This window comes from Colossoma macropomum, unplaced genomic scaffold, assembly GCF_904425465.1.
Source record: "Colossoma macropomum unplaced genomic scaffold, Colossoma_macropomum, whole genome shotgun sequence".
NCBI lineage: Eukaryota > Metazoa > Chordata > Actinopteri > Characiformes > Serrasalmidae > Colossoma > Colossoma macropomum.
The window spans coordinates 9,891,926-9,960,578 of NW_023494799.1; the positions used below are offsets into that span (position 1 = coordinate 9,891,926).

Below are 68,653 nucleotides of genomic sequence, written 5' to 3' on the forward strand. Positions count from 1 at the left end.
GCAACAATTCTCAACAAAAAAAATAGCAAAGAACTTTTGCTTTTCCTCATCTACAGTACAAAATAACATTAAAAGATACAGAGAATCCAGAAAAATCTCTGTATGCAAGCGACATGGCCAAAAAAGCAGTATTTGCTGGCCATGACCTTCGGGCACTACATTGAAAACAGACATGATTCTGTAGAGGAAATTACTGCATGGGCTCAGAAACACTTCTGAAAACCACTGTCTGGTTCAGGCTCATTTAACATGGACTGAGGTGAAGTGGAAAAGTGTCCTGTGGTCAGACAAATCAACATTTGAAATTCCTTTTGGAAATCATGGACACTGTCCTCCGGGCTAAAGACCACTCAGCTTGTTATCAGAGCACAGTTCAAAAGCCTGCATCCATGAGGATATGAGGGTTCATTAGTGCGCATGGCATGGGTGACATGCACATCTGTGAAGGCACCATTAATGCTGAATGATACATATATGTTTTGACAATACATGCTGCCATCCAGACAATATCTTTTTCAGGGGAGGCCTTGATTATTTCAGTAAGACAATGTCAAACCACATTCTGCACGTTTTACAATAGCATGGCTCCATATTAAAAGAGTCCAGGTGCTAAACTGGCCTGCCTGCAGTCCAGACCTGTCACCACTGATAACATTTAGTGCATTATGAAATGAAAAAATATGACAAAGGAGACCCTGAACTGTTGAGCAGCCGAAATCCTATGTCAAACAAGAACTGGAAGACATATCACTTTCAAAACTACAGCAGTTGGTCTCCTCCATTCCCAAAGGCTTTCAGAGTGTTTCGAAAATGCATCAAATTCAAAATGGTCATATATATTTCAAAAAACAATAAAATTTCTGAGTTTCAACATTTGATATGTTGTCTTTCAACTATTTTCCTTTAAAAATATGGTTTACATGATTTGCATATCATTGCATTCTATTTTTATTTACATATTTTCTGCGTAGTGTCCCAACTTTTTTGGAAATAGGGTTGTATTAGTTATAACTCTATTTAGGAGCTGCACAGAGTTTCGCATAAATCCGAGATATCAATCAAGTCACATACTGAATTTCAGAATCATAAGGACATTAGCTACTCAGCTAACTTTAGCATTATAGCTAGCTTGGTCACATAATTCCTTTTTTTTAATTCTACCAGAAATAAACACAGTAGCCATTCGCTCATAGAATTATTTCATATTCACTTAATCAGAAAGATGGGCAAAATTCATAATATTTATTTTTACTTGTTTTTGGACAAATAATAGTGATGTTTTGACAGATGACTAAAGCAAGGCTGCTGATATTTCCTGCCATTTGTTCAAAAAGTGGTCCTAGTACATGTTCTGTCACAAATTGGACTGTTTGTCTTGTATTTTGGCTTATTCATTCGAAGACTACATTATCCAGAAGCTTGATTATACAAAGGTCAAAAGGTCACTCTGACCAAAACTTGGTAAACATCTTTGGATATGGGAGCCTGATCAGGATCCTACCAGAGTGTGGCCTTTTCACTAATTTTGACTCACTTTCACTGAGTTCATACTTTGCTTTAGTCCTCTGTTTCTATTTTTCATCTTTTTCAACTTTACTCATATTTTTGCCTGTAACTTTTGAGCAGAGTGAGATAGAGACAAAATTCTTTTTTTGGCTGATTCCTTGGGACTTGCTGAACGACAGCACCCCAGTCAATCTTTGCTCCAGCCCCTTAGTTTTTGAGCTAATTTGCATAATGTGAAAAACCTGTTCTTGCGAACTAGTCTCAGGATTTTTTGCCAATTTTCATCAAATTAGTACCATAAGATTCAGAAGACAATGATCATCAATAATTATCAAAAACATTCTGACTGTTCCACTCAGTGTATTGAGGATCAACCAATTAATTACTGCAAACATGGCATTGCTAGCTTGATTTGCTATAACTCAACAGTCATTGGTCAGATCATCTCCAAACTTTACAGATATTTACATATTTTGACTATAATGGTGTATGCCAAGTTTGGTCCAGATTGGCCTTTAGGGGGCGCTTTAGCACTCCAAAACACTTAAAAATCAATTAAAATGCTATTACAATGTTATTACAAGGTCGACATATAAACGATTGGTGCCGTGTGACTCAGGTCACTCACATGAACAACTTTCAATTTACATGTTATGTCAAAAATTGCACTGCTTGTCTTTTATTTTGGCTTATTCATTCAAAGATTTCACTATACAAAGGCTTATTATACAAAGGTCAAAAGGTCATTCTGACCAAAACTTAGTGAACGTCTTTGGATATGGTCCCTGATCAAGAATCATACCATACTGTGGCCTTTTCACTAATTCTGACCCACTTTCACTGAGCTCCTCTTATGAGTGAATTGGGCCTCATTATGGCCTACAAGAAATCAATGGCTTAAATATAGAACCAATCCACTGTGCAAGTGCAACTTCTTGGATTGTCTACAAAGCAGTGTAGATCAGTACATATGAATGCAAACCTATAATGTGTTTAAAACACCACTGCTTCTTGTTTATGGCAACTGAAGGCCTTTTGATGAACTGACTTCCTATCAGTTCTATTCACTCTGCCTATGAATAAGACCCATAGCTTGAGGCCTTTTTAGGTCTAATGGGCTAAACGAGAAGCTTGAGGCCTTTTTAGGCCTAATGGGCTAAACCAAAAGCTTGAGGCCTTTTTAGGCCTAATGGGTTAAACGTGCAGAAGGGCCCATGCTGCTGTTGCATGCTTGAACCCGCTCATTGCCGCTTGCGGCTATATTTTTTACTTGTTTTTGGACAAATAATGGTGATGTTTTGGACAGATGACTAAAGCAAGGCTGCTGATATTTCCTGCACATTCATTCAAAAGTGGTCCTAGTCAGTTGTGCAGATATAGAACCTGCATCCTGTTTCACAGATGTACCAACCAATGTGATACAAAGCTCATACGTAGGCCTCACTGACATGTCACATTTGTGACTAACTCTTTGTCCCTGATTGTTGTCCACTCTCTACTTTTGATGAAAATCCTTTCTCTGTCCCCAGTCCACTTTCTGTCCATTACCCTAACCTCAGTGATTGCTCCAGCCTTAACTTTAAAGATTATACCACCTCTAACCTCAGAGATTGCTCCAGCCTTAACTTTAAAGATTACACCAGCTCTAACCTCAGAGATTGCACCAGCCTTAACTTTAAAGATTACACCAGCTCTAACCTCAGAGATTGCTCCAGCCTTAACTTTAAAGATTACATCAGCTCTAACCTCAGAGATTGCTCCAGCCTTAACTTCAAGGTCACTGCCAACCCAACAATGTTGTAGTGGTACAAATAACTATTACTTTCCATCTCTTCTAGTATGAAATTTACAGGTCACAAGCAGTCATTGAACGGTTGGATGAGTACAAAAACTTCATCTCAATATCATGCAATGACCCATGCAGTCACCAGCTCTCAATCCAGTTGAACACTTTTGGGAGATTTTAGACCGATATGTTATATAGCACTCTTCACCATTAAAACACCAACTGAGGGAACATCTGAAAGAATTGCAAGTTCCATGTGAGATTACATTTCTTAAAGAGACTCCGTTCCTTTGTTTATGAGGAAGTTGAAAAAATTATATGATAAATGAAGCATACGTCTTAACCTAACTGACAAAACTTAGACCTGAAACATAGAAATGCCTTAAATGTACCTGTATTTTCACTATTTTCTTTATACTGTTTCATGATTCAGTGTTAGCATCTAGACACTGCAACATCTACATTAACCTTTTTCTGCAGGCCCCCTAGTGGCCATTCCAACACTTGATATTTTCAAGTAATGTAGACAACTGAATTTTCCTTGCAACGCTGTGCCAGATTAACTAGAATATTGTTGGCCTACTTTGTGTGAAATTTTTGTGACTCTGTGTTGAGCTGCTAGTGAGCAACGAGGGGTGAAAGGGGAGGGGTGAGAACCCCCCGCTGTGAGAACAACCTCTTCACAAAGACTGCCAGGGCCAAGATCAAATGGAAAGCACAACTGCAGCTTTCTTCTCATCAAAAAATTGTGTACAACTGCCATAGTACACAAAAAAAGCATTTAAAAACAATGTAAGTTATATAAATGTTGATTTGCTTACTTGCCTATGAGGACAAACATCCATTTGCCTCTGGTTCTGTAAACAGTACACATTTCCATCTACATATATTCTATCAACAATACTGAAGAATAAAAATGCTGCATGACTCAACATGGACCTCCAAATCAGGCAGAATTAGCACCATGAAGAAGAGTTAATAAAGCTTTTGAATTAGATAAACACTTTGAAATCATTTAAGTGAAATATTTTGCATTGTACAAGCAGTCCTGAACATTATGGCTTGCAAAATTTTGGCCTGATTGTCTGTACATTTCTGTGTGAAGTTGACTTTTGTTGAGTGTTTGAAGCTAAGACTAGAACTGGAGCAATGTTTGAGGCTAGCGCTGGAGCAATCTCTCAGGTTAGGGCTGAAACACTGTGATCTTTCAACACAGTCAGTAATGAGAAGTGGGCCATACATAGAGACAGAGGCTTGATCAGGAGCAGAGAGAAGAGGCCTCTCAGGGATGGAGATGACAACAGGAGCTGCAAAGTCTCAAACTGGCATGTACTTGGGAACAGGTCTGGGGTCAGAACTAGGTTATCTGAGAGGGAATCTAAAGCCCTTTTTGAGCTTGATTAGTTTTGCCAGAGTTTGCCTTACAAAAAAGCATCTGTGTAATTTCCCCACATAGCCTGGATTGAAATATCACAGACGTTTACATCAGCATTATGTGACGGGCGCAACACTTCTGAACAATAACAACACATTGTGTGGCTGAATGAAATGCAACACTGGATGAGGGAGGAGACTCCACATCTCATTTCAGTGTGGGTGACCCACATTATCAACAGCAATTCAAAATGATGGGTGCATAGTGCATAGTTATAGCATGGATTTCAGTAGTGAGGTCATGGACTTAGGGTTAAGGAATTGGGTCAATTTTTTGCTCCATTTCAGCTGTTAGCCTTGTCTTCAGGTTGCAAGAAAAAGAAAAAAATGGAGGGAATTGCAGAAGGTAATTCGTTCCAAAATTATTACTTAGAAGACTAATAAAAATTACCAACTCTGCAGATTCATACTGGATTAAAATCACTGATCTTGTTGGTAATTATTCAAATCACAGCACCTTCCCAGATAAAACTAATCCAGCTCAAATAGGGTTTAAGAAAATCTCATCAGGATCTGGAGCTAAAATAGCGACAAGGTGTAGATCAAAAAATACATGACTAAGGCAGAGAGAGGAAAACAGAGATGGGCCTAATCAGGAACAGAGACTGAAGCTTAATTTAGGGGTAATTCTGAGGTACAGAGACAGACTTAGATCTAGACAAGAGTCATGAACTAGACCAGGTCTGTGGCTTCTGTGAATGCTGGATCAGTGCACAATGACTAAAGGTAGAGCACCAGGTGGAGAGTTAAGAAAGTGACAGCCTGTGATTACAGAACTTTCAGTGACTCTTTGGCAACATGTGTAAACGGTCAGTCTCAGTCTGCCACTGGCAGGAGCCCTATCACCCATCCTGTGGTCAAACCCAATGCCAGCACTAGATGGAAGCAGAGAGCCACCTCTAGGTAATTAGAGTCAACTGGTCACACCTGTGTTTGGCTCTACTTAAGAGTGGCTCTTTGTTTGTTCTGTGCTCAGGTATGAGTCTGTAGGACATGCACGCTCTGCTTGATCAAGCTGGTATTTGGGTAATAGCTTTCAAGTCTCAGAGTTTGCTGCTGATTCCTCTAGACCACTGTTCAATCCCAGTGTGGGGTGTTTCTTGGTTTCTCCTTTTGGGAGTAGTTTTAGTTAAGGCTTTTTCCTGGCACCTGGGTCAGCATGTCTAGACTTTGTTACGCTGACCTCTGCCCTTGTGCTCTGCCATGGAGATCCCCCTCTGTCCACAGCCAGTGGTTCAACCAGTAACATTTTGGCCTCCCGTACCTGGAGGAGTTCAATTCCACCTCTGGGTGAAACCTGTTACAACATGATGGACCAATAATAGTGATGACAATGATATTGTTCTTACCTTCAGTTGAGTTCCTTCACTGACCTTGTTAAAATCTCACACCCTCAAGCTCTAACCTGACACACTGCTCTAACGTCTTCCAGTTTGAGTGCACAAGTTTCCCAGGGTATGTCTGGAGAATTGCAATTATGAGAGCTAAGTACGGTTATGCACATCAGTGAACTTGCTGAACTTGAGTCTATCACGCTCTTGAAATAGGCCTAAACTTGTTCATAACAATAAAGCTGTTACACTTCCTTTCAACTTGTAAATGTACCTATTTATATGAAACCTGACTGTAACCATGAGTCCTCTAAATCTTACAAGAAAAGAGAAGTTACAGGCTGCGAATCTCCTCCTTTTCACATTTGAGTGACTCATTAACAGAATTATGGAGTAGCTATGAGAACAACGACACTGTGATATTGTTTGGAGAGGGGAATTAGAGTTTAGTAAGTGGCTAGATCAGATTGCAATTATGTTTAAGATTGTGCACACTGTAAGATATAATTTGCATAATGCAATTGCAAATATATGACCAAATTAGCAATTTCTAATTTGTATTTGAATGAAAAAAAGGCCAGAATAATTATGAAGTGACCTACTCTGCTTTTTAGCCCAATTTTAACCCTGATTTGCCCCGTCAACAAATTTTCACAACCTGAAATGACTTTCCAGGTTGGTGAGCTTGATCGGAAGAGATTGATGGTGCAAATGATTTGGTAGTGTAAGAAGGGAAATGAGTCAATCTTCACTCTTCCTTTAGCTCTGGAGTGACCAGAGGCCTGCTGATGTTTTCAAATGTAACCATTTTCCTCTCACGCAGCTCCCTAGCAAGGCTCTGTGTTGTGAAGTGATGGAATAAAAGGAACCAGGGAGCACAGAACTGTGGTGAATCAGTGTGGTGGTGCTGTTTTATTAGCAGACTTCTTCTGGTTGGGTCACAACAGGCAGAGGTTTTCACCTTCACAAAACAAAACAGTGCTGTGACTATAGGGAAGCAGCACCACAGCAAAGAACAAGAGGAACGGTGAATGTGCACACCGCCACCTACTGGTTAAAACTGTAAATAACACCACTTAACACAAACGTTTGATTTTAAGGGCTCAACAGTTCTGTAGCGTAAGACAGTCAGTGATTCAGGCAACATTGATTTTAAATCAAATGAATTATTTTGAGAGCTCAAAATATTTCACATACATTGACTTGATATTTATCAAGTCACTGTAAAGAAAACAAAAGGTGTGGTCATGGGCCCTATTCAGTCTTTTTTTTTTAATTCTTTTTAAGACCCACTGCAATGAAGCCTTTTCAGAGGCGTTTGAATCCATTTTTTCTCCCGTTTACTCAAAAAACACAGTATCAAAACCACAAAAACCAGAATCAGAGTCAGAGACTGTTCAAAATATTCAAAAACCAAGATGGCTTACAAAAAAAACAAAAGTACCAAAGCGCATCCAGAGTTCAGAAGAAAGTCCAAGTAAATCATGGATCCAGCAACAGTTATAAGACTAAGTACACAGGTGAACTAGCAATACCTCACAGAGAGTATACGTTTGTGTAGGTCCTTATAAAGGGAATTAGATGAGCTGCAGGTAAAAGAGATCAATACTCAGGTGAGGCTGACCTCTGGTGTCAAGGGCAGGTATTACAACTGACACCCACTTATGCAGTAAGAACAGAATCTACACACACTCAAGAGCACAAAGGTGTGAACAATTCTGCAATTTAAGAGCATGTCATGAATCTGACATCAGTTCCTTACATTGAAATTCATGGTGAATTAATCACTAGGCACAAATTTTAAATAATATATGCCTGAATACTGAATACACTGTCATAAATGTATTCATTAAAGTATTCCATAACAGTACATTAAAAAGTAATGTATATGGAAAACATCTTAATTCACATTGTTCCAGTTGTTTTTGGCAGTTTTCTTCATTAAATTATTCTGTTAATATTTTTCATGAAAAATTCACTTATCATTAAACAGTTCCAAAAATTCAAACAACTTTTTCCCTCTCTCACCACCTGTTTCAGTCCACTGCTGCTCCCACAATCCCTCAAGCAGGACAGTACAACACCAATGCTAAATGTATTACTCACAAAAATGTCCACTACTGAGATTAATAACTGACCATCACATTGATTTATCAGTCTACTCAGGCTATAGCAGAGCTCAGTAACACTGAGATTAATAACTGATCATCACATTGATTTCTCAGTCTACTCAGGCTTTAGCAGAGCTCAGTAACACTGAGTTTAATAACTGATCATCACATTGATTTCTCAGTCTACTCAGGCTATAGCAGAGCTCAGTAACACTGGGATTAATAACTGATCATCACATTGATTTCTCAGTCTACTCAGGCTTTAGTAGAGCTCAGTAACACTGAGATTAATAACTGATCACACTGATTTATCAGTTTACTGAAGCCTGAGTATAGCTCAGTAACATGGATATTGCAAAGCGCATTACCTTTATACAGCTTATATTCTTATCAGAAGACTTAGAGTAAAGCTCAGATATCAAAGCTTATTTAACAACTATAACAGACCAACAATCAGGAATCTGGACCATGACTCGGATTAATCTGGCCTACACTATCTGTATGTCAAATGTGCCTGTGGATTCCACTACTCACCTCTAGATCCACAGACCTGTAACCCTTCTCAGTTTATTTAAATAACCCCCCCCCCCTTCTCGCTCTCTGAAATCTTGTTAGTTCATGCAGTCTTATTAGTTTATTTGTATATTTTCTTCACATTTCTGTCTTTCTGCTTTCCTAGTTTTTGACCGGGCCATATGGTTGCTTTGGATTTACATTTAAGCATTTTGCCTTTTTGCCACAAATTTAGTGATGGTCTGTGAATATCTTGCTCCCTTTTAATTTCTAACGTGTGCATCTCCAAGTTATAATTAAAGCATGCTAATGGGGCTCAACATGATCTTGGTACAAGAATGTCTAGGGACAACCGTGAGAAATTTTGGGCTAAATGTGGGTGGGAACTGTTGTTTTGGTTTAGAAGGAGCTCAAAGTAGGAGTTGATAGTGCGCTTGTCAACACTATCCGAAGGACAACCAGTCTGTTTTAAGCCCATGCATGTAATGTAAGTTAGCAGGCTGATAATTCCACCAAAAACTCCAATTAACAATGTAAATTTACTGCATGTGCAGAGACCTCATTACAAATAAACAGTTCTGTTAGCTAGCAATACTGTTTGCTTGAGGTACTGATTGTACCTCAGACATTAGAAATAATTTTAATAATTTTAATCCTAACTAACCATATTATGCTGTATGGGTCACTCTGATCACTCAGAGTGCGTGTGTGTGTGTGTGCCTGTGTGACCATGACTATGTGGTGTGTGACAAGCAGGCCTGATTGTGTGAAAGGCTGGGGCCTGGAGAAGTGTAAACACACACACACACACACACACACACACACACACACACATGGAGATCTTGTTTTTGTACTATATACTATTAAGAATGTCTTTAAGAGGAGAAACACATACAAAGGTTGATTTAATTCCATACTATAGTATACTGGGTTGGTTCTCTCTTTGTCTGTCTGTGTGTGCAGGCAAGGCCTCTCTGTATGCGCTAGGGCTTTGTCCTGGAGTGCTACATATGTTTCATCCAGGCCTAGGAAACACTGCTCAGTCCCATCTGGAACACAAATTGTCTTGGCCTGCACACACACACCGTTGGTAATAAAGGTGCTGTGCAGGTACATTTTTTGTTCATCAAGGTACAAACAATGTAAATGTACCCTCAAAGGTACAACAGTGGTTTTAAGGTCCAAATGTGAACCTTAAATAAGTTTTTCCAGGTGAAAAGTACATGTTTGTACCTTTTCATAACCGAATGTTTTAAAACAGTACACTAAAATAAAAAGCCTGGAGATGAGGCGGGGTGTGTGGAGTCAATACAACTTGAAAACTATAATTTCAATTGATTATGACACAATTATTGCGATGTACCCCTGATGATACCACCCCAGTAACAATGGAGCACTGTTTTGTTACTTTTTTTTCCCCCGAGAGTGTACAGAGAGACAAAGTTTGAACCATACATTTATTTTTTACCCATTTCATGTACAAAATGTACATCTTAACACTTCCTTGTTTAGTCACAATTAGGACTAAACTGTTTAGTCATAACTAAGGGATAATCGAGAGATTCATATTTCTTTGTACTCTCTTGTTCAATGATAAACGGAAAGGTGGGATGTGTGTATTGATGTGATGTAATCAAGAGCATAGCCCCTTAAACTTATAGAAATGGTATAATCAAATGCAATAGCATACGGCCAGTGATTATTAATTTATGTAATGGTATATTAATTAATTGAAATGAACAGAAATGGCTGATGAAGGACAACATGACACTTTTAGAAGAAAAACAAAGGTGTTTGTCATAGAAGGCCGAGACTAACTGAAGAAAGTGTATGTAAAAGGTACGAAATTGTTACTACCATAATAGAACTCTGTATAGTCGTGTTGAATGTGACGGTATGACAGATCAGGTGAGATGAGGTAATGGGGGGTGGGTACCCCCTCCAGATTAGGCCCCCAGGCAACTCAGGTTAATGCTTTAATTTGTGAAGCCTTAATCTTTATTAAAAGATTGTACCTTTCTCTACCGTTCTTGGTATTTCACTGTTTTCTGTTTTGTATTAGGTGAATTTTTTTTTTCATGATATTTTATTGCAGTCAAGCGCTGTAAGTTTAAGAAATTGTCTCTAGATGTGTCGTGTGACCTTGTGAGACACTTTATCATACAGAATTGTGAGGATGACTGTCCACAGGATTTCTCACATACATTTCCATCAAAGAATATGCTCGAGAAATATGCTTTGGAAATGCTTTTATTGAGATGAAATTGTGGTGAATGTTTTGTTTTTTGTCAAATGCAAATTACACTTTCCCAATAACAGTCTTGATCCAGGGCAGAAAGTCAGATATTTTGGTAAAAATCTTTGGCTTCGTGGGTGCATCACACTTGTCCTTCTGACCAAAGGAAGCAATGCCCACAGCAGTGTCCCCACACACCAAAGGACCTCCAGAGTCTCCCTGTTAACAACACACAAATGAAACACATTACTATCCTCACTTTATTTACTTTGGTTTATTATTCAATTTTGGGTCAATACAATAATCCAGACTGACCATATTAATTATCCTATATTTTTTTTTCATACCTTGCAAGATCCTCCAGGATGAAGTGCACATATCATCCTTGGGGTCAGAAGGTTCTCCCAGAGTTTATTACATTCTATTTTGTCCACAACAGTAATATTGGTCTCCATGAGACGCTTGCTACCATGTTTAGAGGATCCTGTTCTTCCCCAGCCAGCTACACTGCAGACCGAGTTGGCCTTGATGTCCTCATTTGTTTTAGGGATGGAGATCCAGTTAACAGTTTTGTTCTGTTTGGCTTTCCCACATAGCTGTGACAAGATAGATATTTGCTTAAATATCAACAAGACTGCACAGTGTAATGCGAAGCTCCACTCCTCCACAGTAACCCAGATTACACCCAGCTGGCCTACACACTTCATTTTTACACAGGTAACAGCTGACATTAGATGCTATTTATGTTTCTTTACTGAACACTTGATGTTGACTTTGTAAAATATAATATTTGAACAAAGTTATATTAATGTTTGTAGACCAAAAGTTCGCCAGCTAGAATGCTAGATGCTGTGCTTTGGCTCAACAGTAGCTCTTGTAACTGCACTGAAAGTTCTTCATATTATTTGTACTTAAATCATGATAATGTTACCTAATTTCTTGTTAAATTGTATTATTTTTATGAGAAGAACAATATGACAAGTTATAAAGGTATTTTTACAGGTTATACACTACTGTGCAAAAGTCAGAGACCAGTGTCTGGTCATTATGTGGTCATTAAGTATAAGTTATTAATTTTTCAGAAGAGCACATCAGTTCTCTAATCCTCTTGCATAGGAAGAGTAGTTAAAAAGTTTAAAATCGCAAGACTGAGTACACCTATTTGTGCTCCTGGGCAAGACACTTAACCCCCTACTGCTGCAGGAGGCTCTGCTCTGCTGGTGATGCTGTGTTGCTCCCAGACTGGGCATAGTAAGGCAGCAAAATGACAAATTTCCTTAGAAATTTGCTCTACAACACCAAAACTAGACCCCTCAGATGTTTAACGGACTGAAGAGCCTAATTTTTTTTAACTGTGAGAAGCGGAAAATGCAATCAACTTCTAAGACTGAACTAATGGTTCATGTTAGAGACTTGTTTGAAAAAATGAAAGCAAGCCTGCTATAAAGAATAGAAGCTAAAGGGTGGAAATGCTGAATGCAGAAAAACATGGTAACACTTCACTGTAGGGTACTGTTGGATGCAGAAAAGTTAGTTAATGCATTATTTACTTCAAGGCTAGACTACTGTAATGCCCTGCTGTCTGGATGTCCCAGCAAAAGCCTTAACAAGCTTCAGCTAGTCCAGAACGCTGCAGCCAGAGTCTCTACTAGAAAGTTTGACCATATCAGCCCAGTTCTATCAACTTTAAACTGGTTACCAGTTAAATTTCGCATCGACTATAAAATTCTATTACTGACCTATAAAGCTCTAAACTGACTCGCCCCTCAGTACCTGAGTGAACTTCTTTCTCACTATGAACCATCACGCCTACTTAGATCACAAGGTGCTGGTTTACTATTGGTACCTAGAATTAATAAAGTTACATCAGGGGGGAGAGCCTTCTCATACAAAGCCCCCCAGCTTTGGAATAATCTTCCTGTTAATGTTCGGGACTCAGACACAGCCTCAGTCTTTAAGTCTAGGCTAAAAACTTACTTGTATAGTCAAGCCTTTGGTAATTAGTTTTCCCTGTCAGATCCAGACCTGACGGAGTCTCTGCTGCTCTGTTAATACTGTAATCTGTGATCAGTCACTCATTACAGAACTGACTCTGTGTGTTTTCCTTTCTTTACCGAGTTGAACAGCTACCCATCCTGTGCGTCTGATGCTGTTGCCTTGCCTGCCTTGATCGGGTGCCCACTGCTCGCCAGCCCTCTGGACCTGCTTGACCTCCATTGAGCTTCATGCTGAACAATGCTGTGCAAACCTCACCCTCACGAACTGACCCTCCCGATGATGCTGCTGCTGCATAAACTAAACGAATCAATTTGACCACTGCTCCACCTGTTTTCCACATTGTATACTACAATACCTTTATACTAACAATGTTTGCTATCCGGTGTCAACCAGAGGAGGATGGGTTCCCCTTCTGAGTCTTGGTTCCTCTCAAGGTTTCTCCCTCCTGCTCTTAGGGAGTTTTCCTTGCCACTGTCACCACTGGCTTGCTCATGGGGGTTTGGGCCCAGATTTCTTTCTGTAATGCTGATTTTTTTTCTGTGAAGCTGCTTTGTGACAACACCTGTTGTAAAAAGCACTTTACAAATAAACTTTACTTACTTACTTACTTACTTACTGTTCATAAGGCTACCTGAAACCTACATAAGCTTGACATGACAACTGATATAAATGCTTATTCCAGTAGGCATCATCTGTCATAAAGGCCACTTTAGCTAACTTTGATCCAACGTGACAAATGGAACCTTTATAGCAAATGATGCCTATTGGAATAAGCATTTATAAACATTTATGCAGGGTTATGTCAGTTGTTATGACAAGCTTAGGGCCTGGGTGACCGTGGCGCCAGCTGGGCAACCAGGGTCTTTTCTGTGTGGTCACATCGTGTCCTGTGGGTGCACCGGTTTCCTCCCACAGTCCAAACAGATGAAGTCAGGTCAATTGGAGATACTAAATTGGTCCTAGGTGTGGATGTATATGTCTGAGTGTCTGCCAAGTGATGGACTGGTGACCTGTCCAGGGTGTGTGTGTGAAGTTCAGTTTTGTCCCTTCACTTTCATTGGAAGTCTGTGACCCCTTAGACGTCTCCTTCATTCAAACCCTGGGCTGCTAATGATGCCCCCCCGTCCCACTTCTAAAACAAAATTTACACTACTGGTCCAGTTATTTACCTTCAGAAGCATGATATCATTGTCATGCGTGCTGGCATCGTATTTCGGATGAGGGTAGTAATTCTTCACTTTCATGCGGACGGAACCCTCTTTCTTGTCTGACAGATCATGAGCACCCAGCACAGCCGAAAGTCGTTTTTTTCTTAGAGAAACATTTTAGAGCTGATTAAGGCACTTGGTAACAGGCCCTAATATATCACAACACCTGATATGTTACACAAAATATAGAATTTCCAAAAAAGTACGAGACTGAATAGTGGAGCACTCAAATTTTACCCATACTCCTCCTCAAAATTCACTTTCACCTTAAGAGTGAAAAATTATACATGCAGTGCAATTAGATTTTGCTTTGTTGACCAGCTGTAACTCTGAGTCTTCACTGGAGTTAATCAAAAGGTGATTCCAAGTTTTATCCAAACATCTAGCTTCCAATAAAAAATGTCAAAGTAGTTTAGGTGAGTTCAGGTAAAGTTTGATAAAAAGTATATACAATATACACCGATCAGGCATAACATTATGACCTTGTTTCTACACTCATTGTCCATTTTATCAGCTCCACTTACTATATAGGTGCACTTTGTAGTTCTACAATTACAGACTGTAGTCCATCTGTTTCTCTGCATACTTTGTTAGCCCCCTTTTACCCTGTTCTTCAGTGGTCAGGACCCCCATGGACCCTCACAGAGCAGGTACTATTTGGGTGGTGGATCATTCTCAGCACTCCAGTAATCCACTCAGACCAGCGCAACACACACTAACACACCACCACCACATCAGTGTTACTGTAGTTCTGAGAATGATCCACAACTCAAATAGTACCTGCTCTGTGAGGGTCCATGGGGGTCCTGACCACTGAAGAACAAGATAAAAGGGGGCAAACAAAGTATGCAGAGAAACAGATGGACTACAGTCTGTAATTGTAGAACTACAAAGTGCACCTATATAGTAAGTGGAGCTGATAAAATGGACAATGAGCGTAGAAACAAGGAGGTGGTCATAATGTTATGCCTGATCAGTGTATTTTATTTCAGTATGTAATTTTTGTCCTAAGGACTACAGTGAGAAAGCACTAGAAATTAAAGGCTTACTTCTTCCAGCAGTGTGCAGCTGTTAGGATGAACTTTTTAGACACAAGAAAGCCACCACAGATGGGTTTTCCTTTTTTCTGGATAGAAACCATGTAGGGCCTGGAGTGCGGTTCAGCCTCCGTGCCATTTATTATACTAACCTCAACACTGGCTGAGAGAGAAAGAATGTGGAGGAGTTATAATCATACTTTCTGCATGTATTTGTGTCTCAAAACTCACCTCAGTCTGAATTACAGTTTGATTCATGTTCATAAAACGTACAAACCAAAAAAAGTTGGGACAGTATGTGAAATGCAAATGAAAACATTAAGCAGTGATTAATAAATTCTGTTTGATCTGCATTAAATTGAAGACCTTTTTGTTTGTTTCTTCATGAATATAATTCGGTAACACACTTTTCAGTGGTCCTTTTGTAAATGATCAATAAACTCTTAACAGATCATCAGTAACACATCAACAACACAGTTGTTTTACACAAAACCTAACCTTACCCAACCTTACCCTCACCCTGGCCTAATCCTAACCCTAACCTTAACCCAAAACCTAATCCTATCCCTCACCCTGGCCCTAATCCTAACCCTAACCTTAATCTCAGCCCAACATCTAATCCTAGCCCTCATATGTTTCTGACATGTTACTGAGAGTCTGTTGAGTGTTTGTTTCACCTAAAAAGGACAACTCAGAATAAAGTATCACCTATAATTAATTTCATTGTTGATGCCCGACACATTCCAGAAAAGTTACCGTTGTGTTATGTCACCTTTCCTTTTAACGACACTTTCTGTTGACTAAATACAACAATTTTTTCCATTTTTGAAAGCAGAATTTTTTGCTATTCTTCACTTTAACAAGTCCCCATACAAGTCTTCAACTGGTCTAAGTGAAACTCACCAGAGTGGCTGAGGCACAGCAGCAGAGCAGCCAGCAGGAGCAGAGAGATGAGAGTCATGATGCTGTTGGGAGAGAGTGTGATCTCCTCGAAGAAGATGAGGAGTAAAGAGAATAAGAAGAAGAAAAAAGAAGAAGCGGCTTTGTCGTGGTTTGATCTGTCTTTTCCACAGAAATGAGAAGCAGTGGGAAGCTTACAGACCTCAGTGACCACAGTAAACCTCCATTTGTTACATGGTTCAGAGTCTCAACTTAGCCCCTTTAAATCCCAGGCTTATTACATAATAAGCTTATTTATTACTATTATTATTTTTTTTTCAGTAACTACAGGGACTTCAATGCAAACAGAAAGAATTTTATGATATATCCTCAATGTCCTCTACTCACATTCACATCTTTTACAAGATAATGTTCAAAAGGTTTTTATGATGTCATTAGAAAAGTCCTTTTTGTCAAATGCAGATTCATTTTTGTTATTGTTTACAATTAATAAAATGAATTTATTACAACTAGAAACATGCATTTCATGAAAGAAACGTAGAATGGTTCTGCAGCTTAAATGGTTCCCACTTCCCGCTAGGTTGTTGCCAGGCGTTACTATGGTATCCAAGGTGATTGCTAAGGTGTTGCTAAGCATGCAAAGCCACAGCATTACCCACTACACTTTTAATATCTGCATAATGTTTAGTTTTAACTCTATTTAAGAGCTGCACAGAGTTTTGTATAATTTCTTATATTTTATGATCATGAAAACTTACTGTAGCCAGTTTTTAACACCCCTTATTGCCAAAATTATATTTGGTCATTGTTCAAAATAACTATATTATAGAATGTAACACTTCATTGAAGACACTATTGTTTTATTGTTGGACTTTCCAGTGCTGTGGGGCATGTGTGACAGGTCTGAGAGACAGAGGAGAACCACAGGCCATTGGTACTGCATCAGAGGGTTACTCAAGAGCAGTGCAGCTCATAGAACCCAACCTGCTCTATTTCAGAGAAAGGCTGAGCCTCATCTAATTATTGCAGATCTTGAAGAATGGCAGAGCAATATAAATTATTACACCATCCAAGTCTTATTCTTTGGTCAGTAAAGACCAAAGTAAATGCTTCTAAATGGCATATTCACTATAATTAAAGGTTTATTCATTCTAATCTATATTAGCACATAATTAGTGGTATATTATGTGAAAATCACTAATACTTGCATTATTAACTGTAATAATGCTCAATGAAGGCTGTGTTAAGCCCTTATTATGCAAATCATTGAGCATGAATTATCATCTAAATTCACATTTTATAAATGTAAAATGGGCAGCATTTGGTTCCTACAAGTTCTAGGTACAATCAAGGGATTTCTGGAGTTTATTGCAGTTGAGCTAATACATGTTTAGTTAATACATGTTTAAGATTTGTCCCAACCTCAGAGATTGCTCCAGTCCTAACTTTGGAGATTGCACCACCTCTAACCTCAAAGATTGCACCAGCCTTGACTTTAGAGACTGCTCCTGTCTTGGGCTGGGAAATATGGCAATACAAATAGTTATTGTGATAAATTATGTCACAATACAATACCATATGCTTTTCTGAGCATACTGCGCAACTGCAGGTTTCTTTATAAAGAGAGCAAACTCCTGTTTAACTGGTTTTAGTACAACACACATGCCAAATATTAAATAAAAATCATTGTGTTCACAGTTTTTGATCATACCTTTTAAAATGTAGCACTGCTGGTTCTTTTTTTTCTCAGTTCCAACTGATCAGATATTTGAAAAAATAAATAAGTATTGTCAGTATCATGTATCGTGAAAATGTCTTGAAGTATCGGAACATTACATTTTTGCCATATCATCCACTACTACTCCAGCCCTACTTTTAGAGACTGCACCAGCCCTAGCCATGGCTTCAGGCCTACCAGATATCAAAACTGCCCAGCACCAGAACTAAATCATGATTCAGGCATTCTTTAGAAAGGGGGTGCAGAGAAAAGAAAGAAAGGGGGTGCAGGCGAGTTTGTTCATGCAGCCAGGAAAAAACACGAGGCAAGCAATCTGCAGTAGATCTGTCTGCTGATTTATCTTCCAACAACATACAGCTGATGCCATAAAATGCTAGTATAATTGCTAGTATAAATGCTAGTATAAAGCAAAGCATACAAACAATCCTGTGTTATTTGAAATAGCTTTTTATAATGAGTGTGCTTGACAAGCAATGTTGTGGGTTCACATTAAGTGTAGTTTTTCTTCCCATTTGCCACTATAAAACTGAACAAAATAGTGGGTTTAGTGGGGCATGATGAATGGTTGGTGGGGTACTGCCCCACTAAATGATCCCCCTTTACTCTGAGCCTGCAGCAAAATAATATGGGCCAAAGTCCACAAAGACTTCACACTACATGAAGGTGCATCAAATGCATGCGATCAATGCACAGTTCCTATGTAAATGTAGCACTATTACCATGATAAATAGTACTAGTTACTTCATTTAGAATATATAATTAATAGTATGGAGTTACAATCATGTCACAGAATTTTTTATTTAAATGCAAGAACTGGAATTTGAATATTTTCATTTATACCATAGATTGAAATTGAATTGTGAACAGAAACTGAATATTTTGGTGTAAAGAAGCAATGTCAGACCTGAAACTACATTTCATATAACCACAACTACACAGGCAGGGATATTATTGTAGGATTACAGTGCATAAAGCAATCATTACAAAGATACAGGCAGACTGAGACTACAGGCACTAGTCTACAGAAATGTGTAGATGTGCAGCCAGTAGCAGGTCAATACATAGCCCCCCTCCCCCTTAAAGGTCGATTGTCCTGGTGACCCACAAGATTGAGCCAAGTCCCTGGGCTCATACAGTCGCAGCCAGCACAAATGTCGAGGGGAACTTGATCCTTCTGTGCTTGGTGGAACTCCCCAAAGCGCACTGCATCATGTCCCACACAGCTCCTCCTGGCCGCCTTCCACTCTCTCCTGATATTTTCAAGTACCAATCAACTGAAATATTTTTTGCATGTAATTCTGTGACAGATTAACTAGGACACTGCTGGCCTTCTCTGTGTGAAATGCTGTGATTCTACATTGAGCTGCTAGTGAGCAAAGAGGAGTGAAAGTGGGGGGAGGTGAGAACCCCCTGCTGTGAGAACAATTCATACCTCTTCACAAAGTCTGCCAGGCCAAGATCACACGGAAGGCAGCTTTCTTCTTATCAAAAAATTGTGTACAATTTCTACAGTACAAAAAAAGCCTTTAAATAAAATAACACTTTTATAAATGTTGATTTACTTGCTTACCTATGAAGACAAAAATTCAGTTTGCTTCTAGTTCTGTAAATCATACACATTTCCTTTGAAATATATTCTATTAACAATACTGAAGAACTTCAAATACTGCATGGCTCAAAGCAGAAATGGCATTTTGTGAAAAAGAGTTAATAAAGCCTTTGATTTATATAAAGCCTGAGAAAGCATTAAATTGAAAGGATTTGATTTGTACAAGCAGTCATGAACTTTATGGCCTGATTATCTACAGTGCAGAGTGTGCAGAGTGTTTGAGGCTGGTGTGCAGAGTGTTTGAGGCTGGGACGACAACTGGAGCAATGTTTGAGGCTAGTGATGGAGCAATCTCTGAGGCTAATGCTAAAGAAATCACTAAGGCTAGTGATGGAGCAATCTCTGAGGCTAGAACTGGAGCAATCTCTGAGACTATGGCTGGAACAGTGTTCAACAATAAATTGAGCCATGCATAGAGACAGAAGCTTGATCAGGAGCAGAGATCAGAGGCCTCTCAATGATAGAGATGGCAGCAGGAGCTGCAAAGTCTAAAACTGGCCTATACTTGGGAACAGGTCAGAGATCAGAACTCGGTTATCTGAGAGAGAATCTAAAGGCCTATTTGAGCTTGATTAGAATTAACAGATGAAGACCAGTAATGTAATTTTTGCATGCCTGACTGATTCGTACAGGATAAAGCATCTGTGTAATTTCCTTAAATTACCCCAAATAGTCCAGAGTGAAACATCAGTGCTCAGACAGTTACACCAGCATTATGAGACAGGCACCACCAGGGGCATCATGCAAGCCAAAATTCCTGGGGGGGCACAATAAGAGCCAGGGGCATGGCTCTAATTGGCTCACCAGAAAAAAAGAGAAAATAGTGAAGCAATTTTCTGCAATTTGAGATATATATGATTTCGAAGGAATTACTTTAAAACCAAAGTAAATCAGTTTTTGTAAATTTTCTAATTTATCCTTGAACCCTGAAGATTAGCATGCAGACTGCTGGTCACATAGCAATGCAGATAACAGTCTCACCTAGCTAGCAGCTAACAAAACAGCAAAGAGAGAGATTTAAGATGAACATGGACATGAATGGACATTTTGGAGATGAGTTTGCATTTATAAGCACTCCAGCTTGTATTGTTTTCTCATATGTTTAATCTGCAATGAGAAACTTTCAAACACTAAAAAGTAATGAAGCTGAAGTCAGCTTCTCATTCTCCAGCTTCTTGTTTAAATTTTCCTGTTCCACCTTAAATGATGCAGCAGTTACATTCTGGTGCCTCAGACACCATTTAAGGTGGAACAGGAAAATTCAAATAAGAAGCTGGCGAATGAGAAGCTGACTTCTGCTTCATAAATAGTCAAACGTTGAGAGACATTTTACAAGAACTTATTCTACTTTTTCAGAAGAGTTTCCTGCTGGAGATGTGAGAAAAGCTTTCATGTATAGGCTATCATAATTATATTCTATTATATTTTTAGCCTATACTAGCACATTAGCACATACTGAGACATATTTACAGCCAAGATGGAAAAATGGAGATCAAATGTTGTGGCTCCTGAGGAGGTTTGATTTTTGTTGAAAGGACAAAATGGTTTTCTTAACATTTGGGTTGCCGACCCCTGCCCTGCTCAAACACACCCACCGAACTAAACAAACTAGATTGAGGCATGGCTACTAACTTTAGCTGGTAGCCATAGCCAACTATCTCGCAAGGCAAACTATGCCTATATTTCTCAAATGCACTTAAGTGTGTATAACTAAATGCATTTCATTTACATGTTTGAAAAAGGGGCTGATGCTGTACTAACCAGTCACCCACACATCGTTCATTACCTGTTCAGCAGTGATTTCATCCTGCAACTTTTGGAAGATACTAATACCATAGGGAAAGGGGTTGAGTGAATTTTGAGCTATGATCTATGACATAATTAGAAGAATACATTTGACTCATATGAAATGACTAATGAAATATTACTAAAAAAATAGTAAAAAATTAAATAAAACAAAAATTCAAAAATCTGGCACAGGAGGAAACGCTAATGGCAATACGGACAAACACTACTGTGCAAAACAAACTGCAGATGACTTAGTAACAACTGGTAACTGGTTGCCATGTAACAAGCAGATTTGCATATTCTGTCCCACACAGCAGTCAGATTTTAGTCTGACTGACCAGAGACACATTTGACTACCCAGTGTGAATTAATGTGGCTAAAATTTTATCAGCACACAATCCAGAGCTGATTCACATTAAGTGACCAGCTGTAAATGAGGTCATACAGCTGTTGCCTGAATCACTCATTCAAAATACATGGCTGATCATCTTACACTGCAGAGCTCATGAAAATATCAGCAGGCCTCTGATCACTCCAGAGCAGAAGAAAGGGTAAAGGCTGACTCACTTCCCCTCTTACACCACCAGATCATTTGCACCATCAGTCACTTCCAATCAAGCTTCTAACCTGAAAAATCACTTCAGATTCGGTCATATATTTGCAATTGCATTTCCCATGTAAGTGTGCACGGTCTTTACTCTTCTTTTAGCTCTGCAGTGATCAGAGGCCTGCTGATATTTTCACGAGTTCTGTAGTGTAAGACGGTCAGCCATGTAGTTGGATGAGTGATTCAGGCAACAGCTAATGAGAGAGCTGGGAGAGAGAACAAATGCGAAGAGAGACATGCCTGCACTCTGCTGTGTGAGACAGAGGAGCTGCTTGTTAAATTTGGGCAAAAAATCACTTGTTTTTTTTTTTCAGTTTCAAGTCACCAGCCATTTTGTAGTAAAGCATCTCTCCAGCTCTGACTGTCATATCTGCATTTCAACCCCATATTCTTTCAATTCCCCCCTCAAGATATATTTGTAAATATAACTATACAATTTTAATTAAGATAATAATATGCATTGAAAGAGCTTATTCTTATAATTATGCAAATGCTAGGCCCCAAACAATTTGTTAAGTTTCAAAAGATTACATCCCCCCTTCATGTGCCTCACAGTGGTTTGGTCTGCCCTACATGTGGTGTGAGTGTCTGTGGAGCAAGCTAGGAAGTGTGTCAGTGGTGACTAACCCCCAGTAAGTAGGCTTTAGTAGAGCTGAAAACACTGAGATCAATAACTGATCATCAGATTGATTTATCCGTCTACTCAGGCTTTAGTAGGAACTTCTGTGTTTGTAAAGAAGCCATTAATTGTGGTCCTCTTTAGAAACTGTCTAATGTGCATGTTTGCTAGATGCCATAGTAAATAGTTGATGGTGTTTTCTTTGAATATTGTATTTTTTAATTTAGTTGGTAAGTATTCTAAAAGTATTCTCCTAATATTTGTTCTAGGTAACTGTACACTGAATCACTGAATTTTTGACTGATTTTCAAGTAGTTTGGTTTGTTACAAATGCCAAATGTGTTTTTCTGATACAAGACACTCTCATACCAAAACACTGTCATTTGTAGATGGTAACAGTAATATTTCTATAATATATTTAAGATGAACTTACTCTACGTAATTAGCTTCTACAGTATATCCTCTTTTTCTTACTGCATGCAAAATGGCTAACATGATGTAAATTTGCATATGTTAGGAAATAAATGAAGATTTAATTCATAAAAAAGACAATTACAACAAACAAGAAATACTAAATCATAAAGAAATATAACAAACTCATCAAACAATATTTTGTTTGAATTAGTTGGGTCATTTGGTGAAGCATTTCTTCTGCTTTTAGAACTGTACTTATTTTCAATGTTATGTTCTTGTGAAGCTACTGTAGCAGACTCAGAGATTAGACTAATAACATTGTTATTTAATGACTTCATAAATCACAAAATTATGATTACAAGGCAAATTCATACTGAAACTATCTTCCTGATGGTTCTCAGTGACAATTCTGTTATGTGATGTGATGAGGTCACTGTTGTAATTAGGAAAACTGCACCTGTATATGGGGTACTACAGGCCATTCTTGATACTGCTGTTTAAATATAAAAAAACCTGTATAAGCTACTGGACAGAACAGTTTTATTGTTTTCAACTGTTACCAGTGCATGCTGTATAGTTAAACACAGGGGTTAAATTTGTCCAGAGCCAACCAGAGTAGAGTTTCAGCACATTTGGGTCATCTCCTTGCCCCACAGAGCTGAGCTCTGGTGGTATAATGTGATGAAAATATAAATTGTTTCATGTAAAATCTTTGTGAAGTCCATTTAACTATTTGATGAAAAAAAGATGATTGCATCTGTATTTGTTTTTTTTTTTTAGCCATTTAGCATTCACATTGGTTGGATTCATTCAAAGAGGGCATTGGTTGGATTCATTCAGAGTGGGCATTGGTTGGATTCATTCAGAGTGGGCATTGGTCGGATTCATTCAGAGTAGGCATTGGTCGGATTCATTCAGAGTAAGGCATTGGTCGGATTCATTCAGAGTAAGGCATTGGTCGGATTCATTCAGAGTGGGCATTGGTTGGATTCATTCAGAGTGGGCATTGGTTGGATTCATTCAGAGTAAGGCATTGGTTGGATTCATTCAGAGTAGGCATTGGTTGGATTCATTCAGAGTAAGGCATTGGTTGGATTCATTCAGAGCAGGCATTGGTTGGATTCATTCAGGAGTGAGCATTGTTTGCATTCATTCAGCAATGGCACTTTTAACCAGTTCAAATGAAACAATCTTTTCAATCTGAATTGTTGTTGGTTGGCTAAAAACAAAAGTGTGTTAACATATATGCATAATAAATGAAAAGTAAAGTAGCCCAGATACAGTGGTGGACGAAGTATACAAATCATGTACTGGAGTTAAAGTAGAGATACCCAAGGTAAAATATTACTCCAGTAAAAGTAGAAGTTCCTCCCTTTAGACCTCCACTTGAGTAAAAGTACGAAAGTATTTGCCTTCAAATGTACTTAAGTATCAAAAGTAAAAGTATTAAAAGATTATGACTCTGATGTCCTATTATCATTTTTGTAAGAAGACTCTTGCTTCATTAACTCATTTTAGGTGAAAATACTCCAGTGTCACTCTTGGTAAACCAGTCTTTTAATAGAATGTCATTAATTAGTCTGATGCTGAGGTCTATTAAAATTCTCATAAGCACAAAACACTGAAGGCAAACAATTTCCATTAGGTTGTCATGTGCAACTCCCAAACTGGCCACCAGAGGTCATCCTCTCCAGAATTCTGACTGCCACTCACCAACACCTGTTGTCAATCTCCGTTCATCAACTCCCCTATAAATACTCACACTCTTGGTCCACTCATTGCGAAGCGTTGGTGTGTCACTACAATCTTGAGCTGTTTCTCTGTAACGGTTTTTGATCTTGGCTAGCCCGTTTTTGTATTTTGTCTTGGATCTGTTTTGTCTTTTTGGCCTCTGACCCTCTGCTCTACCCTGATTCTGTTTTTTGGACTGTGTTTTTGTACCTTCGTCTGTCACAATAAAGCCTGCTCATGGATCCTAACAACCCGCCTAGTCCAGCATTGTTACATAGGTAGAACCAAGTGGCTCTGAAAGAACCTTTTGCAAACGAGCAAAGTTTCAGTTGAAGATTTATTTGCAACTTAGTTACAAGTTTAAGTTTAATAAAAACTTGCTTTAAACTCAGGTTCACAAATGAGTTTTTCTTTACTATATTGCATCTGTAGGTCTCTGTTCATAAAAATAAACTAGCGAAAATGAATTTATTAAAAAATGAAAGTGTTTGTATAAATTCAGAAAAAAGACACATGCCAGTCACAACTGCATATGTGTACATATTTCTATACTGTGGTCTATTTACACAAAGTTAGGTTAGTTCCATCATTTATGTTGGAATAGATGCTCCCAAAATTTTACGCTGCTGCACTGATGTTCAACCGTATGCTTGCACTGAGTCGGTATGTCCAACAGGTCAAAACAAGCTCAAAACAAAGTGCGCGCGGTGCCCTGATTGGTGTTCTTGCTTCAGCTTCTTTCGATGTGATGATTCATTTTTTATACACACATAAACCAAAAGGAAGGACAGATTTCACATAATGCAGTGGAGTAAAAAGTAAGATATTTGACTTTGAAATGTATTGGAGTGAAAGTAAAAAGTCACCAAAAATGGAAATACTTCAGTACAGCACAGATACACAAAAAAACTACTTAAGTACAGTAAGGAATTACATTTACTTAGTTACTCTCCACCACTGCCCAGATATGACCAAAAGGATCATCGTGAGTCTAGTGTCCTCAGGTGTCCCCCACTGTATTAAGATTCGTTATTGCTCTTATCAAGTAGTTAGGCTACAGTTGAGAAGAAAAAGATCAAATCTATAAAACATAAAAAACATTCATAACTTTTATAGCATGCATATATCAAGAGGATAAAATGGTATGACATACGAGAGGAATCTACTGTCAGCTACATGAAAATCACTCAGCAATGATTATGCTTGAAACATATGCATGAGAAATGTCTTAATTGAGGTGAAATTAGGCAAATTCTTCTATTTTGCTTTACTTGTCACATGCAGGCTACAAGTACAGACTTAATCCAGGGCAAATGTTCTGTCATTTTGGTGTAAATATCTGGCCTGACCTGCGATGGACTGACGACATGTCCAGGGTGTATCCTGCCTTCCACCCAATGACAGCTGGGATAGGCTCCAGCACCCCACCACGACCCAGAAGGATAAGCGATTTAGATGATATGATGTGTGTGTGTGTGTGTGTGTGTGTGTGTGTGTGTGTGTGTGTGTGTGTATCTGGCCTGATGGGCTTGTCAGATGTGTATTCCTCACCTACTGCTGTATTATTACACACCAAAAGACCTCCAGAGTCTCCCTGTGAACAAACAAAAATAAACACATTACTATCTTGCTAAAGTCAGAATGTACATATTGTGAGTTTATGTGTTGCATCAGGACAAAACAAGATGACTGTTTTCATCAGCCTGTGTTTTTTTCATACTCCAGGATGAACTGCACACACCATTTTTGGGTTTAGAGACTTCCGGAGTTTGCTGCATCTTTTCTTGTCTATGATACCGACACGTCTCCAATAGAACTTTAATCTACTTAAACCCTCATGGTTCCTTTTTGCCCCATCCCACCAGACTGAAGGCCGATGTGGCTTTGATGTCCTCCGCCCTTTCAGGGATAGAGATCCAGTTGGCACTTAACTACTTGATAAAGCCTTACTGTGCCTAAGTCAAGACTGAGACCAGGAGCGAGCAAGACAAAATGTAAAAAAGAGCAGTTCTTTGAATTTCATAGTCACATCCATTATACCTTCTTATCAACAGAATAATAAATTAATATTAATTATTGTTTTGCCATCTAGTGTCAACCAAAGGAGGATGGGTTTCCCTTTTGAGTCTTTGATCCTCTTGAGATTTCTTCCTCTTTGTAATTAGCCATCTATTATTCCTCCTTTAGATGCAAATGATGACTAATTACAAATAAGTTATTTACCTACTACTGGCTTGATAAGGCTTAATCAGAGCATCACAAGTGTTCTAGAAAATGCTTAATTTAACATAGTAATAAGCTGTCAGATAATAAACAACTTTTTTTTTTAATGAGGGCATTATAATGTCCTCTGTGTCACCTGAAGACTGTAGCTATAAATAAAAAGCTTGCCTGTTTCAGCAGTGCACAGCCTTCGTGACGAAACGTTCAGACACAGGAAAGCCACCACAGATGTGTCCTCTATTGGTCCTCTGCATAGACACCCTGTAGGGTCTGGAGTGAGGTTTAGTCTCTGTGCCATTCACTATATTCACTATACCAACATTAACACTGGTTGAGAGAGAAAGAAGGTGAAAAGGATATAATCATACTTTAAATTCATCTCTATGTGAATTTTGTGTAGCTCAGGTACAGCAGCAGAGCAGCCAGCAGAGGCAGAGAGATGAGTCATGATGCTGTAGAGAGAGAGTGATCTCCTCAAAGAAGAAGTAGAGTTTAAATAGTGCTGGGAAGGTGAGAAGATTCAGTTCCTCCCAAACCTTCTTTCTTGTGGTTTTCTTTGTGATTAGGAAATGAGACGCTCAGTGACCTGAGTAAACCCATGGGTGCATGATTAGAAGTGAAAAGAACTCAAAAGCCATTGAATGGATTTCAAACAGTAAGGTTAAAAGTGTGTAGAATGATTGTAAATTAGGATTATTTAATGATCCTAAAATGCTGTGTTATAGATTTGTGGGAACCCCTCTCTACACTGTAGAACATAACAGTTGCCCTCACTAAACTTAATATAGTTTGGTTTACTCACTGATGTGAATCTAGTAACACATACTATTTCATGTATAATCCTTAGTTACTTAGGTGAATCTAGATAACCCTGCACTCCAAATGTAATGTTTGGACATAATTTGAGAAAATTAGCTGGCCTTTACATTGTGTGAAAGCGTGACAACGAATGGACCAATAGAAATTCAGCAAAATTGTGTGTAATAAAGTCTTTTCATCAACTTACATTGAACAGAAATGCCCAGTTCAAACACAGGGAGAGGGTAACGCAGGTGGACCCAACATTTGAGGAGGGTAGACACTTGCAACGACTAGTTTATTGCAAAGCCCACCCTCCTCAACACAGTTACTCTAAATAAAGTCAACTACCAATAAACCAAACAACAATAACAGACTGTTTTCGTTGTCTCCCAAGAGCCACTTTGCATGGCCGTACTCCCCAAGTATATATTGCTGCTTTTGGAACAAAACCTTGCATCTCCATTTTTGTCATTTTCCAGTTTTTGACATAGTTTAAAAATGTCTGTTGTCTTTTACATTGTGTGTAAATTTCATGATGAATGAACCAAAGGAAACAGTCCAAAATCAGTCCAGTGTTCCAATCACTTCCATGGCCATATTTGTATAAAATCAAGCACCTAGGCATGCAGACTGCTTCTACAAACATTAGTGAAAGAATGGGTCGCTCTCAGGAGCTCAGTGAATTCCCGCGTGGTACCGTGATAGGACGCCACCTGTGCAGTCCTGAAATTTCCTTGCTACTAAATATTCCACAGTCAACTGTCAGTGGTATTATAACGAAGTGGAAGCGATTGGGAACGACAGCAACTCAGCCACGAAGTGGTCGGCCACATAAAATGACAGCGCAGGGTCAGCGGATGCTGAGGGGCATAGTGCACAGAGGTCGCCAACTTCCTGCAGAGTCGATCGCTACAGACCTCCAAACTTCATGTGGCCTTCAGATTAGCTCAAGAACAGTGCATAGAGAGCTTCATGGAATGGGTTTCCATGGCCGAGCAGCTGTATCCAAGCCTTACATCACCAAGTGCAATGCAAAGCGTCGAATGCAGTGGTGTAAAGCGCCGCCACTGGACTCTAGAGCAGTGGAGACGTGTTCTCTGGAGTGACGAATCACGCTTCTCCGTCTGGCAATCCGATGGACGAGTCAGGGTTTCACGGTTGCCAGGAAAACAGTAATTTTCTGACTGCATTGCGCCAAGTGTAAAGTTTGGTGCAGGGGGGATTATGGTGTGGGCTTGTTTTTCAGGAGTTGGGCTCGGGAACTCTTAATGCTTCAGCAGACCTAGAGATTTTGGACAATTTCATGCTCCCAACTTTGTGGGAACAGTTTGGGGATGGCCCCTTCCTGTTCCAACATGACTGCACACCAGTGCACAAAGCAAGGTCCATAAAGACATGGATGAGCGAGTTTGGTGTGGAAGAACTTGACTGGCCTGCACAGAGTCCTGACCTCAACCCAATAGAACACCTTTGGGATTAATTAGAGTGGAGACTGCAAATTTTGACCTAAAATATACTTTTTAAAATACATTCATGATGTGAGGTACATGCAAGCCAAAAATACTACCCAAAGAAAACTTGTTGTTTTTCAGATTTACCATTGTTTTACAATTGTAAATGTCACCGGGAAAAAAGACGCCCACCAAATGACAACATATTTTTTCAGGTATTTTATTCTGATAGATCCCACTCTAGGGATTTTATGAAACATCGTATAGAAAATGTATATTTATTATAAATCAAATTAAAATGAGCAGCAATAAATCGCTGGCCTCTTACAATTAGCCTCAAAAGTAAATAAATAAAATAATTAACAGATATCAGCACTTATACTGCTCAGCTACACAGTCTATATGTCCTGTGCCCATCAAATATCTGTGGTATTGCTGACCAAAATACACAAGTCCCAGCACACAACAGTATCCTACTGAGTTTAGGCTTACTGCCACTGCAGTGTAATTTTTGGTAGACTCTAAACAGCGCTGGATGCAATTCTACTCAAAATAGGCATAAAAATAAAAAAGGTACACAATGTAAAACCTGTCAGAACACAGCACAGTGAATGGTAGTGGCACTTTTAACAGAGAATGGAGAAATAACATTGAAAACCTTTCACCATTGTTACAACTCTCAGAACTGTTTTTATCTTTTCTCATAAGCTCACCTCGATTTACAGATCCTTACTCAACAAAATCCTAGCATGTCATCATGTGAAATTGGACAAAACAGCTTCTGTAAACCAAATACCACTGAAACAAAGCAATTTGCCCCCATCCTACTGTAGTTCTTCTACGTTAGGTTTTTTAAAAGGCAAAATAGGCATCCACCATAGCTTACATAACAGATAAAACTATATTGGTCAGTACTTTCGCATTTTTACCTCATATTTCATAAGGATGGCTCTGGATACACGAAAATTTACTTGCAATGGAGCACCCCCATTATCTCCAGCTTGAGCCTGGCCTCTCTGCTCCTGCTCCAAGCCCCACCCTTTCCTCTTTCAGCGCGCCAGCAGTTCAGACAGAGGCCCTTAAAGGTACACACACACCTTAAATATTTGTACGTAGTTCACCACCTGGCTACATAAACATTACACAAAAAAAGCTCAGAAGATTCATGTTCATTCACTGGTCATTTTGGACAGTAAATATAAAATGGCACTGTAGACATTGTGACCCCTGGTTTCTATTACTAACATTGTAAATTAATGCAAGTCAAGATTAAGTTTTGGGATATGCAACCTGTCTAAAATGTATTTTTAAAAATCTCTTTATGGCAGAAAGGTTTATGCAGATTGCTAGAAGCCAAAATAGCGAAGAAAAAATCAGGCTTATCACTTAGTTATCATTATAAACATTATACATAACAAAACTCAAAAGATGTGTAGTTTCACTGGTTGAATAGTAAATGAAATGGCTTTATTTCCATTGCAGACACTATAACCCTTGGTTCCCATCACCACCACTGTAAAGAAATGTGAGTCTGTTTTTCTACAATGAATCATTTCACATCACACCTCTCTGGATGACACAAGTTCACATCTCAAAGATTGGATTTTACAGAAATTTGGAAAAATCAATGGAATTCGCCTTTAAGACTAACTCAGGAGGTCTGCACTGTAGTGCATGTAGTTACTGAATCATAAGCCTTAGGATGTTGTAAGCCTGGGATTTTAAGGAGTCTTCCTCATAATTACTTTCAGTATCTTTTCGTACTGAATGTGCAAGAGTACCAAGAGTTTACAACCTGGCCTGAAAAAACATCTTTTTTTTACTGAAATATGTCAACAATAAAAAACTCAACCTTTCACTCATCATCTAAGCCGCTTATCCTATGGGGCAGGGGAGGGGTTCTGGAGCCTATCCTGGCACTTACTGGGTGGAAGGCAGGAAACACTTTGGACAGGTTGCTAGTCCATTACAGGGCAGACACACAGCCATATACACACCTAGAAGCAATTTAGCATCTCCAATTGGCCTGACTGCATGTCTTTGGACTGTGGGAGGAAACCTACATAGACAAGCGGAGAACAACTCCACACAGAAAGGAAACTAGTCACCCAGCTGGGGAATCGAACCCAGGCCCTTCTTGCTGTGAGGCAACAGTGCTACCCGCCGAAAGAAAAACTGGTTAAATTGTTAATTTTAACCTATTAGTTGGTGAAACAGGCCTACAGATTTAACAAGTGCAAAGAATGTAGGCTACATTCAAATTGCTAAGCTAATGCTATCTTTAAAGACAAGTAATGACACATTTTAAAGCCTTGAATTTCAGGTAATAACTCCCTTAACAGTCCCCATCTCCCACAATGCAGTGCCTAAACACTGCAATTAAGCAAGACTACATTGTGCTTCAGATTTAGTTGGATCTGCGACACCTGTGGATCGAACTGCCCAAGACTCATCTGCCTACTAGGCTGGCCCAAAGTTTGCTCCACCTCTAGGCTCAGAGATTGTGACAACTCTGGCCTCAAAGATTGCTCCAGACCTAAACTCAGACAGTGTTCCCACTCTAGCCTCAAAGATTGCTCCAGACCTAAACTCAGACAGTGTTCCCACTCTAGCCTCAGAGGTTGCTCCAGACCTAAACTCAGACAATGTTCCCACTCTAGCCTCAGAGATTGCTCCAGACTTAAACTCAGAAAGTGTTCCTACTGTATCCTCAGAGGTTGCTCCAGTTCAAGCCTCAGAGCAAAATCGCTCTGGACCAAGTTTAACTGGCAAATTTTGCTCAAATGTAACAAGAAACTATGTCCCAAACATTATTCACCAACGTCAAATCAGGTCCAGTTCATAAATTCTGTGTAGTGTGCAGTGTAAATTTTTTCCAGGTTGGGTGGTGGACTGTTGGTACATTAATTGTAAAAGAATATAATGATGATGAATTTAAATAGCTTTACATTATAGCACATTTGCACACAGTGAACCACTGTAGTGAACATAAACCATGGACAATATAACATCATGTATGATAAAATCACTGAAAAATACAACTAAAAAGCAATCCACATGATCAGGCCCACTGTGTGTTCATCATATGGTCCTGATGACTGTGCTCAGGTCATTAACACTAAAACAGCTGTCTGAGCATACTTTTGATTTCATTAAGCAAATAACCATAGATATACATACACAGATGTTGTCAGTCGTTCTCAGTCTGAGGCGATACGTCTGTAAATCCACTATTTTGGAGTGTAAAAGATCCGCTTATAAACTACACGTGTACTGAGAGATGAGTTTTTATGACTAAACAACTTCCTTAATGCTCAACTGATTTTCACCTAATTTGTTTTGCTATAATGCTCAGACATGTCTGCATGTTGTTGCACAGCACTGTATTTGTGATGTCTGCCCTGTGATGGACTGGTAACATGTCCAGGGTGTTTCCTGCCTTCCTTCCAGTGACTGCTGGGATAGGTTCCAGCACTCCAGATGAAACAACAATCAACACATTCATGATCTAGATTTTGAAAAACCTTTATTTTTTATTTTAACAGTTATTTTACCAGACACAATATTAAGAACAGAATGCTTACAATATCAGCCTGGCAAGTGCCAGAGGACACTTGTGGGGGTGGCAGGGGGAGAGGGGAACAGAATCTGAACATGTATTTACTGTCCAATGGTAGAGCTCAATAAGAATGATATAGAAAATTTTCATAGAGGGCAAAGCAGATTTCTTTATTTTGACAATTTGCTTACACTTGTTTACATATGGAACGCTAAAAATGAATAAAAATAATACAAAGGTATCTAGGTCATACAGGACTCTCAGTTTTAGAACTGTGAACTTTTCAAAAATGTGTTGCTGTAATCTCTGAAAGAGACAAGACCACTGCATTAAAAACAGACATGATTCTTTAGTGGAAATCACTGCATGGGCTCAGAAACACTTCTGAAAACCACTGTCTGTGAAAACAGTTCATCACTACATCCACAAATGCAAGTTAAAACTGTCTTGAAAAGAAGAAACCACATATAAACAGGAACTAGAAATGTCGCCGCCTTCTCTGGGCCCAAACTTTCACACTGGAAGTGTGAAAGTGTCCTGTGGTCTAACAAATGAAAATTTGGCATTCCTTTTGGAAATCATACACATATTGAAAAATATGCCCATTTAAAATTTCATGTCAGCAACACCTTTAAAAAAAAGTGAGGACAGGGGGATGTTTACCATTGTGTTACATCACCTCTTCTTTTGACAACACTGTAAGCTTTTGGGAACTAAGGAGAGCAACTGCTGTAGTTTTGAAAGTGAAATGTTTTCTCATTCTTGCTTGATATAGGATTTCAGCCACTTAACAGTTCGGGGTCCCCTTTTTCTTTTTTTTTTTTTTTTTTTTTTTGTTTCATAATGCGCCAAATGTTTTGATGCTGTTGTAATACATGCAGAATGTGGTTTGCATTGTCTTGCTGAAATATACCAGGCCTTCTTTGAAAAAGACGTCATCTGAATGGTAGCAAACGTTGCCCCGAAGTATGTATATGTTGTTCAGCATTAATGGTGCCTTCACAGATATGCAAGTCACCCATATCATGTGCACTAATGCATCCCCATACCATCATGGATGCTGGCTTTTGAACTGTGTGCTGATATCAAGCTGGATGCTCCCTGTCCTCTTTAGACCGAAGGACATGGTGTCAATGATTCCCAAAAAGAATTTAAAATTTTGATTTGTTGGACCACAGAACACTTTTCCACTTCCAGTGAGTTTGGGCCCAGAGAAGGCGGTGGTATTTCTGGATCCTGTTTATATATAGTTTCTTCTTTGCATGGCAGAGTTTTAACTTGCATTTGTTGCAGTGATGAACTGTGTTCACAGACAGTGGTTTTCAGAAGTGTTCCTGAGCCCATGCAGTGATTTCCACTACAGAATTGTGTCTGTTTTTAATTCAGTGTCACCTGAGAGCCCGAAGATCACAGCCAGCCAATATTGGTTTTCAGCCTTGTCCCTTACATACAGAGATTTCAGAAACACATTTTTTGAAATGTGTTGCTGGAATCAAATTCAAAATGGACGTATATTTTTCAAAAAACAACGAAATTTCTCAGTTTCAACATTTGATATATTGTCTTTGTACTATTTTCAATGAAATATAGGATTTAAATGATTTGTACATCATTGCATTATGTTTTTATTTACTTATTGCACAGCATCCCATCTTTTTAGAACCAGGGTTGTAACTAGACTGTGGGTGTTCAAAATTTTGAAAATGACTGTACAAGTTCACTGCGACCACAGGGGTTAGAAGGCTTTCCATTGGTTTCCCTTTCTATGCAAAAGACATAGAACAAACTGACAAATTATGTTAATGGGCAACTGAATCTTCCCCACAGCTTGCTATTTAAACTCTTCTTCTTCTTCTTCTTCAAGGAGATCAGTCTCCCTCGCTACAGTACCATGACTCTCATCCCTCTGCTTCTGCTGGCTGCTCAGTTGCCGTACTTGAGCCACTCTGGTAAGTGTCACCTACACATACCTACTTCCAGTGTAATGCTCATATCTATCTTACAAGTTTTATTTACATTTTTATTTGTCATTTTATTTCCAAATGACAAATAACTGTTGTTATTTGGGCAATTAACATCTTCATAAGCCCACATTATAGTACAGTATACATCAATCAGGCATAACATTAAAACTTCTTGTTTCTACGCTTTGTCCATTTTATCAGCTCCACTTACTATATAGGTGCACTTTTTAGTTCTACATTTACAGACTGTAGTCCATCTGTTTCTCTGCATACTTTGTTAGCCCTCTTTTACCCTGTTCTTCTGCAGTCAGGACCCCCATGGACCCTCACAGAGCAGGTACTATTTGGATGGTGGATCATTCTCAGCACTGCAGTAACACTGATGTGGTGGTGGTGGTGGGTTGGTGTAATAAATGGCTCCGAAAAAAGGTCTGGCCCGATATTCAGGTCTCAAATTCAAAATCAACATTATACCGAAGATACAATGACAAAAGAAGATGATTCACTTACATCTTAGAAAAACTCCAAGTTCTCTTTAAATAATTCAGTGTCTTTGCAAACGTCAGATTCATCCACTCGTGGAAGGGGTCAAAGTACAATTGATTTCACAAACTGTTCATAACACATTTCCACCAGAGAGGTCTCCAAATGCACAAATTTTACTTAGTGTAACTTTAAAGAGCTGGTTGTCTGGATAAACATCAATCGATACACTTAATTACGGGGTGGAATCACTTTATAATTAATTGAATTGATGGCTCAGAGTTATTTGACTACTTCCCCCACTGTCAGGGAGAGGAAATTTTAAGGAGTATTTCCAACAGACAGAAGCTTACAGCAGTGCTGCGTGCTCATGATCTGTCAAAAAAGAAAGAAAAAGGTTCTATCTGCATGAAAGTGAAGTCCGAACACCCCCATCCACAGTTCTGTTTAAAGACTGCAGACTATGACTGCAATTTCCAATGCAATTTACAGGGGTAGACCATTTAAGTGCTTTATCCAGAATAATGAATTCGTGGCATAAGTAACCTCAGTACTGTTTTGGAGATCATGCTCATATTTTACTGACTCTTTTTCTATTTATGTATATAAATGTCAGTGGTTTGCCATGTCTACTTGAGCTAGGCTTTCACTTTGAGCCATAAAGCTCAAAACAGAAGGGAAAAAAAATCTGATAATGCTAACATCTGCTAGCACCCTTATGGGATTTTAGTAGCTTGTTAGCACTAAGCTAATAGCGATTCGCGTGATCATTTATTGGCCGTTCTACGTGGAACACAGACATTTGAAGCTTCTTAAAACATTCCATGTTTTACTTGAAGCTTGTGACAGAAATATTAGCGTATGTTTTACCTAGTAGCAGTTCCACACGGACTCTATCAGGTGAGCGCTCTGGTATGAAGCTACCACTGTTGTTTTTTGTTGATTAGGCTGCCACTGATTTTCACTGTTATCGACGTATCTAGGACTTCCAGAAGGCCTAGAGTGACTTTTTTTTTCCCCCAGACAAAATTGGTCCTGCTATTGGAAATCAAAATGTGATTGGTTGATTCCTTTGTCACCATTACAGACATGTACTTTTTAGTTCCTAGAAATCATTAGGTTGGTATGAGGTCAGCCCAAATTTGACGCCTGCAACACATTTCAAGAAGGTTTGGACAGGGGCAATATAAGTTTCTGGAATGATCAAATGAAATGCCAGTTTCTGGAATGATCAAAGACACATGTTCTAGAACCTTCCACAGGTAAACAGGTGAATCAGTATAAGGTGATGCTATCGTGTTTGGTATAAAAGGAGCATTCACAAAAGTTATGGCATGTTTTACATTGTATAAAATTCTACAAATGCTTTACAGATGCATTTTCAAAGTAATTTTTCATCTTGCATATTCAAAATGCTTTTATCCAAAGCAATTTACAAAGGCATGTGAATGTACTGTTAGAGGTTTCATCCACCGACTCTTATTGGTATATTACCAGTGGGGAACCCTCAGGGCCTTCTAGGCCTTCAGAGAAGGACTAATGGTTTCTGCAAACTAAAAAATACAAGTCTGTAATTTTTATTTCATATTTATTCAATAGAATTTTGCTTGTATTTAAACTTTGCAAGTATTACAGTACTACTTTTGTTTCATTGCTATGTTCTGGGTGGAAACAAAAAGGACCAATTTTATGTGAAAAACACATCACTTTACACCTTCTGAAAGTCCTAGATGCATCACTGACTGTGAATACAAACGACAGCCTAATCAATGGGCTGTTGGAAATGGAAAACAGTGACTGGAACAGAGCTCATTACTGAATCACTGTGAAACTGCTAAAATGTAAAACATATGCTAATATGTCTGTCATAAGCTTTTAGAAGCTTAAAATGTCTGTGATTAATCTAGAATGTTCAAAAACATTTCAGGCAAACCACTGTCAGTTTAGTGCCAACAAACTACTAGAATCCCATAGGGGTGCGAACACAAATTAGCATTACTGAAGAGGTGGGTTTTTCCTCAAGTTTTAACCTCTTACAATCCCAGGCTTATTACATACTAATGCTTATTATTCAGTAACTACAGGGACTTCAATGCAAACTAGCTGAGCTATTCTTAGGTTATAGAAGTGTGTAATAAACCTTTGGCCATTTAAGGGGTTAACAGAGTTTTGACATTTATTGTTCAAGCTGAAGGCCTAGCTTTAATAGTCACGGTTTGCCACTGCATATTATGTTCGCCATGTAAGATACCTGCCTGAACAAGGCATTGAAACCTATTCTCCCAGAAGCTTTCTGTTTCTACTCTTACTTTATTACCAATATTATTACTCATAGACACCTTAAATTGACTGGAAAGAAACTGTGGTGTCTTGTGGATTATGGTAGAAATGCTTTATGGTAATCTATTAGTCTAGTAATGGGTTTAATACATGTTAAAAATTTTAATAATTAAATAACAAAATATCCACACTTTAGTCTTCAATACTATTTATAAACCTAAAATACTGCAATATTGTACTGTTTTTTTTTCTCCCACCTCTTGTGATGTACAATCGCGGTTCTAATGCTTATAAACAGGGAAACTGTCTAATGCTAATTGAGTAAAAATGTTCGGTCACTAGGTAGGCTAGCTAAGTGTGCTAGGCAGTTTGGGTTACAGTGAAAGAGTGAAGCTACACATCTGTCACACTTTGCCAAAAAGAGCAAAACTATCGACTGGATCTCCATCCCTCAAACAGAGGACAATGTCCTGGCCAACTCGGCCTGCAGCTGGATGGCGACGCACAGGAAGCGATGTACGCTCAAGTAAACATCATTTGGAGACAAAAACCAAGATTGTAGACAAGACAACATGCAAGAATCAGTGGGCGAATCTAATCCCGGGGATATCTATTACTCCGAGGATGATGTGCAGTTCATCCTGGAGGAATTTGCAAGGTGTGAAAACATGCAAGCTGATGAATATGTTTACTCAATTATATCTTGCTTTGGGCCCAGTCCCATTTCACCTCTTGCCCCTACCACTTAGCCCGTAGCCCTCTATTTTGCGCGTTCACGTTTAGGGTTAGGGTGTCTCAGTTTTTGTTGAGATAGAGAGGTAGGGTGAAGTGTTAGGGCTACATGGCCCTCCAAACAGAGGTTTTTCAGAGGCACACTTCAAACAGAGTGATATGAGAAAAAAAGAAAAAAACGGTAAGATGGCAGCGCGAGCGACCAAAGAAACCCACAAATGTGAGAATTTTCTCCGTTACAAAAAATATGATAACCACTACATTATCTTAGTTTAATGTCTTTTCAATGTATTATAGTCATTTTCTTCATAACAAGCATTAAAAATCCTATCCTATCTTATAGCATGCTAATGTTTCGGTAGCTAGCTAGCTAACTTTCCTGTTCCACCTTAAATAGTCCAGCAGTATTGATGTCTGAAGTGCCAGAATGTAACTGCTGCACCATTTAAGGTGGAAGGGAAAATTTGAACAAGAAGCTGGTGAATAGCTGACTTCAGCTTCGTATCACCAAATAATTAGGTTGGGTGATAATAAATAATTGTCTTATAGCCCCTCTTTGAAAGCATGTGATGCCCTAAATGTAACTAAAGCCCAGCAGTGAGGTTGCTGAACTTTTGCCTTCTCTGCTATCACTGAAGATGGGCCGGGTCGCCTACAGAGCACTACTAGTAGCCTGATAATGAAGCAATGTTTTTTTCTCCTCCAACTAATATTTAAAACATTGTAAATGTTTGAACATTTTTAAAACATTTTGCAGTTGATATACAGTGTGCCTTCTACCGCTACAGTATCTGGGAGGAATATGCTTTGAATATTATGCTGCAGTGAGAGTTTCCTTCTTGTTAATTAGTCAGAGTATTTTCAAATTCATAACAATACAGTGGATAATTAAGTAATTCTATCAAAAAATGAAAAAAATAAGAAGCTATAGAGAAGCTAACTCTGTGCATCATAGTACTACACATGCATAAATAGCTAAAGGAAATACCTTTAAAAAAGATTAGCTATAAGATAATCCACTTGCTTAAAAATGGGAATACCAAAGAAAAATAAGTAAAAATAACAGGACTTTCCAAAACTGCAGTTCAAAAAAAGTTGAAAAAATGGAACTCCAAACTACCTTAGAAGGCCTGGTAGACCACCAAAACTGCCTCCATCAGAAAAATAATACTTTCATCTTTGAGAGAGAGGAGAAGATCCACTTCACTCTTGCTTCAGATCTGAAAAAATCCACAGGTGTTTCTGCCAGTCCTTCCACTGTGAGAAGATGATTCAACTCAACTGGGTGTTGAGCCAGCAACCGGAATGTCATGGGTTTAAATCCCAGGACTGACTGAATATCCCTATTTGCGCCCCTGGACAAGACACTTAACACCCCACTGCCGCAGGTGGCGCTGCCCTCCTGGTGATGCTGTGTTGCTCCCAGACTGGGTACAGTAAGGCAGCAAAATGACAAATTTTCCTTGTAGGATTGATAAAGAAGTTTGATCTATGGGGCCGCTGCCACCACACTGTCAAAATAACTTTAAACAGCTGTAGTTACACAGAGAATAAAACATGAGTATGAGTAACATGAGGATAACTCAATGTATTTAGACTCAAAACAGCAAATAGTGGTTATCACAGCAGGATATGTAACTCATATTATTACTTTCTGGGCAGAAGTCTGGGGACTTCTGGGGACTCTATACAACTGTTATAAACATATGTCAGAAATGAAGAAAGAGAGAACAGGTGATCTTAGTAAACATAGGACTGGAAGGTCAAGGAAGACGTCCACAGCTAATGACAGAAGAATTCCCACCATAATGAAGGAAACCCCCATACAGCTGTCCGACAAATCAGAAACACTCTTCAGGAGGAACACCACCTCATCTGTAAAGCATGGTGGTGGGAGTATTATGGCCTGGCCTGTATGTCTTCCATAGGCACTGGCTTACTTATCTTCATTGATGATGTAACTGTTGACAGCAGTAGCAAAATGAATTCTGGGGTGTATAGTAGGGTGACCACAAAGGCAAAAAAGGTCATATCAAGACGTTTTCATGATGCCATTTTACATCTGATAACAGTAATTTTAAAATTTAATAATAGTAAATTGTAAAATGATTGGAATTTTCGAATCCACATTCGATTCAAAATATTGATCTGCTAGTGAAGTGACTCTTCTGTTTTGGACTAATTACATTTCTCCAAAAAGAATTCCCTACAAATATTTCAGTGAGTAGTTTTCCCACATTCCCATTTCTCCTAAATATATAGGACAGAGGAAGCTCCTAAATCTGCAAATCTTTAATATAACTTAGAGTTTTTTGTGAGTTATATGCTGGTATTACATTTTTTACTATATTATTATCATAGACTTTTAAGTTATCCCTGGTTTTTAAAAATATTGTCTGTTATAGAAAAATCTGCTGTTTAAAGACCATGACAATCTTTTAGAGCCTGGAAATTTTGGTTCTCTTATCCATTATAATACAGTATGCTGAGTCCTTTATTAATCCACGTTTTGAATCATTGTTGCATAAAGATTTATTTATATGTTTTAAACATACTCCATTTTTTCTCCTACTCCATTTTTCGTACAAGAGGACAGCAAAGAACATGCTTGAGAAACATGCTTGAGAAATGCTTTTATTGGGATCAAACTGAAATCAGATGCTCTGGTTTTGTTCATTTGTTAAATGCAGATTACGCATTTCCAACAATAGACTTGATCCAGGGCAGAAATGCAGATATTTTGGCAAAAACATTTGGCAATGTTGGCACGTCACAACCACCAGGCTGAACGAAGGAAGAAATACCCACTGCAGTATTCCCACACACCAAAGGACCCCCAGAGTCTCCCTGTTAACAACACACACATTAAGACATTACTATCTTGTATCTTGTATGTTGGATCTGGTAAAAAGTAAATCTAGCAGAATGACCACTGATCAGCTTTTTACGTACCGAGCAGACTCCCCCTGGATGAACTGCACACAGTTTCAGTTGGCTTGCATACTGTCCCCAGAGGATCTTACACTCTCTGTAGCCTACAATTTGGACTTTTGTCTCCAGAAGACGGTTACTTGAGGGTCCAAGGGTTCTTATATATCCCCATCCAGTTGCAATGCAGATTGTGTTGGCCGGGATGTCCTGGTTACTTTGAAGGATGGAGATGGGGCTGATAGTTTGTCCCACTGTGACTGTTCCATGCAACTGTGGCAAGATCATTATTTGACAATTATCAACAAGGCCACAAAGTGTAATAGATGTCAAGCTTTACTTTCCTATTCCGTCCCTGGTGGTCTGTATTAAACAGTTAAAATGTTAATATGTTAAACAGTTAAAAAGTTAAGATTTTAGAGGTGCATCTAAAAAATCTATAAATTATTCTTGAGTACAAGTTACAGTTTATTCACTGTCATGCAGTTTAGACATTTGTCCATTTGTGTCAAGTTAAGGGTTGAGGCAGGATTGGATGTATTTAAGCCCCTTTGCCCCTTTGAAAAGAGACAAAGTACTGATGTGGATACTGAGATAGCCAATAGCCAATGAGATTATTTGGTCTCTGCTTTCCAATTCCTTATCATTTTTTTCACATGTATTTTAATTTAAAGCTACTTAAGCTTTCAATTCTGTCCCTTTTATTTAAAAGTACAATACAATGTTAGATTAGATTAGATTAGATTAAGTGACCCTTATTAGTCCCACAACGGGGAAATTTCACCTCCTGATTTAACTCATGGGCAGCCCTATCCACAGTGCCCAGGGAGCAGTTGGGGGTTAGGTGCCTTGCTCAAGGACACCTCAGTCACGTATTGATTGAAACAGCGACCTTCCGGTCACTGGGCTGGTCCCCTAACCTCCTGCCCCAAAAAGCAAGTCTGTGGCCCATACGGGGATCAAAACTGTGACCTTGCCGTTATTAGCACCGCGCTCTAACCAACTGAGCTAACCGGGCAGTTACTGGTGTATTAAATTAAATTAAAAACCCACTTCAAAAAAGGCGGGACAGTATGTAGAATGCAAATAAAAACAGAAAGCAGTGATTTGACCTATATTTAAAAAAATAGTACAAAGACCAGATATTTAATGTTTGTTATCAATGTTTGTCTTTTTTTTGTAAATATATGGGTCATTCTACAGAAATGTCCACTTTTTTATGTGTCTATAGGAGTCACTGGTGTTACTGATCATCATTGGTCTTATACATAAGAAGGGTAACACCAGAGACAGAAACACCAGTGACATTTTTAATGAAAAATACATTTTACAAAATGGCTGCTACAGAGCATCAAACCACATGTTATCAATCATGGAATATCCACTAAAATATGTAATTTAATCCATTTGTATCCTATTTTTTCACAATTACCTAAGAATAAAGTAGGTCACACCATTGACTTCAACTAAAAGCTTCATATGAAATCATGAGCTAAGCGAAAAAAATTCTGATAACTGAGAAGACACAGTGGACTCACCATGTGCTTTTCATAGATCCATCAAAAATAGGTAAAAGGAAGTGAAGTGATGTCATCAGTGTGATTTTTCAAAATAAGAGATTTTTTGTTACACAGTAACACCAGTGACATGACTCCTGGGGAACTTTCATTATATATGTTATAATATTTATTTGGCATTTGTTTTCTTTGTCATTAGAAAGTTGTTAAGTTAGTTAACATATCAGAAAAACGTACCTCACCCTTCACACATGACTGCAAGGACGAGCACTTCTGCGGTGATTGGAATTCTATACGATTGATTTAAAAACCAATATTGCTAAATTGATGGCTCAGGAAGGTGTAATTTTTAAAATAACTTTTATTTAAAATAAATTGTTTTATTTTAAAATATAAATAAATTGTATAAATCTGTAGAATGACCTTATATATGCTTATTCTGAAACCGAGGCCTAGAGCGATGTTCCAAAAAAGTGGGGATGGGACAATTTAAGACTAGCAATGTTGAAATGTTCAAAAAACATCTTAAAGGAACAACATGTAATATATTTACTGTACTAAATAATGTAATGACCGTGATATGTTCTCAGAGATTAAAGAAAATTTGTATTCCACAGTGGAAAGTCTGTGTTTTGGCCTGTGGTCCTGCCCACTGCTCATTTCCCAGTACCATTGTGACACACTGGGTTGCCAAATATGATACAAAATGTCAAGCAAACACAGCGTGCTGCAGCCATGCAAGCAAGTAAATGCACTGGATCCTGGGTCCTAAAAAGCACCAACATCCAACATCCTAAAAAGCTCCATGACCAGAGATGTAGTAAAATGCGAGTCAATGTGGGTGGTGCATTTGGATGCCGAATAGGTAAGCATTGAGCTTTAGTTAAGGTTAGCCAACCTTAACTTATTTATCACGGCTACACGACAAGGCTGAAACTGACTTCCTACTCACTATCATCTTGTTTGAAATTTCCATTTGAAATTTTCCATTCCAGTGAAAATTCTAACATAGCAAGTGGGCATACCAAGATTTTACAAGCTTTTAAGTGTGCCTGTTAATACCCCCGTCCCTTGATGTCTGTTTTAATTTTTTTAATTTTGTATGTGTTTATTTCACTGGGACTAAGAACTCTACTCTTTAGCAGATGAAAACTCTTTGGGATCTCCTAAATAGCATTTAAAGTTACTATTTATGATATTTAATGTAGTTACTTACCTTTAAAAGCAGGATATCATAGTCCATAGTGACAGAATTGTAAGAGGGATGAGGGTAGTAAGATGCCACCTCCATGCGGACAACGCCAGCTTTGTTAAACAAGTCATGAGCACCCAGCACTGCTGTGAGCTTCTCTCGCCTGTTTAAAGAAACATTTTACATGTTGAGCTGAATTAATTTTTGGTGATTCCAAAAAGTGGTTGATATTTTTTTCAGACAGCCAGCTTTTAAAGCACCTGCAAAAACTTGAACAGTCTAAATTTGAAAATAAATACATTTTACCCCAGGGTGTAAATAAGATCCTCTGGATTACATCTAGAAAACACTGTAAATGTAACTGTTACCCGTTCCAGCAGTGCGCAGCCGTCATGACGAATTGAGTAGACACAAGGAAGCCACCACAGGTGTGTGATCCATATTTCTGGAGGGAGACCATGTAGGGTCTGGAATGAGGTTTAGCCTCTGTGCCATTTATTATACCAACTTTAACACTGGCTGAGACAGAAAGAAGGCAGAGGAGTTAGAATTATACTTTCTGAAAGAACAAGTCTCTAAACGTTCAGCTCAGTCGGAACAACTTCTAGCAGAATGATTTTATTCTATAATGTACGCATTTGAAAACTGCATGCAAGAACTGTGGAATTATTCTAATAACCATAACTGAAATCAAACTATGAGTAATTCACTGAAAGTTACTATGTTTCGATGATCGTTACCAGAGTGGCTCAGGTACGGCAGCAGAGCAGCCAGGAGAAGTAGAGGGATGAGAGCCATGGTGCTGTAGAGGAGTGACTGTACTACTCGAAGACGAAGCGGAGTTTAAATAGCAATTCAGTTCACTACAAACATTCGCGTCATGGTCTGATGTGTGGTATTTACGAGAAGAACTAATGGAAACCTTACTGACCTCTGTAACCGCAGACCATTGACACATAGGTGCTTGGTTAAGGGCTTCTGCTTGAGAACCCACAACCCACTGAATGACTTTCGAATTCTGTATGTGTTGTAGGCAGAGACGTAGCCAAGGGGTGGCTGGGGTGGTCATTTTCCTAGCTGTGTGCCACAATCTCTCTTAGCTGGCTACCCTGTTCTAAAAGTTCTAGCTACGCCCATGGTTGCAGTGCTAGAGTTGGGCAAATTTCAGGTTGGCCAAAAAGTCTAAACTCTTGCACAAGAGTGCTCAGACAAACTACACGCAGGGATGTTCACACAGTTTGCTGAGGGGTACTTCTGCATAAGTGCACCCTAGGATTTTGTTTGTATATGTAATTGTCATTAAAGAAAAATCTATTGCAATTTTGTGGTATTTTGTATGCAGATGTGATTTTAATTATGCAAACGTCATGTGTATTAAAGTCCATTTTTCTTGTTGCAAAACACAAAAACAGACATAATGCAAATAAAGGCCTTATTTAATAAACAGTCAAAATGTAATATTTAAACACTTTGTTGGACCAATTATTATATTTAGTTCATCTGTAAAATGTATTTATACTACTACTACTACTACTACTAATAATAATAATAATAATAATAATAGTAATATTTGTGACTTTATGATCGTTAACTAAAGTCAAACCAAAGATTATTCAAATGGAACTTTTGAAAGTACACTTCTCTGCTTTTCAGGTCACACAGTAAATGTAACTAATCATTAATTTATTTTGCATTAACAATGTAGCAATTTTCTTACTGGAATCATGTGAATAAGGACAACAAGTGGCAAGAACTGCAAAAACACAAGGGGCATCAAGACGACAAGAATGAAAAAGCTACTTAAGGAGGATGAGGACATATCTAAGCAGATGGGCAGCGGGAAATGACATTTACTTACTTAGCTAACATTTAGTAGCATATTGACTGTCATGATTCTGTTACATTTAAGATAAAAGTTGTTTTTATTTTATCGCTAGCGTAGCCACTTGACAAAATTTCTGATACCACACACGAGTTTCTGATTCCAATACTAATCTTGTAATGTTTTATATTGCTCTAAGAATTTATTCAACACTCGGCCAACATTGTTGGAATCAGCATCCAGTTTTATGTTTAAACTAGAGGCTTTGGAAAAAGATGAGGGCAGGAGTGTGAAATAATAACAATCCTTTTATAAACATTTGGACATTTAAACATTTGAAATTCTTTATTGTTCTCCTCAGTGTTTAACTGTGGGTAGCAATAATGGGGTCAAAGCACAGTTATGCTCAGATGAACAAGGTTGTGGTCTTATCAACCAAGAAGTAGTCCTTCTTTTATGATTTTCACAACTGTTGAAACACACTTTCTGAAACCCTAGTTCATTTTTTAAAAACCTTAAACACAAATTCCACAACTTTAACTAAATTCAGTCAAAGCCTTGTTAACTTTGCACTGCTTTCAAAACAAACACACAAACCCGCTATATGGCCAAAAGCATGCAGACAAATCACCATCACACCTATATTAGCTTGTTGGACATGGCCATTAATATGGAGTCGCCTCCTCACCTTTGTGGCTGTAACAGCCTCCACTCTTCTGTGAGTGTGTTCTTGGGAATTTGTGCCTATTTTGTCAAAAAAGCCTTTGTAACGTTTGGCACTGATGTTGGACGAGAAGGCCTAGCTTGCAATCAGCTTTCCAGTTCATGCCCAAAGGTATTCAGTGGGTTTGAAGTCAGGATTCTGTGCAGGCCACTGGAGTTCCTCCACACCAAACTCATCAAAACACGTCTTTCAGGACCTTACTTTCATGAAGCTCCCAACACACAGTTCTTCTGCTCCAGAGGCAGTTTGAAACTCTCTATTGAGTGATGCAACAGAGGATAGGTGATTTTTTGCGCTTCAGCACTTGGCAGGCCCGATCTGAATTTGCATGGTCTACCACTTCATGGCATTCTATGATAGTGGCATGTTTAAAGTCACTGAGCTCTTCAGTACAACTCATTCTGCTGCCAATGTGAGATCACATGGCTATGTACTTTTTAAATGCCTGTTAGGAATAGGCGTTACACCTAAACGCAATAATTAATGTCCACATACATTTGGCCATATAGTGCACATCAAATCCAACACCACTGATTATCAACTAAACACTAATGCTATTAAAAGAAAAGACTATTGTCAAAAATGTTAATGAGTTGGTAACAATTTCAAGAAGACAAATATAAATAATTTCATTTCATTTAATCAGCCGGCCGCACAATTACACAAGTACTTTCCTGACAAGTACTTTCCTAGTTTCAAGCACAAGGCAAACTCGTACTCTAATAGTTCAGTATTTTACTTTTTTTATTGTAAAAGGTTGTTTTAGAGAAACTCACTCTGGCCCCTTCTGAGCCTCGCACGTTCAGGAGAAACTAACAGTAGTGCAGGTAATTCAGTTTGTAGTGCTGCTGTGTGCATGAATGAAGTGAGCATCCTTTACTCACTGGTGTTAAGGCCTGTTGGAAGCTTGTCAGTCGTGTACTTGAGTTAGACAGTGATGCTGCAGCCTTTATAATTAAACATGTTGAAAGTTCAGTGCTCTGCCACCATAAGCTCTGAAAGGAACTCCAGAATGGCCCGCATCTATAATAATACAGTAGTACAGAAACATCCTTAACGTATTTCGGTTTTCGATCTGTTCTGTAGTCTTAAAAAAGGTACTGTAAAAGTTCACTTGTGCATCAAGAAAGAAACAATGTAAATGCACCCTCAAAAGTACAGTAATGGTCTTGAATCTCTATTGTGTACCTTAAATGGGTTTTTAAAGATACACTACATTCTGACAGATATGATATTATGTTTTAATATTATACTTGTTTTTTGTGTAAATTTTAAACATATGAAGAACTTTATTCCATAAAGCTGAATATCATTTGCATTTGTATCAAGTTTGGGAATAACAGCTGAGGTATAGTGAGAAACAGCTGATTAATCAATGAAAGCACAGTTTTATTTCACAAATAAAAGTGGTATTAATCATAACTTACACTGACATTTACTATATGTGCCAAGCACACTCCCAACAACATATGTCATGAATAAGGAAATTCTTAAAAGGGGTCTATGATGTGTTTTGGAACAAAGCCCTTCATTTGATTCTTGTTTATTTCTCACACTGAAAAATGAACTTGACTGGGAATTAAACAAGAATTCTCATCCTTTTGCACAGTCCATTATATGTCATCATTGTGAAAGTGAACAGTCACTGGAGGCACATTCCTCATATTGTTCCAGAGCTTTACTTTTTCTGATGCAGCAAACAGGCTGATCAGATAAACAGGTCAAACTAACATTTGTGAACATTCCTTTTTAAAATCCTTGATCATTATATAAAGGTCCTGATTTAGATCCCAAATGTGAATCTTGTTCCAGTCTCTTGTTGCTCTCTCTGTCCCTGACTGGTCTCTCTGCTTCCTGTCTCATTGATTAGACACTGTTTGTTAACTCCTTAAAATCCCAGGCTTATTACATGGTAAGGCTTATTATTCAGTAACTACAGGGACTTCAATGCAAAGTGTTACAGAACTGAGTGATAGAACTTTGGGCCTGCCAGCAGCCCTGGCCATGTAAAGGCTTGAATCACATACATTGCTTCACCAGCTCTGACTTCAAAGATTGCTCCAGTTCTAGCCTCAGACATTGCTCCAGTTCTAGCCTCAGGGATTGCTCCAGTTCTAGCCTCAGAGGTTGCTTGGTTTTAGCCTCAGAGATTGCTTCAGTACAGCAGCCAACAGAAGTCAATACACTGCAAACTAAAAGATGCACTGGAAAATCACAAAACATTGATCAAATGACAACCCATACACTACACTCTTAAAAAATGGCCCTTGAGGGGTTATTTAGTCAAGCAAAATGGTTCTATATAGAACTATGAACCCTCAAAGAACCATTTGCATGCTTGAATGGTTCTTTGCATGGTAAAATTGTGCATCAGGTGGAGAATGTGTTGTGTATGACTGTATTTAGAACCTTTTTGCTTATATAGCACCAAAAGGGTTCTTCTATTGTTACAAGCTTGACATCGTGACAATAGCAGAACCCTTTTTGGTGCTATATAGAAGAACCATCTTTTTCAAGAGTGCAAATTTAAATTTGTGAACAGGGTCGTCACTACAGATGTATAGATGAGGGGCGGAGCTTTTATTAGGGTATGGTCCTCCAGGAGCAATAAAAACAGAATCACTTCAAATTATTGTTTTATTTTAAATTTTGAATTCCAATTTTTCTAATGTGACTGAAATGCTATCCATCCATTTACAGAAGGCACAGATCAAGCAATGTTCTGAAGTCAGAGAGAGGGCAGAGATAGCACTCCATAGAAAAGCTGCAGGTCCTAAATATGCTATTCAAAATCAAAGACTATAGACTTAAAAAGAGTGTGTAATAACAAGGTCAACGTGACATTATTCAAATTATTGTTTTATTTTAAATTTTGAATTCCAATTTTTCTAATGTGACTGAAATGCTATCCATCCACTTACAGAAGGCACAGATCAAGCAATGTTCTGAAGTCAGAGAGAGGGCAGAGAGCACTCCATAGAAAAGCTGAAGGTCCTAAATATGCTATTCAAAATCAAAGACTATAGACTGGCTCAGTTTCACTTTAAATGAGTGTGTAATAACAAGGTCAACGTGACATCTGACAACACAAATATTAACTTTTCTCAATGAAACTTTTCTCACAAATGAGGACGCTGCATTTCTACAAATTCAGCTCAGTTCGTCCATTGTAACTATAACTCTACTGAACTGAGCATCTTACTAATCTGGCGATGGTCCCTTTAACTCGTATGAATTTGCCACTAGAGGAATTGCGGCGTGTATATTGTGTTTTCTATCACTGTATAAAAGATGTGCGAGGCTTCCTTTATTGCTGGACCCTGTGATTTTTTCAGAGGGATCAATTCAGATCGGTAAACACTTATTAGTGACTATATTTATTGTAACAAATGTAAAAACATGACTGATGGGTGACTTATATTCTTTTTCATGTGTTTTTCTGTTTAAAAAGGTAAATAAAAGTTAATTTTTTTACGCTTTGTTTAATCACATTCTTTAAATATCTTTCTTTACATAAATGCAGCAAGAGTATTCATATGACAAACCCCAAAGAAAACAAGGCTACACCCCCTACGGCTTCCAATCTAGAAGTCTGAGTCTTTTAACAAAAGGCTTCACATAGCACCACAGTGGACAGTTTAACACATCACAATAGACTACACAGAGAGTAGGCCCAACTACTCTGTGTTTGGAACTCTTGGTCTGGCTGGTCAGGTGGCAACATCAAGGGAAGAAAGAGGAGCCTCGAGGAAGTAGGTCACCAGGCTTATAAGCTCTTGCCCCGACCTCAGCACAGCCAATCAGCTCACGCCCTCGCACCTCACACTTCATAGCCATGCTTATTATGCATCATGAATTGTTAACATAATGCATTATAAGTAGTGTTCATTATAAGTAGTGTTCATAACACGTTATAAGAGCTTGTAAGTTGTATTTGTCAGCTCTAAGTAAAGTGAGGTATGTTTTATACTAAAGTTCCCTCCAATATTAAGAGTCTTCAAGTTGAAGGATTTACTGAAACACTGCCACCTACAAAGTAAAGCACACTGCAAGCTTCAAGTGTCAGATTTTAAACTAGTGGTGCCATCAGTAGTATTTTACCCACTGTGACAAAGTCTCCATGCCTTTGCTCTACAGCAACTTCATCTTCAGTGTGATGTCAGAGGGGGGTTTCAGGGGAGGGGCCTAATGGATACTTGGATTCTGTTCTGCTGCTGGAATTTTTCAGATGTTCAAACTATGGTTCTTGTGCACAATATGACGGCAGTGTACACTCAAACTAGGCTATGATCAAACACATTCAGCTGGTGCAACTGGCCTCAGAGGTCCAGCCTTAACAACACCTGTGGTGAGAAATAAAATATTGGAAATGTGATGGTATAAATAAACTTATTTGTTTCACTTTACTTTACACTCTGCAAGCTGGGGCTGGCACTGAAAATATAACGTTATTAACAGTATGTATAATACATAAACATTTAGAGCCACATTTATAATGCCTTGTGAAAGCATTAGAACATGATATGATTGTGTTTATAAATGCTCATAGACATGGTATTCATAGAAAGAAATTTAAAACGTAAATACATTAGTATATATGATTATGCGAGCCAGGCCTTTTCATCCAGAGTCTGCAATACTTTCTATGAATCCTGTATGCATAAGGCTTATAAATGCATTTTTAAGGTGTTATAATACCTTATAATACCTGGCATAAGCTTTTAAAATTGCTTATAAGCAGTTACTTGTGTAACACTTTATAAAACAAGAGCTTACAACTTTGTAATGTCATTCATTTCATTAGAATATCTGTCCTTAAGAATGTCCATTGGGAACCAGAATGCTTTTATGCACTATAATAAGCTTCTGGCATATGTTCTGCAGACGGATACATATATCCAGTTTTTGGTTGATGCACCACTGCTTTAAATTACTTTTAAAAGAATGATTTTTTTTTTCAAAAGTATGATTTTTATGTGTAGTGTGAATTTGATAGGGTGTTTATTAATGGCTAACTGGAAAGCGTAATGCTAGGCTAGCTGGCTACAGGTGCTACACTGTGTAGCAGTTAGCAACCAAAGCTAATCATTAGCAGCACAGAGAGCGGCTTTATGTTAGCCAGTAGATAACAACAGTAAATGACAGCTGCTTTGTTTAGAAATATAACCAACAAAAGCAATAGCTTTAACTTAGCATTACCAATACATATAATGGCATGAAGCTTTTCTTAAAATGTTGAAAACAAGATGTGAGACACTGCTAGTTTTTTTTACAATGTACGTCCTGTATAACCAGTTAGATGTGATTATCTCACTTACAGCTTGTAACAGCCTGTAACGTCTAAGTTTTCTTATAAACAGATAATGCATTAAGAAACCTTACTTTATAAAGTCACATATTGGTGCTTTATAAAGTGCCATGCATATAATTATAAGTAGAGCAATTAAACAAGCGTATGCCCGGTGATGTGTGTGTTTTTTATGCCATTAACACCTTGTAATTGCATTTTTAAAATGCATTATGAATACAGAATTCATGGTAAGTGTTATCAAAGCAACTTTATTTCTTGATTAAAAGTTAAAAGCATCTTTACCAGACAATTTATTATTCTTCTCCAGCAACTTCCCCCTTAAAATTCTACATTCTACAACTATTTCTAACATTTAGGGTTTCTATGTTTTCATTTCTTTCATTATGTCCATTTTGGCTGCCGACCAGAGCTTCAGTTGCTGTGAGTCTTTAATGTATATAATCTCATTTACGTGTCAGTTTTAATTGGCTCCTTTGATTGGTTCTTTTTACCTGTTTGACCACCAGATCTTTAAATCTTGATGTTGTGTATGCTTTGGACGAAATGCCATACAGACATCCGTCTGCAGACGAGGACAAGTCATGTTCAAGTTCAAACCAGCCCTGTCCAATGACATGTTTTGGTGATTTTCTAGTGAAACTAATTTAATACTAAATGCTAAGCTAAACTATAATGTGTAGATAGGTGTACTATTTAAGTATGTTCTCTGTAGAGGATACATTAAATTCTTTTCACCTCAAAAATCAACAGAAGTAATTTAACGCAAGTCTGAGTTGAGTCCCAACTCAGGCAACCTGCCACTCAAGTCTGAGCTGCTGACTTGAGTCCCCATCTCGAATGAATTATAAAGAAAATCTACAAATCTTCAGTAAAGCAATCATGAAGTAGATTTAATGGTTTATGTTAAATAACCTGTGTTGATTAAGATCATTAGTCCTAATTTAATCAGGTTTGTTTGTGTATCTTTTGTTTTTTTTTTATGAGTCCTTCAGCCTGAAGATTTACTTTTGGTGAAAAGTCTTGTTATTCGAAGCCGTGTTAAACCATAGGGAGTTACCTTTGTGTGATGATTGCAGTGAACAACAAGATTAAAGTAAAATTCGTTATCAAGAACTCAAAACTCAACTTGCACCCTAGAGACTCAAGAACTGACTCAGACTCGAACCTAAGAGACTCAAGACTCAACTCAGACTCAAACCCCAGTGACTTGAGACTCAATTCAGACTCAAAACCTAAAAATTCGAGGCTCGACCCAGACTCAAACCCCAAATACTCAAGACTTGACTCAGAGTTGAACCCCAGAGACTCGAGACTTGACTCAGCCTCAAACCCCAGAGACGCAAGAATTGACTCAGACTCAAACCCCAGAGACTTCAGACTGGACTCTGACTCTGACTCGCATTTCCCTGATAAATCCATGTGCTTTAACCCTTATTTGTGTCACTCCCTGCAGTAGTTTTGGAACAGAAGAAAACTGAAACTGGAGACAGTAAAGAATATGCTTGAGAAATGCTTTAATTGAAATCAAAGAAGCTGAGTGCTTCCTTTTTGGTTCTTTTGCAGACTACCCTCTTGCGATAATGGACCTGATCCAGGGCAGGAAGGCGGAAATTCTGGCATAAACATTTGGCTTTCTTGGTGAATCACAGCGCTGCTCACCAAAAGAAACAATACCCACTGCAACATTATTACACACCAAAGGACCTCCAGAGTCTCCCTGTTAACAACAACACAAATCATTGTATTACTTCGTTGTGTAATTGTCAAAATGTATGCATTTCATGATGTACATCATTGGGTCAGATAAACAGCCAGTATTGCTTCATACCCGACAAGATCCTCCAGGATAACGCGCACACACCATCCTTTGGGTTAAACTCCAATGGTGAGCACAGCTACTCCTGTCTATGATCGTGGTTTGTGTCTCCAGAAGACGGTTAGCTGGGGGTCTAAAGGCTCCTGTGCGTCCCCAGCCAGCTACACTGCAGACCGTGTTGGCCGGGATGTCCTCATCTCTTTGAGGGATGGAGATCCAGTTCATAGTGGCAGTCATTGTGACTCTTGCATGCAACTGTGAGAAGATCATTGTTTGCTAAATTATCAACAAGCTGGCAGAATGTGATAAATGTAAAGTCTCAGTGGTAACACTGTCTATGAATAACATATAACATATAACAATGATGCATTTGTAGGTCATAAATCATTATAGCAATTCATAATGCATTATAAACATGGCTATGAATATTTATAAAAATGCATTACACTTTATAGCCATGTTTGTAATGCATTATAACTTGAAAAAAACTTTTTTGTACTACAAAGATTCCTTTGACTAAGACTGTACACTGATCAGGCATAACATTATAACCACCTCCTTGTTTCTACGCTCATTGTCCATTTTATCAGCTCCACTTACTATATAGGTGCACTTTGTAGTTCTACAATTACAGACTGTAGTCCATCTGTTTCTCTGCATACTTTGTTAGCCCCCTTTTACCCTGTTCTTCAGTGGTCAGGACCCCCATGGACCCTCACAAAGCAGGTACTATTTGGGTGGTGGATCATTCTCAGCACTGTGGTAACACTGATGTGGAGGTGGTGTGTTAGTGTGTGTTGCGCTGGTCTGAGTGGATCAGACACAGCAGTGCTGCTGGAGTTTTTAAACACCTCAGTGTCACTGCTGGACTGAGAATAGTCCACCAACCAAAAATTGTGAACTACAAAGTGCACCTATATAGTAAGTGTGATAAGAGTAAGCTGATAAAATAGACAATGAGTGCAGAAACAAGGAGATGGTCATAATGTTATGCCTGATCGGGGTATATTGCTCAGAGTCCCCATCCAAACTTGGGAATGACTGACCAGTATTTTTACGTGTTTCAGCATAGCCATTTACCTTTAAAAGCATGATGTCGTAGTCTGCAGTATATGCATTAAACTGCTGATGGGGGTAGTAAGCTGCCACTTTCATGCGGATGGAGCCTTCTCTGCTGTTTGACACATCATGAGCACCCAGCACTGCTGTAAACGTTGGTCGGCTGTTTAGAGAAAGAAATTGCATATGTGGCATATTTTCGCAAATATAACATTCTTTGAAACATTCATAGTTTCCCCCATATTTATCCTCAACATTTCATTTCAATTAAAGTAGGAGATTCAACAAATCTTGTTTCACAGTCAGGTGACTCCAAGTTGTTAATTGGTTGAAACTTGTCCAGACAACAAACTTTTTTAAGCACCAATAAAGGCTGGAGAAAGTTAACAACTTAAACAATATCATAGACATTTTGCCCAGATTTTATTGAGGAAGCACTTTGAATAAAAGCTTACTTTCTATAGCAGTGCGCAGCCGTCATGACAAATCGGTCAGATATAAGAAAGCCGCCACACAAGTGTCGTCCACCAGCCTGGAGGGAGACCATGTAGGGTCTGGAGTGAGGTCTAGCCTCTGTGCCATTCACTATACCAACATTAACACTGGCTGAGAGAGAATATATGATTATAATCATACTTTCTGTATGTATTTTTGGCTCCAAATTCTGCTCAGTGTGAACCAGTTATCACATTCTATTCTGCTCTAATTAATGTATCTGAAAACTGCATGCAAGAACTGTGGAGTCCAACTAAAAACAGTAACTGAAATCAAGCTTTAACAAATAAATGAGCAATGCATCAGTTCATTCTAGTTTATGCTTACCAGAGTGGCCCAGGTATGGCAGCAGAGCAGCCAGCAGAAGCAGAGAGATGAGAGTCATGATGCTGTAGGGAGAGAGTAGGCTTTCCCTGAAGAAGACGTTCTCCTTCACAACGAAGAAGATTTTATATAGAAATGAGGTAGGAAACAAAATCAGTTCACCACAAACATTCCTTTTCGTGATTTGACGTGTCTTTTAAGTTGAAAAGAGAAGTTGGAATCTTACTGACTTCTGTGGCCAGTGAAGCAAGACACGGTTAAGTGGTTGAGAGTGTCTACTTGCAAAATCAAAAATGACTGACTGGATTTTTAATGCTTTGTACATTTGTGTAATGATAACTTTATAATGCGTGTTGAGACTAGTGGAAAAAGTCCTTAAGAACCTGAGAACATTTTGGCAGAATTGAAGATGATGCTCTTTTCTGCTGTGGTTCATACCTATATACTATGTATTTTCAATGCCTAATAAGTTTTTAGCTGTGAATTAGGGTTCGTTTGAACGTACTGGGAATTTGAAGCTCCAGATATTCAAAAGATGTGCCTGAAAAAGTAAGACCAGATATGCCAATAGAGTGGAGGATGTCCATTTTAAAACAAATATAAAATGTCATTAACCCGAGTTAACCCCATGGGCCTGTTGGTGGGCCCAAAGTTTTATTACACACTTCTATAACCTAAGAATAGTGCAACCAGTTTGCACTGAAGTCCCTGTAGTTACTGAATAATAAGCTTAAGTATGTAATAAGCCTGGGATTTTAAGGGGTTAAAGGAGAATGTTGCATTGTCCTCATTGGCAGTGCTAAGAGGAAAGATATAAATAAAATGAAAATAAATAAATAAATAAATACACTTCCATGCCCGATGTGGCAGTATGCTGTAGCTTAGGATGTTTCACAGTTTGGGTTTTTAATGTTGCTGCTTTTTTCCATCTTTTTGCACATATTCAGCTGTCCACTTTTAAATTATGTTGTCTTTATTAGTACTGTCCTTGTTAAGACTGGACTTAACATGTGCTCTTGTTAATGTGTGCATAATCTTGTTGTTTTTTTGTCTCGACTGAGGACACTCATAGTGGTGATATGCCCAACACTGCAGTTAGGATACTGTCATGGTTGTGCTGCACAGGCCTCATGAAACCTGCTGTGATATCATTAAAAAAAATCTGATCACCAAAAAAGGTAGGCAGAAAAGGGCCCACCAAATATTTGCCCCTAGAGCCGATGACTTGATCCGGTTCTGCTGACCAGTCACACTTTTTGTTTGATCTGTTCATCTGATCAATATTTTTGCCCTGTCAGTAAAAACTGAACACAAATTAAGTATGAATCTAAAACTGTAAAACTGTTTTAGGTAATGTTTTATGTCAGGGCTGGAGCATTTATCATGTTTTACACACACACACACACACACACATCATGGCCTTTATGCAAAATAATTGTTAAAAAATTTTTATTTTTTTCTTTCTTTAATCTTATCTCTTATTTAGTACACTAAGATAACCAATGCTGCTAGTGATAAAATGAAAACTTTTCATCTTAAATTTGACAGAATCATAACAGTCAAAATGCTACAAACTAATGCTAGCTATGTAAGTTAAGGTCAGCATTTCTCACTGCCTACCTGCTCGGATATGTCCTCATCCTTCTTAAATAGTTTCTTCATTCTTGTCGCCTTGGTGCCACTTTTCTGCAGTTTGCGCCGCTGTTGTCCATCTTCTCATTATTTACGTATAAAAAATGCTACATTGGTAATGCAAAAAAGAGCAATGAACTCTGTAGAGCCAGCACCAGGTTCACATCATTGCGTTGAATCTGATACGCTAATCTCTCAAGGCTGGTGTTAGCTTCATATTCCAATTTCAGTTTCACCTTAATTCATATTGGTAAAAATGAATATTGCTATTACAGTGAATTGGAAAACAGCTTGAACTCTTACCAGTGAGAAATTAAATCTTACATTCTAAAATATTTTTCCTAAAGTTAAAAGTTAAATTTTAAGATGTTATAATTGTTATACATAAGTTATTATATTTGTAAAATATGTATAATATGTTTCTTGATTTAAAGTTAAATAGTTTACCATGCCTGTCCGACATTTTCTTTTTTTTTCACACATGGTCATCGCTTTTGACAGTTGACAGCAGTGCATGTTTCATTTGCTACCTCATTTATATGTTCTGCAATTACATCTTCTCTTTTTCGCTGTTTAATTTTTGCTGCTTTTTTTCCCCAAACAATTTACTAATATTTGCCTGCACTTCTTCTCTTAAAATTCATTGCTCTGTTGCTGAGAATTTTGTGTTTCTTTGACACATTATATCCTATTTGGCAGCAAATCTTTGGCTGTGGATCTTTAATATGTATGACACTTACATGTGGATGTTGACTGGCTCTTGCCTAGGATACAGGAAAAAATACTGCGGCATTAAAAAAGACACTGGTATGCTAATCAACACCATGGTGACTTTATATATAGCTTACTGTGCCACACATTTGCATGATTTTTATTAATATGACCCAAAATGTCGCATAAGTTTTGCACAGGTTATATTTTGTGTCTTTCTTTCCACCCACAGACACCGAGTCAACATGCTCAATCAGCCAAAGGAACAACTAGTGCCAGTGATGTGGGAACACTGCACGGGGCCACAGCTGGCCACTAATGCTTACCAACAGCTTGTTGGCATCTGATGGTTGACACCCAGAGTTGTGTGTCAGGGTCTTTAGCTGGTTAATACCTAGAACTTAGGGGACTTTAAAATATCGCATTACCCAAATACAGTGGGGTCCAAAAGTTTGAGACCACATAGAAAATCTGTAATTTTTTTTTTCATTTCAAACTGGAAATAAACAGAACATTTTAGAATTTTGAAAATATAAAGCAAAGAAAAGTAAAATTCACTCATTTTGGCCAATTTAACATACATCAGTAACTTAAGGACAACACAATTCATGTTGACATATTTTCCTTCTATAAGTCCAACAACTGTGTTGGTTAATTTTTTGAGTGTATGCCAGCTCAAGTGAACACTGTCAGAGGACAGATTAAATACTAAGAAATTCTGAAATTCATTATAAATTTCAAATTGTTATGCTGATCATAGAATTTGTAATGAAAATCTTTCTAATAAATTAGAAAAGGATTGAAAAATAGAAGCATTTTCACAAGCAGTCTCAGACTTTTGGACCCTACTGTATATATATTTTTATGGTACATTTTTAGCAATTGGTATTTTTTATTCATAGTTATAACTATGAGTGGGATCAAATATGAGATTGAAGTATACAACAGTAAAGCCAGACTGTAGTCTACTGCACCTTGGAAATCAGACAAAACCTGTTCATCAGAACAAGATCCACAAGGGGGTCAGTTTCATTTTGACATGCAAAATTTACTTCATTTATATGAAAAATGGCCATGAGTTCCTTTTTTAAATTCTTTCAGATCATGCCGACCCTTGATAATTGCTAAATTCCCTCCATTTAGCGAGACTCTATTTCAAGTTTGAATAATTCCATAGCAAGATAAACAGATCAAAGGGGATAACAATCACATTATGGGATTGATGTTGAAAGTTGGAGTTTATAGTAACTCTAAATAATTCAAATTTAACTTGTATAGTACTTTCTTTAGGTTTAAGAGTACTGAACTTTGTGTGCAGCTCCACAGCCACTGAGTGGATATATTTATAATGAAATCTGATCAAATCTGGTTGACAGTAACTATAGGCACGTTCACCTAATTTGTTTTGGAATTTTTTCTAATGCGGCAAATGTACTGGTCAGTTGAACAGATTAAACCGAGATTGTGACTATTCTGTTATAACCAGGCTTTGAGCTCTAGCCTCAGAGGTTGCTTCAGTTCTAACCTCAGAGGTTACTTCTGCTCTAGCCTCAGATGTTATGTCAGCTCTAGCCTCAGAGGTTACTTCAGCTCTAGCCTCAGAGGTTGCTTCAGCTTTAGCCTCAGATGTTATGTCAGCTCTAGCCTCAGAGGTTACTTCAGCTCTAGCCTCAGAGGTTGCTTCAGCTCTAGCCTCAGATGTTATGTCAGCTCTAGCCTCAGAGGTTACTTCTGCTCTAGCCTCAGACATTGCTCCAGATATAGCTTCACAGATTTCTTTAGTTCTAAGAAAGACCAGGCAGGGCAAGTATATTTATATAGCATCTTTCATATGCTCAGGTCATTCAAAGTGCTTTACAATACAGAGATAACACAAGTACAAAGATGACATATCAAATGTTGAAACTGAGAAATTTTATTGTTTTTTGAAAAATCTTTGCCCATTTTGAATTTGATGCCAACAACAAGTTCCAAAAAAGTTGGGACGGGGCAACAAAAGGTTGGTAAAGTAGTGCAATGCTTAAATAAAACACCAGGTAGTTGATTGGCAACAGGTCAGTAACATGATTGTGTATAAAAAAGAGAGTCTTTCAGAAGTAAAGATGAGGAGGGATCCACCACTCTGTGAAAGACTGCACAATCAAATAGTGCAACAATTCAAGAATAACGTTTCTCAACATAAAATAGCACAAAACTTTTGCTTTCCGTCATCTACGGTACATAATAACATTAAAAGATTCCGAGAAATCTCTGTACACAAGGGACAAGGTCAGAAACCAGTATTTGCTGGCCATGATCTTTGGGACCTCAGGCGGCACGGCGTTAAAACAGACATGATTCTCTAGTGGACATCACTGCATGGACTCAGAATGCTTCTGAAAACCACTGTCTGTTAAAACAGTTTGTGTTGCATCCACAAATCCACGAAGGTTAAACCTCTAAAACGCAAAGAAGAAACCATATAGAAACAGGGTCCAGAAATGCTGCCACCTTCTCTGGGCCTGAGCTCATTTAAAATGAACTGAGGGGAAGTGGAAAAGTGTCCTGTGGTCTGAAAAATCAAAATTTTTAAATCTTTTTGGAAATCATGGGTGCTGTGTCCTCCAGGCTAAAGACAACTCAGCTTTGTCAGTGCACAGTTCAGAAGCCAGTATTCATGATGGTATATGGCTGCATTAGTGCACATGGCATGATGGGTGTACATCTGTGAAGGCACCATTAATGCTGAATGATATATACATGTTTTGGCAACATATCTTGCCATCCAGATGACGTTTTTTTCAGGGGAGGCCTTGATTATTTCAGCAAGACAATGTCAAACCACATTCTGCATGTATTACAATAGCATTGCTCTATATTGAACGAGTCTGAGAGCTAAACTGACCTGCCTGCAGTCCAGCCCTGTCACCCACTGCTAACATTTGGCGCATTATGAAATGAAAATACGACAAAGGACACCCCGACCTGTTGAGCAGCTGAAATCCTATATCAAAGAACGGGAAAACATCCATCCATCCATCCATCATCTAAACCACCTATCCTTCTGGGTCGTGGTGGGGTGCTGGAGCCTATCCCAGCTGTCATTGGGCGGAAGGCAGGATACACCCTGGACAGGTCGCCAGTCCATCGCAGGGCAGACAGACAGACATACACATTCACACACACACTCACACCTAGGGGCAATTTAGCATGTCCAATTAGCCTGACTGCATGTCTTTGGACTGTGGGAGGAAACCGGAGTACCCGGAGGAAACCCACGCAGACACGGGGAGAACATACAAACTCCACACAGAAACGACCCTGGTCACCCAGCCGGGAATCGAACCCAAGCCCTTCTCGCTGTGAGGCAACAGCGCTACCCACTGCGCCACCGTGCCGCCTACGGGAAAACATTTCACTTTCAAAACTACAGCAATTGGTCTCCTCAGTTCACAGACACAGAGTGTTGTTAAAAGAAGAGGTGATAAAACCCAGCGGTAAACATGCCCCTGTCACAACTTTTTTGGAACGTGTTGTTGGCATCAAATTCAAAATGTGCAAATATTTTTCAAAAAACAATAAAATTTCTCAGTTTCAATATTTGATATATTGTCTTTGTAGTACGGTTCTTTAAAAATATGGTTTACATGATTTGCATATCATTGCATTCTATTTTTATTTACATTCTGCACAATGTCCCAACTTTTTTGGAGATGGGGTTGTAGATTTTGAATAAGGTCTGTTTATTTTAGTGAGCTTTCAGTCACAATCCTGTCTTCCGCAAAATGCTTAAATACAACCAAACCAAATAAACCAGCAGAATAAAATGAAAAGAGAAAAAAGACGAGGAAAGAAAGAAAAACAGAGCAAGGTGGGGAGAAACACAAGCAGGTTTCTCTGCAGATTAGAAAACTATGTTTACTATGCAGTTAACAAATTAGTTTTTATTAATTGTTTACTGTGCTCTAGTCTTAGAGGTTACTTCAGCTCCAGCCTCAGAGGTCACTTCAGCTCTAGCCTCAGAGATTACCTCAGCTCTAGCCTTAGACATTGCTCCAGCTTTAGATTCAGACATTGCTCCAGCTTTAGCCTCAGACATTGTTCCAGTTCTAGCCTCACAGATTTCTTTAGTTCTAGGAAAGACAAGGCAAGGCAGCTTTATTTCTATAGCATCTTTCATATGCTGCAGTCATTCAAAATGCTCTACAAATGAGAAAATACAGATAATTCAAATTATAATAAAGAAAGTAGAGAATAGAAATTACAACATGAATAAGGCATGATTAAAACAAGATTCCTCATTCCTTTCACGTCCTTTTGAGGTTCTGGCCATGCCATTAGTCACTAACACTCTAAAAAGAGTTCCTTCAGACAACCGCAGCACTGGCCCAACACTGTGCCCATTACTGCACTCCACTGTTATCTGAGTTTTCAGTTTCCATTTTGCAGTGTTACTTTTGGAGTTTTAGAGGCCTACAGCAAATAAAAAGAAAGGACAATCAGCAGTCACCCCTTTCAACTTACACCATGTTCAAAGGGCTACAATATGAAAATGATATAATAAGAAAACTCATCATCGATAGTACTCTGATACATATATTTTTTAGCATTTCTTCTGGTCACTCGTTCCCAGTTTGAGCACAGCTGGGCTCAGCTGATTCTACAAATCGGTAAATGCTTCCATCTGCTGGTGGCATTGCCACAGACAGCTACATTTTAAGATGGGTCAAAAATGTGAATAAGAAATAAGAAGCTTCATCTATAATGGAATAGAACAATAGCATAATCTCAGGTACAATCAGGTCTCTACTAGCCCCAACTGTATTCCAGGCTCAAACGGTGGAAGAGTACAATACATTCTACAGACTTTCAGCACAATACATTCTAAAAATATTCTTTAAAAAATAATTACATGTATTCTCATGTAATTAATTTAATAATAATTAAATGTATTCTTAGTCCCTTGAAGAACATCAAGAGCCTGTCCTCCAAAGACTGTTACAGCAACATTTTTATGTGAAAGCAGAAAAATGTGAATTTCACCAAGAACGGGATTCTTTTCTCGGTTATGTTCTAGATCGGGAGGGAGTGCGCATGGATGACAGCAAGGTGGAAGCAGTGAAACAGTGGCCCAAACCTAAATCTACAAATCTGCGCTGGTTTATTTGACCTCTTTGTTGCGAGGTAAAAATAAGACGCTACAGTGGAATGTGGAAGCCTCCAATCCATTTGAATCTTTGACGAATTGGTTCGTGACGTCTCCCATTTTGAAGCACCTGAGATTGTGGTGGAGAATGATGCTTCAGATTTGGGAGTCAGAGCGATTTTCAAAACCTATATCACCAATGTGAAAAAGTAATTGCCTCCCTAAACCTAATAAGTGGTTGTGCCACCCTTGGCTGTAACAACTACAGTCAAACTTGCAACTTGCATTTTTTACATCACTGCTGAAGAAAGTTTGGCTCACTCTTCTTAGCAGAATTGTCTTTGGGGGGTTTTCAAGCATGAACTGCCTGTTTAAGGTCTTGCCACAGCAACTCAATGGCATTCAAGTCAGGAATTTGACTCAGCCACTCCAAAAATGTAATTTCTTTTGAGTCATTCAGAGGCGGACTTGCTTATGTGCTTCGGATCATAGTCCTGCTGCATAAACCAAATGCACTTGAACTTTAGGTCATAAACTGATGAGTGGACAGTCTCCTTAAGGATTTTCTGATAGAGAGCAGAATTCATGGTTCCATCAGTTATGACAAGTCGTCCAGGTCCTGCAGAGGCAAAGCAGCCCCAGACCATAACAATACCTCCACCTCCACTGGAGCTTACATACAGTCAGATAACTTCATGTCTTCAATTAGCCTGACTCTATGTCTTTGGAGTATGGGAGAAAACACATGCAGACATGGGAGAACATGCAGAAAGGACCTTGGTCGCCTGGCCAGGGAATCAAATCCAGGCGCTTCTTGCTGTGAGGTGACAATGCCACCCAAATATCCTTAAAAATAAACAAAAAATGCTCAGGGGCTGCTAGATTTCTGACCCAACAAACTTGTAGATCACAACATTTTCACAGACTGTAGCAATTCCACACCTCTGCAAAACATATATGAAAAACTGTTAATTTATTTGAAATCCAGTATCTCACATCTTCTACCTCAGATAGACACTTGAAAGAACAAGAGAAAGTCTAGTTCTAGACATGTCTTGTGGGATTTGACTGAGGTCAAGATGAACTTTTTTGAAAATTAACTGCCCATTTTGAATTTATTGCCAACAACGCATTCCAAAAAAGTTGGGACGGGGCATGTTTACCACTGTTTTTCATCACTTCTTCTTTGTAAGCGTTTGGGAACTAAGGAGACCAACTGCTGTAGTTTTGAAAGTGGAATGTTTTCCCATTCTTGTTTGATATAGGATTTCAGCAGCTCAACAGTTTGGGGTTTGCCATATTTTTCATTTAATAATGTGGCAAATGTTTTCACTGGGTGGGAGATCTGGACTGTAAGGCCTTTTCTGAAAAAGACGTTGTCTGGATGGCAGCATATGTTGCCAAAACATGTATATATATCGTTCAGCATTGATGGTGCCTTCACAGATGTGCATGTCACCCATGCCATGTGCACTAATGCACCCCTATACCATCATGAATACTGGCTTCTGAACTGTGCACTAATAACAAGCTGAGTGGTCTTTAGCCTGGAGGACGCAGTGTCCATGATTTCCAAAAAGAATTTCAAATGTTGATTCGTCTGACCACAGGACACTTTTCCACTTCCCCTTAGTCCATTTTAAATGAGCTCAGGCCCAGAGAAGGTGGCAGTGTTTCTGGATGCAGTTTATATCTGGTTTCTTCTTGGCATTTTTGAGTTTTAACTTGCATTTGTGGATGCAGCGACGAACTGTGTTCACAGACAGTGGTTTTCAGAAGTGCTCCTGAGCCCATGCAGTGATTTCCACTACAGAATCATGTCTGTTTTTAATGCAGTGCCGCCTGAGGGCCCAAAGATCATGGCCAGCAAATACTGATTTTTGGCCTTGTCCCATGCGTACAGAGATTTCTCTGGAGTCTTTTCATGTTATTGTGTACTGTAGATGTTGAAAAGCAAAGGTTCTTTGCTATTTTGTGTTGAGAAACATTATTCTTGAATTGTTGCACTATTTCAGCCTCTCTGGGGTGAGCTTGTCTATACCCAATCATGTTACTGACCTGTTGCCAGTTAGCCACCAGATGTTTTTTTTTGTAGCATTACACAACTTTACCCGCCTTTTGTTGCTCCTGTCCCAACCTTTTTGGAATGTGCTGTTGACATCAAATTCAAAATGGGCAAACATTTTTCAAAAAACAATCAAATTTCTCAGTTTCAATATTTGATGTGTTGTCTGTGTACTATTTTCAATGAATTATAGGGTTTTAAATGATCTGCACATCATTGCATTTCGTTTTTATTTATATTTTGCACAGCATCCCAACTTTTTTGGTAATGGGGGTTGTGCTAATAACTATCAATAGTCATGCTGTGCTATAATTGCAACATATACAGCAAGATAATGTCATTGTGTCCACACACCACCATCAGTGCAGTGTACAGCACTCCCTCTAGTGCCTCATTGCACATATCCAAATGCATGCATCTTTGTCTACAAATAGTAAGCTTGGCTTTGGATGACTACTGAAGAAGATAAGGGTATAGAAAAAGAATGAGTTCCAGAGAGCAAACTGAGAGTCTGCTCCATGGTGAGGTAGGTGCAGTGAATAATACAGCTAATACAACACATTTTTCAAAACATATATGATGTAAAGTTCAAGAAGCTTCAGAGTGAACATATAAAAGCTTTGTTCAGTAAAGTGGCTACAATAACAAGGCTGAAATTAGTGTATTAAAGGGGAATTACAACAAACTTTCAAATTTTCTGCATAATTGAAAGGTTACAATGTAAACATTCATAGTGGTTTGATATGAAGTGCTCCATTCTAGAGAAATTTACTGACTCAGATTTCTTTACAGTGGTGGTGAAAGGAACTACAAATCACAATGCCTACATACACAAATACAGCCACTTTATTTTCTATCCTAAACATTAGGATCTCAATCTCACTCCAAATAAGCCAACATTGCAAACTTCTCTCAGTTAGCTTGCAATAAATTACACTGTCCAATGTATATTATGTGCAATATGGCCTATATTATGTGATCAACAACACTTTATTCGATTTCACACACTCTTCAGACTCAAACGCTTAGCAAACAATTTAGCACATATGGGTTGAAAATGTAAGCAGTATTTTATCAAAACTAAAACTTTGTCTTTTTTTTTGTTATTCTTTTTGTTAGTGTTCATCTCATATTTGTGTAAAATCCTGTATTATTACCCTACTGTGTCAGTCAACACAGCCCCTTCACTTCTGATGTTATCTTTGCCGGTTCTGTATCTTTCAGCTTGTCAACAAATGCACGTGTACAGCTGTCCATGAGAGGGGCTCAAAAGCACGATTTGACAGTGGTGTAAAAGTGAATTACACTCCGAAGCTGTAAGGGAAGCCTAGTAACCAAAAATATCAGTTCTTACATAATGCTGCTTTAATTAAGCAGACATTTTGAAAAGACTGGGCACACTTTATTTGGATGGTCCCCTGTAGATTATCTACAGATACTTAAGTTATTAACAAACTATCTGGTGATGCTCAGTTGACTATTAATAACATTAAGGTTAGTGTTAGGTCTAGGAATAGGTGTAGGTTTTGCCTTGGGGTTAGGGTTAGATTTAATAGAACTTTTCACACACAACTTCAAGTTCAGTTGCATTTAATAGATATTTAGTTAAATGTCAGTTAAAGATAGATCGAGCAACTACAGTGGACTATACAAATAAAGTGTTACCAAAAAATTGTTGGAGTTCCCCTTTAAGCAGGGGTTAAACTTATGCAGGAAGAGAGCATCTGATATCTTCTGCCAGATAACATTTTTAGGTGGGGAAGGCTTAAGATTGACTTATCTGTAGAACAGGTGTCATGTGAAAGAAATACAGAGCAGGAAAGCCCCCTTGCAGCGAAGGTATGCACCACTTTCTTGAATGATTTTCACAGTTCTTAACTTTTCAAAAAGAGTTTCAATTGAAGTCAATGTATTCCCACTGTAGTCCAGTGGTGAACGATGAGTGTTGGAGCTCTGCCTTCAATCTGAGCCATAAATGTCAAAACTCAGTAAAGATTTGAGGAAAAAACCCACCTGTATGACAATTCAAATTTCAGCTAGTGCCACTGATTCTATTATTATATTACTGCTAAGCAAGCAACGATTCACATGAATATTTTTGGTCATTCTAGATCGGGGTGCACGACTCTGGTCCTGGAGGACCGGTGTCCAGCACAGTTTGGTAGTCCCTCTAATCAAACCCACCCAGTAAACCTACCCACTGATCAGTTCGGCTCTTGAAGTACTTACCAACAGAAGAGCTTGTGTGGCTGTATCTACTTGGAGACCTCAGATAAATGAGTCCTGTTTGGACAGTTTTTGTTCAGGTGTTTTAAAAATGTAACCCAGGTAAGAACAAAATAAGATTAGTACTGTAATACTTGAAGGCCTTAAACACAGCATGCTTTACTGAATATAAAAAAAGCAACACAGCTGAACCAGTGCATTGGCACTACCCTGTCAGTGTTGCTGCTGTGCTGAGAACCATCATCTACCATCAAAATGATGTTTGCAGCAGTGGCCCTGTAGAGCAGGTAGAGGAAGGCTGATAAATTGTGCAGCAGATGGGCTACAGTCAGTAACTGTACATCTACAACATGCACACACAGTCCTGTGCAAAAAGTCCTGGCACCTAAACCAATTGTCAAAATAATTTATCTGAACAGAAAATGTGCTTGTGCCAGAAAAAAAACAGTGTTAAAATAAATACAAATGAACATAAATATAGTAAAAATGAATAAGAATTGAAGGTGTTGTGAGCAGGCAGGGTTCTAGATTTTCCTTTGATGCCCCCTGTCATCACATGGATTTGTTAAATTCTACCACCAGAAAGGTGTTGGATGATAACTACAAATAAATTGTTTGAAAATGGTTACAATTTGACTGGGGGTGCTCCAACTTTTGCACTCTACTCTATGCAGTGAAAGGTGATTTTTTTAGTAGATGATCAATTAATAACTTTTGATGTGAGCTAATAACAAAAGGAAAAATGAAATTGGCATAATCTTTGAATATGGAACCTCTGCATCATACATACAAGACACAACAAGCATACAAGGATTGCTGATTAGGTATATTTTATGTTGCTATCTGTACTTGTATAGCTATTATTTTGTCATGTTATACTGCTGTTGTAGTTCACATATATTTGTACAGTTAATCCACTCAGGCACTCTTTTGCTTGATTCATTCTTATACTTTGGACTATCTGTCTCATACCATGTTGTGTTTTCTATTTTTGTATTACATGTTTTTGTTGTATTTATTGTTTGGCTTTGAGCTTCTGCACTATATTGTGTTGTAATTGGTGTGATATACTGCACTGTGTGGTGGATGTGTACTCTGGGCCAGATGCACATAAGAGCGCAGGGGCAACGCCTTTATGTGGCCGCAACATGCACTCACGATGCTTCAGGAATGAATGCTCGATTTACTAGCAATGCTCCTAGTCATGCCAACTGCGCACTACTGACTGCATGTGACGGTTTAAAAAGTTAAATAGTGGAACTGTTGACAAGCCCCAGGCAAAAAAGAAAAAAAAGTTTGGTGATGAAGTGATAGCAGTGTTCACAAATGACATTTTCCCTCCAAAACATTCTAGAGGGCTGTAATTCAACTCCAGCTCACAAAATAAAATGTGTGAAACAGTTACGCGGACCATTGCGGCTGAAACACAGCACATTATGCACTGTGTTGTATGTACATCTGGTCCATAGAGTTGAAAACCATTGGGAACCTTAAGGGCCTTCAAGGCAAGTGTTGTAGTAATAAGCATGGTTAAGTTTTGGTTGGAAACAAAAGGCTTAAATTCTTGAAATACTCAATGGAAAACTGTCCAATATGGAGCTCTCCCATTGGTTAGGACTTCAGGAGCTGAACAGAAAGCCTTTTACG

General features: G+C 38.5%; 3 protein-coding genes and 1 long non-coding RNA gene across 4 annotated transcripts; all 4 read right to left on the reverse strand.

Annotated features, from left to right (window-relative positions):
* Nucleotides 1–10,948: 10,948 nt before the first annotated feature.
* On the reverse strand, nt 10,949–16,144 carry LOC118819084 (granzyme-like protein 1). The gene is made up of 5 exons (XM_036586718.1): nt 16,064–16,144; nt 15,173–15,323; nt 14,085–14,226; nt 11,265–11,513; nt 10,949–11,136 (listed from the first exon to the last, which is right to left on the reverse strand). Exons 1-5 carry the CDS (start codon nt 16,119–16,121, stop codon nt 10,981–10,983), a joined length of 756 nt encoding a protein of 251 aa, XP_036442611.1. The 5' UTR covers nt 16,122–16,144; the 3' UTR covers nt 10,949–10,980.
* Nucleotides 16,145–29,508: 13,364 nt separating this feature from the next.
* On the reverse strand, nt 29,509–30,089 carry LOC118819468. Its single transcript, XR_005008159.1, has 3 exons — nt 29,971–30,089; nt 29,755–29,822; nt 29,509–29,664 (listed from the first exon to the last, which is right to left on the reverse strand). It is a non-coding gene; the product is annotated as an uncharacterized LOC118819468 (long non-coding RNA).
* Nucleotides 30,090–40,676: 10,587 nt separating this feature from the next.
* Nucleotides 40,677–44,535, reverse strand: LOC118819122 (chymase-like). Its single transcript, XM_036586779.1, has 5 exons — nt 44,437–44,535; nt 44,065–44,215; nt 43,721–43,859; nt 41,012–41,260; nt 40,677–40,906 (listed from the first exon to the last, which is right to left on the reverse strand). The coding sequence occupies exons 1-5, from the start codon at nt 44,492–44,494 to the stop codon at nt 40,751–40,753; spliced, it is 753 nt and encodes a 250-aa protein (XP_036442672.1). The 5' UTR covers nt 44,495–44,535; the 3' UTR covers nt 40,677–40,750.
* Nucleotides 44,536–53,060: 8,525 nt separating this feature from the next.
* Nucleotides 53,061–55,498, reverse strand: LOC118819099 (mast cell protease 4-like). Its single transcript, XM_036586743.1, has 5 exons — nt 55,251–55,498; nt 54,884–55,034; nt 54,450–54,591; nt 53,382–53,624; nt 53,061–53,270 (listed from the first exon to the last, which is right to left on the reverse strand). Exons 1-5 carry the CDS (start codon nt 55,306–55,308, stop codon nt 53,118–53,120), a joined length of 747 nt encoding a protein of 248 aa, XP_036442636.1. The 5' UTR covers nt 55,309–55,498; the 3' UTR covers nt 53,061–53,117.
* Nucleotides 55,499–68,653: the final 13,155 nt, after the last annotated feature.

Bases quoted from the DNA above. Each gene is read 5' to 3' on its own strand.
- LOC118819084 (XM_036586718.1), bottom strand. From the start codon at position 16,121: ATGACTCTCATCTCTCTGCTCCTGCTGGCTGCTCTGCTGCTGTGCCTC. The intron at 11,514-14,084 runs GTAAATAACTGG...ATCTTGTCACAG, and splicing joins ATGATATCATGCTTCTGAAG to CTATGTGGGAAAGCCAAACA. The intron at 11,137-11,264 runs GTATGAAAAAAA...TGTTGTTAACAG, and splicing joins ATCCTGGAGGATCTTGCAAG to GGAGACTCTGGAGGTCCTTT.
- LOC118819122 (XM_036586779.1), bottom strand. From the start codon at position 44,494: ATGGCTCTCATCCCTCTACTTCTCCTGGCTGCTCTGCTGCCGTACCTG. The intron at 43,860-44,064 runs GTAACAGTTACA...TTCTTTAAACAG, and splicing joins GCTGCGCACTGCTGGAACGG to GCGAGAGAAGCTCACAGCAG. The intron at 40,907-41,011 runs GTACGTAAAAAG...TGTTGTTAACAG, and splicing joins ATCCAGGGGGAGTCTGCTCG to GGAGACTCTGGGGGTCCTTT.
- LOC118819099 (XM_036586743.1), bottom strand. From the start codon at position 55,308: ATGACTCTCATCTCTCTGCTTCTGCTGGCTGCTCTGCTGCCATACCTG. The intron at 55,035-55,250 runs GTAAGCATAAAC...ATTCTCTCTCAG, and splicing joins GCCATACCTGGGCCACTCTG to CCAGTGTTAATGTTGGTATA. The intron at 53,271-53,381 runs GTATGAAGCAAT...TGTTGTTAACAG, and splicing joins ATCCTGGAGGATCTTGTCGG to GGAGACTCTGGAGGTCCTTT.